The sequence below is a fragment of the Cucumis sativus genome, chromosome 5 (genome assembly GCF_000004075.3).
Source record: "Cucumis sativus cultivar 9930 chromosome 5, Cucumber_9930_V3, whole genome shotgun sequence".
Classification (NCBI taxonomy): domain Eukaryota; kingdom Viridiplantae; phylum Streptophyta; class Magnoliopsida; order Cucurbitales; family Cucurbitaceae; genus Cucumis; species Cucumis sativus.
The window spans coordinates 17,723,969-17,796,057 of NC_026659.2; the positions used below are offsets into that span (position 1 = coordinate 17,723,969).

Genomic DNA, 72,089 nt, shown 5'->3' on the forward strand with positions numbered 1-72,089 from the left:
GTTCACTCCATGATGAGCTTTGCTCAGTTGCTAGATTTTTTTGGGGGATATGCTTTAGAAACAACTGTTTATATTTTGAATAATGTTCATTCTAAAAGTGTTTTCAAAAACACCTTATGAGCTTTAGAAAGGACATAAATGAAGTTTACGTGATTTTAGAATTTGGGGTTGTCCAGCACACGTGTTGGTGCAAAATCCTAAGAAATTAGAACATCGTTCAAAATTATGTTTTTTCATAGGTTATCCAAAAGAATCAAGAGGTGGTTTGTTTTACGATCCTCAAGAAAATGATGTATTTGTATCAACCAATGCCACATTCTTAGAGAAAGACCACATCAGAGATCATCAACCACGTAGTAAACTAGTATTAAATGAAAATTTCAAAAGTGCTATAGATAAACCTAGTTCATCCACTAAAGCAGTTGATAAAACTAGGAAATCTGGTCAATCACATAATTCTCAAGAGTTAAAAGAGCCTCGACGTAGTGGGAGTGTAAACCCGAAATTTTCTTGGTCAATTTTATTTTATTTAATATATGTGAAAAGAATAAAAGAAAATTGGAAATTAAGTGTGTATATATATATATTCAATTGTTTTTATTAAGTAAAATAAAGAGAAAAGAAAAGAAAGAAGGAAGGAGGAAATAAAAGAGCTCATTCGATGCAATTTTCTCCTATTATAAACCCATCCACCGCCATAGCATTCTTCCACATCTTCTCATCAATTGTTTTTTGAAAAATCAAAGGGGAGGCTGCGAAAGGAAGAAGAAAGAGGTTTCTGAAGATTTCAGGGTAGAAGATAGGAAGGGCATTGCAAGCAAAGCTTCATCCTTGGCAAAAGTTGATTCACACAGCACACCTTTGATGTTTTATTGACTGCAAGCTACACAAACAGAATTAAGAGGTGAGGTTTAAATTTACGGAAATCTAATTCATTTTCAAACAAGTTTTATGAAGGAATCTTGAGCAAATTCTGATGTTCATTGGGTGAATTTTGACAAAGAAAACAGGGCAGGTGGTTTTCTCGTGAAATCAGAAGGTCTCTGGTTTTTTTGTATTTCAGGGTGTACCGATGGCATTAGGATCTCTATTTAGTATGGTCGGAAAGATTATTCAATTTACTACAACTTTTATGAAGAAATTGTGAATAAAAAACGACTAAAAGTAAGTTAAATTGTAGGGACAAGTTAAAGGGGTCGTGGTACGCATGATTGTTGGTTGTTGGAAGTTTGATGTACGAAATATTATATACTAGACCTGGCATTTGCTACTCACTAACGATGGTCAGTAGGTATCAGTCCAATTCAGGACATCATTGGACAGCCGTTAAGAATATCCTAAAATATCTTAGAAGAACAAAAGACAATGTGCTCGTGTATGTTACAAAGTATTTGATCCTTACTGGATACACTGATTCTGATTTCCAAACTGATAAAGATGCTATAAAGTCTACATTAGTATTAGTATTCACTCTAAATGGAGGAGTAGTAGTTTGGAAAGCATAAAACAAACCTGTATAGCTAATTCCACAATGGAATCTGAATACGTAACGACTTGTGAAGCAGCAAAAGAAGCAATATGGCTAAGAAAATTATTGACAAATCTGAAAGTCGTTCCAAATATGCATCTACCAATCACTTTATACTATGACAACAATGGTGTAGTTGCAAATTCAAAAGAACCTAGAAGCTGTAAATGGTGAAAGCATATTGAACGCAAGTACCATCTTATCAGGGAAATTGTACATCGTGGTGACATTGTAGTAACCTAGATTTCTTCTGAACAAAGCATTGCTGATCCTTTTACAAAAGCCCTCACGGCTAAAGTGTTTGAGGGTCACCTATACAGTTTAAGTCTACAATGTTTGTAAACTAGGACAAGTGATAGACTTATTGGGCATGTGTCATAGTTTTATATGTGTTTATTATACTCATATATATATTATTCTCTCTCATAGTTAAATTCAACATTGTTTTATCCCACTAGAAGTTTTAGTCCAAGTGGGAGTTTATTGAGATTTTATGTCCTAAAACTCGTAGTTTGTAATCATATTCTATTCAATAAAATCGTTATTGAGAAATTAAAAATTACAATCATAAATCCAATAAACTAAGTCATAAGGCTATTTTTAGTAAACTTGAATACTATGTAGAGACATAAACGTGGATCAAGTTCAAGTATACAGCCTAAATAATATATAGTATATAAATAAAGGTTGGACACCTTATGAAGAGAAACTATGGATGTGGCCCGCTTTGTAGTTAGTACAAACGAGGTGATCCTGAATCGTTTATGTAGAGACATGAAAGTGGGGGCATCCTATGTAAATTACTTACATAAGACTGAACCACGAAATAGTCACATTTAAGTTATAACACCGTTTACTGTTTAAAACTGGCTATCTCGTTTATTGATGACCTAGGTAACTTAATCTTAATCCTGAGCAAACTATGAACTCATGTTCACACGAGCTTATCTTTAGATGTGCATAGGTGAGAGCAGCTCATCAGCGTTGGCTCAATAAGCCTTCCATTTTAGGGGTAAGATCGGGTGGATAGATGGGGGCATAGGATGCAAGATGGAATTCACTCCTACTCGCTTTAGGGTTAGTAGATAGGTTGTTTTTTTAAGCATTAAATCCAAGTCTTGAACAAGGGGCCTCACCCTCTCATTGGCCTGAGAGAGATTAAGTTTAGACCTTAAACCAATTGTTCAATGGTGGATCAGTGGGACTTAAGGAGCAAGATGTAGTCTCCAGGGTAAAACGATATTTTGACCCAGCCGAGGTTACGAATAACATGTGAAGGATTAATTTACTAATCATGGTTTTATCAAATGGACACAAATATATCTATAGTGAGGGGAGTGCAACGGCGGGACTTTAGTAGAATGACCCATTAGTTGACGAATGTTGATTAACTCTATCTAAAAGAGTTTAGTCAGTTAAAAATGAATCGTTGGAGGCCATGATCTATAGGTCAATTAGGTTCTTCTGCTAGCTCATATGGAATAAACTTAGAATAGTGTGATGGATTAAGTCGAATTGTTCAAGTTGGAAGAAGAGAGAAAAACCGACAAGTATATGTGATATAGCCGTCAGATTTCATATTAGAAATAGAGCTTTATGTTTAAATAGGATTTAAATATTATAAATTTGAATATGGATTCATATTTGGAAGCTCGAAAATGATGGAAATAATCAAAGTTGTAAAAAATCAAAATGTTGACTTTTGACTTTGAAAAGTCAAACACTTTGATCGTCTATAGATTCAAATGTGATTTGAAATTTGAAAAAATGAATGCAGATTCATGCTTGGAAGGTTGAATTTAGTCAAGACGGTTAAAATTGCAAAAAGTCAAACTTTAACTTTTAATAATCAAAGTTGTAAAAAATCAAAATGTTGACTTTTGACTTTGAAAAGTCAAACACTTTGATCGTCTATAGATTCAAATGTGATTTGAAATTTGAAAAAATGAATGCAGATTCATGCTCGGAAGGTTGAATTTAGTCAAGACGGTTAAAATTGCAAAAAGTCAAAATGTTAACTTTTAACTTAGAAAAGTTAAAGTTTGACTTTGACTTTAATGGTCAAATGACCATTTTACCCATTGACTAAAGTTAGTGGGAAAATCCAACATTTTGTTGGATAATTCCACTAACTCTTAGTGGGCTATGTGGAGGCTCATGGTGATAACACCAAGTCCACTTGGAATGGTGAATTAAATTGCATGCATTTTGCATGTAATTTCTTTATGAATTAGTTTTGAATCTTTGGTTTTAAAATTTTTTGGAATTTTGTTAAAAATTTCAAAATTTTATCTTTTACTAAATGATTATTCTTCACCTCTTTCACACCAAAAAGAAAAAAAAAAAAAAAAAAAATTCTTCCTTCCAAATTTAATATATCTCTAAAATTCTCTATCTTGATTCCTTCTTCAATCGGGTCCCACAACCCGATTCTTCGTCCAGAGGATAGTAGGTGACTACTAGTGGTGGTCCATTCGATTTAGTGAAAGGTATAGACTTTCATATTCGAATAGCTACAAAGGTATAATATTTCCTAAACCCTAATTCTTTTAATTTAGGGTTGCATGTTAAATATGTGCAATTAGGACAATTTTTTTATTCATTTTTTCCGCTGCGCATAATTCTTTTTATCAAGTTGACTAAATCCATTGCATTCGCAATATTCTGATCTTTTCTTTGTAAGTCTTGAGATAAGTCATTTGTGATTCCCAAAATATTTTTCATGAGATGCATATTGAAAATAAAGTCAACTGACAATATTGAATTCATTAGAATCTGTGAATCAAATTTTTGTTCTGAATTTGATCCATTGTGCACAATTGTCTCAAGCACATCAACTATTGAAGAGAACATTGTAACTAAATTCGTTAAAGTGTTGTAATGTGATCCCCATTGAGTATCTCCTGATCTTTTAATCATTATCTCTTGATTTAATCCTTGTCCACTTGGTATTTCACGATTATTTAAAGCTTAAAAAGAATTTCATACTATGTTTCTTTTGTAGAATATCCCGATGTTTCATTGATGCTCTAATAACGTTCTCTACATTTGTAGCAATAAAGAAAAGACAAAAATTTTCACATTATTTTTTGCAGTATTTAGAATAGGTAATTAAAGTTGAGGAGCAAAACAATGAATTTAAAAAGCACTTTCATTTTCATTTAAAATAAGTGCTTTCAAGCCATGGAACTCACCTTGCATATTACTTGCTCCATCATATCCTTGTCCTCGCAAATTAGCAATATTTAACCCATGTTGAGAAAAAAAAAACCCATCAATAGCTTCCTTATGTGATAGTGCACTTGTATTATTGACATGGATGATTCCAACAAATCGTTCAATCACATGACCTTCATCCACATATCGTTATACAACTGGCATCTGCTCATTTTAAGATATATCTTTTGATTCGTCTATCAAAATAGAAAATTGTTTGTCACTCACATCTCTTATAGCTATGTTAACAATTTTTGTTGCAATGCAGTTCACTATATCTTTTCTAATACCAGGTGCAATCAATTTCAAATTATTTGGAGCATTTTTCAAAGTCACGCCTTCAATATCCTTGTTATGGTTGCACAACAATCGTAATAGCTCAAGAAAGTGACCTTGATTCTTTGAATCATTAGTCTCATCATGTCCACGGAATGCAAGACCTTGTCGTAATAAAAATTGAGTACAATCAATTGATACGCCTAATCAAGTTCAATACTCAGCTCGTGCTTGGTCAGACATCATATTTAAAAGTCTCAATATGTTTCTTTTGTTTTTAAAAAGCCTCCCATTTTCTCCAAGCTTGATTATGTGCACTATTAGGACCATTGACATGAGTTTCCAATCTCTCGTGTTTCTTCCAATTAGAAAATCCTTCACGAACAAAACATTTCCTTCCTAATTCTTCACTTACTTTTGGTTTGAACAAGTAGCAACAGAACCAAATTTCTTGAATGAAAAAGTATAATTTTTAAATGTATTAAAATTTAGATAGAAATTTGATATTTGGGGAAAGAAAATTATTGATATTTGGAATAAAATCAATTTTGTGACACTTGTCAAGGAAATCATTGAAATTTAGGAAGAATTTGATATTTGGGAAAATAAAATTATTGATGTTTGGAATAAAATCTATTTTGTGACAATTTAGGAAGAAATTTGATATTTAGGGAAAGAAAATTATTGATATTTGAAATAAAAACTATTTTGTGAAAATAGTTGCAAAATGTAAGATTTTTACACCTAACTCGGTGGTTATTTGGAATAAAAACTACCAAGTATTTCGGAACCCATTAACCCACCAAGTACGCCATTTAAGTATTTAATGGTATTAATAGACATATCCAGTAGATGGTTTCATGTGTGCTTACTATCAAGTTGAAATCTTGCATTTGCAAAAGTACTTGTAATAATTAATCTAAAAGCATAGTTTTCTAATTATACAATTAAAAACATTTGACTTGATAATGCTGGTGAGTTTACATTCTAAATATTTGATCATTATTGTATGTCTAATGGGATAAGTGTTAAATATTATGTAGCTCATGTTCATACACAAAATGGCTTAGCATAATCATTTATAAAATATTTCCAATTAATTGCTAGATCATTACTTATAAGAGTTAAACTTCCTACATCTGTATGGAGAATTTTTATTTTGCAAGTTGCATCATTTGTGCATATTAGGTCAACAACTTATCACAAGTGCTCGTCATTACAATTAGCATATAATCATGAGCCAAATATTTCTTATTTGAGAATTTTTGGATGTACAGTATATGTTCCAATTGCTCCACCACAATGTACTAAGATGGGTTCTCAAAGGAGGTGAGGTATATATGTTGGATTTAATTCTCCATCAATTATTAAATATCTTGAACCTCTGACCGGTGATGTATTTACTGCAAGATTTGTTGATTGTCATTTTAATAAGATAAAATTTCCAACATTAGGGGGGAGAAATTAAAAAGTTGGAAAAAGAAATTGCATCAAATGTATCATTATTGTCTCATAATTAGATCATGATAAATGTGAACTTGAAATTTAGGAAATAATTCATTTTTAAAATATAGCAAATCATTTACTAGATGAATTTGTAGATGCAAAGAAAGGGTAACTAAATCACATATAGCAGCTGTAAATGTTCCATAAAAAATTGATATCCTAACACAAGTTGTCATCAATGAATGTGCAACATGCTAGAAGCGTTGTAGATATGTAGGTTCTGTCGATGTGAGATCCATTTCTAATTAGGTAAGGAAGTAAAATTCGACTATGTATGAAGAAGTTAGCGTTTGAACAGATCTGTGAAAATGATTAAATGGTACGAGGTAGTAGGCGTCGTCCATCACTCCTATTGTCTTTGTCATGGTGGGTCTCTCTCATCACCTTCGATAGCATCATTGTGACGTAGCTAAACTTCCACATGAACAATGAAACATAACCTATGTGCACACAATATCAGACAACCTCAGGCTCAATATCTCAATCATGTAGTTAGTAGAAAACTCATAATATTTCATGAAAACATTTAAGCATGTTTGCTTAACCTTTTCTCGCATAAAACTTAAGGCTACATAACTTCTACATGGAAAACTGAAAGATTTAAACAATACTTGCTAAAACATGTTTTGCTTAAAATATTATCGTTTCAATTACTTTTCAGAAGCTCGAGGTCCACATGTTAACTCATTAACAAATATAAACTCAAAACTCATGCTTAATAAATCAGATGCTAAGAAAAACATATTCTCAACTCAGCATGTCTAAACTTCTCTTGCATAAGTAAAACTATAAACTTTTCAATTAGGCTTTGCCAAAACATTTCTCATTTCATATCCTCTTTAGCCTACCATAACATGCTTTATAAATTTCAATAATAAATTCAACAACATGCTCAATCTTATCTAACATTTTTAAATTCCAAACTCATGATTTATAAACATTTGTATAATAGAAGTAAATATCAAACACTTTTACTCAAAGCATGGTGAAATGTAAACGAGTAAAGCATGTTGGAAATCAAGATTTAAACTCATTTTATCGCTCACAATCTTAAGTTAATTCCTCGGTTGGTACATTCGACCCATTTCCTCTCTGCCTATCAAACGAATCACAATTGAGTATGAGTATCCTAAGCATTCTTATTATTCTATAATAAGCTTAAGATAACACACAAATAATGCACTTACGAATTCCAACTTTAGAACAAAATCTCAATTAACAATTTCTTAAAATTTTCTAAATCAAACACCCTAACTTCAAACCCTCGTAACTCTCCAAAAACTTATTCAAAATTATCATACTTTATATTAAACTCTACCTTTTAAGTCCCTCTAAAACTTACTTGAAGGAATAAAAACAAGATTCCCAACGTATTGAGAACTTGCCCAAAACATAGGTATTCCAAGTTTGTGTCTTCTGCGAACCTCTAATTTTCTCTTGAAATGAAACCTACTTGCAGTCCTTTTTTGCTCACAAATTCTCCATGGAAGTTATAAGAAATTTAATAATCTTTCTAATCATACCAAATAAAGCTACTAACTTAATTTGTACACTCCAGGCTACTCAAAACACAACAAAAATCACGAATCCAACTAAAAATTTGTAACCTATTTTTCTGTTCGAAAATATCACTTGATAGTGGCCACTGTCAATTTTCATAGCATGTAGAGCTAGATAACAAGAGTCTTAATTGTTGTCTTAAAATCGTGTACTCTTGAAGTTTTGAAGAGACTTGTACTCATGCTTAATGTACTTTTGATCCAGTATTAATGAAGTCTTGGTTATTTATAATAGGTCCTCATCTCACGTTTAAATTTGTTGTACATTCATTCTACTTACTAGATATTCTATGTATTATCTCATGAAAAGCTTCATGTAGAATGTCTAAACAGTCCTGTTTCCCCTTAATCGCATTGAGTGATAGTGGGGATAGAGTGTGACAAGTTGGTATCAGAGCATAAAGTTCTTGGGAAAGAGTATTAGAATTATACATTTAGAGTTACATGATAGCAATGAATGTTCCAGCTACTAGGAGCACTAATAGAGTACAAGGATCAGATGAGATGTCTAGTAACCCACTTAAAACTATGGGGAAAACGTGAAGGCGAGCATGTTTAATCGCTTTGCTCAAAGAGTACCTGATCATTTTATGCCTACAAACCCTACTTTAGATAAGAGGTTTAATATTGAAAGGTTGAAAGCGTTAGGAGCAACAACCTTCAAAGGAACCACTCATCCAGCTGACCTGGAAAAGTGGTTAAGTTTGATAGAAAAGGGTTTTAAGAGTGCCCCAAAGAGAAAAAAAGTTAAATTAGCAACGTTCTTGTTATAAGGCAGCGTTAAGGATTGGTGGACTCTCCACATGACGAGAGCAGGCGAAAGATGCTATTTACGTGGGAGGAGTTCAAAAAAGCGTTTACGGATCAGATTTATCCTCATTTTTTTTGTGACACGAAGAGGAAGGAATTTATGAGTTTAGCCCAAGGAGACATAATTGTTGTAGAAAATGAGAAAAGATTTACGAAGCTAAGTAAATTTGTTGTAGCCTTTGTGATTGATGAAATTGATAAGTGCAAGCAGTTTGAGGAAGGCTTGTGGACAGAAAATAGAGCACCAATAACGACCACTATGAACTAGTCAAATTTTTTCAAATTGGTGGAAGTTGTTATGAGAGTGGGGAAGTGCCTGGTGGATGAAAAGAACAAAGTTTTGAAGGAGGACCCAGGTGGCCAAGGTTTTAGTGTACGAGTTGGCGAACGACACACTAGATTTCAAAACTCCTCTCATAATCCATCCGAACTTAGAGTGAATTATGGAGGAGGTTTTTCAAGGCAAAGTAGAGGTTAAGGAAGAGGAAGTACCTCACTTTGGACAAAGAATGTTCCTCATAAGAGACAAACACCTAGACCGAGTTCAAATTTTGAGGAGAATGTTGGCTTCCAGAAGGCGTGCTTTAATTGTAGCCAATCGAGACACTTTGCTAGAAAGTGTCCTAACTTGGGAATTCAATATAGTTTGCCAATCATATCACAATTCGTCAATCAGCCTCACCACCAGAGAAACTGAAGCTGGACCTAGTGGAGTTAGAGGACCTGGAAGTCCTAAGACACAAGGAAAGATTTGTGTTATGAAAAAAGATGAGGCCAAAAATAACTCTCATGTGATCACAGGTTAGTTGATGATCTGTAATTCTCTTGCTATTGTATTATTTGATTATAGAGCCACACATTCTTTTATTTTATTATTGTATTTTAAGTCCTTGAACCAAAAAATAAAACCCATAGAAAGTAGATTTTTAATTAGCACACCTTCAAGCAAAGTGTTTTTAATAGAATCAATGTATAAAGATTATGAAGTGAAAATTGCAATTGTCGCGTTGAAAGCTGACTTCCTTACTTAATACCATGCAAAATTAGATTGATCCAATAAGGAGGTAGTACTAAAGGAGCCTGGAAAATTTGAAATCAAATTTCTAGGCTAGAAGAAAGCTGAATTGGCAGGAATTATATATGTACTTAAGGCGAGGAAGTTACTAAGAAGGAGCATGCCTGTAATGACCCAACTTTTCTAGGTAAGTCGAGGTCGTTAATTTTTGACAAAAGACTTTGGTTGATACAAAATGAAACGTAAGTCAATTTAAAAACAATTTATGTCAGGCCTGATTTTCAAATGTTCAAGAAAACTTAAAAATAACACTATTTACAAATAAAAGTTTGTAAACTAAGTTTTAGTACATCTTAAACCTCAAAAGAAACCATAAGCGGAAGCAAAATGACACATTTCCTATGGCAATCACGCTTCCTTCCTGCCCCTCGCCGATTTGCCACCTTTATTTCCTTTGCCTGAAAATTAAACATAAGAAGGGTGAGTATAACAATACTCAGTAAGAGACCCTCTACTGGTCTCGTCAGGGGAAAATAAATTGTTAAAGTTCTATTGGGACACCCTGTACAGTCGCAGTCTTGTGATCCCGTAGGATACACATCTCAGTCTAACGCCCTGAGGGACGTACACATCAGTCTAACGACCCGAGGGACGTACATATCAGTCTAACGTCCCGAGGGACGTACATATCAGTCTAGTGTTCTGCAGAAACACATATCAGTCAAATGCTCCCGAAGGTGCACAATAAATTGGTGATCCCGTGGGACACCTACAAGGTAAACATCCCAATACAATCTAACAATTTATCCCCTCATTCCATTCAACCCATCTTTCAGTTACTTCAAGTCACAAAGTTCTTTCTTTCAACATCCTAACAGTCAACTTATTTTACTACAGTCATATGTCTGTCAATAATATGCTAATACATCAGTCAATCCACTATACAGTCAATGCACCCCTCAGTTCTCCAGCACACAGTCATACTTTAGCATAATCATACACCCAATCTAAACGAGAATCACAAGTTCATATCTACATCTCATACCAACACAATCTACAATCTTCGTCCTGTCCACATACACACACTTATATATATGTTCCATGACAATCACGATATACATTCGACGTTAAGTCAACTTCAATTCATATGCATTCATATATATTTTCAGTCAAACCACAGTATACATTCAACACACATACAGTTCACAATCACAATTGAGTCCAGTAGAAAATCCCTTACCTCGATTTCTATGCAAATTCTTCAATCTACTAAATCCAATGAATCAAATCCTAAACATAATCAATCATAAAATCAACATCGTTCTAAATAGTTTCAACCTTTCAAATTACTCCATATGTAAATTCCACAACTTACCGAAATACTGGCGAACTGAACCCTCAACAATTCACAAATTGGTTGTGAATTTAAGTGATCCAAAGTTACCTTTCACACCTTCAAGAATAATTTATCAAATTAGTCAATTAACTCATCCGTAACGTTTGAACACCTTGAAAACATCACAACCCATACTTAAATTGTTTTGGAAACGACTACAATTTCATAACTTCAATCTTACCAACAAAACTTCGACGGAGACAGAGACGATTAGGACGGGGCACGGCGACGCAGATCTGGGTAACGGCGCGGAGACAGAGGTCGCGCGGCGGTGGGTAGAGGGTCACACGGCGCTGGGCGGAGGGTCACGCGGTGCTGGGCAGAGAACAGAGGAGAAAGGAGAGGGGAAGACAGCCGGCGGTTACATGTTCACGCGACGACCTTACTTGAACAGTGATGGCGGCCGACGGTTGCAGCGGCGGTTTTGGCTTCAACGGACGGAAGGGAAAAGATGAAGAAGAAAAGAGGGATGGGTTTTCGTTTTCGGCTTGGTCTAACCGTCAACGTCGAACGAAAGAGGAAGAAAAGAGAAGAAGGGGCGGCAGTTGCTGGCTGCGAACGGAAGGAGAAGAGAGGGATGGGCGGCGGTTGCTGGCTGCGAACGGAAGGAGAACGGAAGGAAGAAGAGAAAAGAGAAAGGAAAAGAGAAGAGAACGGGGGGGGGGGGGGGGGGGGAGGGGCGCGAGGGAGAGAAAAAGAGATTTTTTTCTTTTTTTTTTTCTTCTTTCTTTCTTTATTTTTTCTTTTTCCTTTTTATTTAAATTAAATATAAATAAATAAATAAATATATATATATATAAAATAAAAAACAAAATATATATATATATATACCTTTGGGGCATTACAATGCCGCCTACTTGGCACATGTGATAGATAGCCAAGCAGCGAAAAGTGATCCAAGTAAGGCCTATAGTCTATGAATATTTGGATGTATTTTTAGAGGAAATGAATGGTTTACTTCCAAAGATAGAGATTTTAAGGAATCAAAGTCTATAGCAGAAGATTTTACAAAATCATCCCTCAATTTAATTTAATCAAATATTATCAAGGAATGGTGGACAACCATTGCACCAAAAATATGTATTGGTAGTTTCCACACGCGCAAAAAGTTATATATTTCTTTTCAATTTTCCTTTTTTTTTAAATGTATCTTCACAGTAACTCTTGCCATCGAACAACACGAACTTACACACTCGATTACAAGATTAAAATGTCGAAAAGAACATGCCTTTACATCAATCAAATTAATGAAAAACTGTAATATAAGGTACCAAAATCGAAAACATTTATTTTGCAAACCACATTCATAATAAAAAAAAAATCACCTAACTAATGCAAATTTTAAATTTGGCAATTAAAATTTGAAATGACTCTAATACCAATTGAAAGGATAAAAGCTCATGATAGAGGAAGATTTTACAGAACTATCCATCTGCTACATCGTACTTCCTCCCCTGGCGTTTGATTCACCAATCACCACTGTTGCTACTGCTAAGAAGGCGTGTCTTATGAAGTATTCGGTTTGTAATCCTCGATTCCTGACGAGGTAAGTTGATTTATCGTTGAATGAACAATTCCTTCATTTGTAAGATTTGTAAGATTTTCATTCGAAACAGCTCGTCAATTTTTGTTGGCTTTTTGGCCCTTAATCTCAAATTAATTTATTTTAATTATTCAATTAATTTATGTTTTGATGATAACAAATCTGATTTTTTTTATTGACAATTTTATTAATTTGAATAGACCATATCGTAGAGCTTAGAAAAATGATTCTAACGCCTCTTGAATCACCTAAATCGAAGTTCAAATGAAGAAAATATTGCTAAAAGAAGCTTAACGAAAAAATACCCGAGATGGTGACGTGGCGACCAAGCATTCAATTTGAACCAATTAGAGAAAGCCACTTGGAGCAATGAAGAAGTAACAAATGTGGCTTTTTGTTATGTTTTATTGGCTTTTATAAAGAAAATGAATTTAAAAGGAAAATGATATTAATATTATTATTTTTTCTTGTGTCTAACGGCTAGTTTTTTTAAAAGAGGGTGGAGTTGCTTTATTAATTTCTTTTTAAACAAAGTATTTTGAAAAGATATATTATTATATTATTATTTGTATTGTGTCTAACGGCTAATTAAGTTTAAATCTCAACCATTCATTTTTCTTTTACTTATATCTAATGACCCAAATGATTTTGAATTTATCTTTCCTCTCTTTTTAAATACTTCACATTTACACAAGATCACAACATCTTTACAATCCTCAAGCAAAAAGCCAACATTGTTATTCTCTCTAAAGCTTCCAATTTTTATTCTTTTTCATCTTATTCTTGAGAGCTTCTTATTGTATTGTGAGGATTAAATTTGTGAGCTTCAAATTGTATACTCACTCTTTTAGAAAGTTTTCTTTTGTGTGATTTAAAAACTTCAACATATTTGTAACGGTTGGATCCTAACCCGTGGAAAGGATCGGGTTTGCTCTTGAACCCGAAAAAGGAGCAAGAATCGGTTCGGCTCAAATCCGTGGAAAGAGTCTAAAGAAGATTTTCAATCAAAATCCCAAGAGGTGCTTGAGAAAGTGGATGTAGGTTGAGTTTAACCGAACCACTAAAAAATTACGGTGTCTTCTTCTCTAACTCTTTTCTAATTATTTTTTAATTTAATTTTAGTTACATATTCTTATTGGTTGAGTTTGATTGCATACTTCCATTCATATCTTTTTATCAATCTTGTTATTTAACAAAGTTTACAAAGTTCTTTATTTAAATATTAAAAAAATATCTAATTAGTTTATTTTACTTTTTATTTGTCAAAAAGTTTATTTAAACCCTATTTACCCCCCTCTAGGGTTGCCATACCGATCCAACAATTTTTTCAATAATTCAATATAACATAACGAATGTTTGTAGGTGAGATTAATATGGTAAGATTGGGAATTTGCAGAATGGTATATGACAATAATTTAAGTGGTTCAATTCCAAGGGAGTTGGGGATATTAACAAATTTGAAATGTTTGTTTCTATACAATAACTACTTATCTGGGCCTTTACCATCTCTATTGGGAAATTTGAGTTCTTTGTTATTCATGTAAGTACTTTTAAAAAATGGTAATTTTTTTAGGTTGAAAACACAAAGGGCTTTTAACTTTATGTAATTATATGCCTTCAATTTTAATATCAGTGAAGCACAAGGCAACAATTTTAGTGGGATATTCCAACATCGTTTGGGGCTTTGACATCTTTGAAGAGATTGTAAGTCTTTGTATTTTCTTAATTAAGTTTAAAATTCAATTAAACCAAACTCTTTCTTCCCTAATTCGTTGATCAACTTAATTAATTAATTATAAGTTTTACAGAAGATTAGACAATAACAATCTTAGTGGTAACATCTCTTTCACTGTTCTAACACTAGTTGAGTTTGTCAATCTTCAGCTTTTGTTAGTTTCCTTAATTCTCATTTACTTTCTTCAAGGAACTAAAATAAATCAAATATGTTAAATAACCAAGCAACTATCACATGTTGTTGTTCATTTCAAAATTGGTGGATAGTGTGGCAACATGTCTCCTAGGTCATCATCAACACATTTACTTTTTGTGATGGCATAACAACAACCGACCATCGTGCATCAACATGATATGTCACACAGAATACTTGTCTCCCATGCGTGGTAATAATGAATGAATTTGAAGTGTGTCTGATTCAGCTACGGTTAACCCGCGTATAATTAAAATCGTCCCTTCAAACACCAGTCTTATTTTCAACCTAATTGTATATGAAAAGTACAACATTAAACGTATTGTAGCTGAGTTCCCAAATCTCTTGAATCGTCCTATAGAAAGATATGTCACCAACAATCGGATTTTTATCCTTTGCACTAGACACTTGCATTGGCGTTGCGACTAACATAACTTCAATGTTTTGAACAGCTTGATAGTCATCACGGGACTTCGGTTTGGTAACAAGTTCCATTAATCATATACCCCTCATACGTCATTAAACTAGGGTGTGGCCCATGTGCAAGCCAACGTATTGTGTTTTAGACAATCTTTTCTTCTTGTAAATCACTCATAACCTATTGAAGAAGAGGATAGTCAGTCGTTCTAACTGTTCATCAATAAGAAGAAAACATAAATGCAATTCGATATTTCAGTTACCTAATCTCGTATCCATGCACCGAAGGATCAATTATGTTCAAGTTGCAGCCACTGTTCATTTTTTGCTCTTCTTTGGTTTTCTATTTTCAACTGGTTTAAATGTTGTCTACAAAATATGTCATACATTAACTTCATGCCTTGTGAGGGGTAAATTAAGGGCAATGTATAATCAAAGGAACGCCTACGCTAAGTATGGGTGAACTTCTTCGGTGTTCTGTAAAATATGAAGATGTGTTTACTTCAATTGTTGCACATCTGGTCGAACGTACGATCATACTGACAGTGGCCTACCGCTATGTCTGTCTTCCATTGAATTGAGTGACCCAAAACCAATAGGATCTAATCCAGAAAGAAACTTTGAACATAATTCAACAGCCTCCTCACATATTTGTGCTTCTGCAATGCATCCTTCCGGTCCAGTTCTATTACCAACATAACTTTTCAAGACTTTCATGCATTGTTTAAATGGGTACATCCACCTCAAATATACAGGTTCACAAAGCTTTATTTCTCTCACGAGGTGAACGACAAAATGAACCATAATTGTAAAAAATGATGGTGGAAAGTACTTCTCAATATTGTACAAAGTCATAACTATATCTTCTTGCAATGCATCAAGCTCTGAGACAAAAAAAATTTTAGTGCAAATTGCATTGAAGAAGAACAATCTACTGATAGTGTACTTCATATTCTTCGGTAGGACTGAGCGATTGCAATTGGAAGCAGTTGTTGCATTAAAACATGATAGTCATGTGATTTAAGGCCGGACAATTTTAAATCATCCAAAGAGAGACACGACTTCTAATATTTGATAAATACCCTTCTGGAACTTTAATATCATACAAAGTCTTACAAAAACTGATACTTCTCTTGTCTTGACAATATATAGCATGTTGTGGGAATGTAAGTTCTATTACCTGTAAACGTTGGTGTCAATTCTGGTCTAATTTTTATTTCAACTAAATCTAGTCTAATATTCATCCCATCTTTACATTTTCCTGGTATATCAAGCAACGTGTCTGCTATGTTCATGCATACATTCTTTTCAGTATGCATTACATCTAGACAATGACATATGTGCAAGTGTTTCCAATATGGTAGTTCAAAAAATTCAGATCTTCTTTTCCAATAGTCATTGCTACATTGATTATGCAATTTCTTACCACACTTATTCCCACATGAAAATACCATGTCTTTCAATTTAAAGTACATGACCTCTCCCAACAGAGGTTCTGGCAAATACTTCTTGTCTCTCATGTATGAGTTTTTTTTCCCATATTGTAGTCTTATTGAAATAGTCTCCTCTCCACATATTGGACAAGCCATTTATCCTTGCACACTACAACCGCATAGATTACCGTATGCTGAAAAATTAATGATCGTCCACAATAAGATAGGTTGCAATGTGAAATATTCTTTTTTATATGCATCAAAACATTGAACTCCAACTTCCCACAACATTTTGAGGTCACCAATCAAATGTGTTAAGTACGTGTTGTTATCGTATCCCGGTTGCTTTGAACCTGATATTATCATTGTCAACATTAAATATTTCCTTTTCATACACAACCATGATGGAAGGTTGTATATTGTAGTAATAATAGACTAACAACTCTAGGTCCTCAATAGACTTCCAAATGGGTTAATTCCATCAGTGGACAAACTCAAACGAAGATTGGCCACATGTGATCAATCAACCTCAATTATGGTGCGTCAGTCGAGTGTCTCAAAATACCATCAATTTTTCTATTGATTGCATGTCAATGAAAGTTCTTAGCATTCTCAAATCTCTGGAACATTCTTACAAATCTTGGAACTATTGAGAAGTACCACATATGCTTGGCAGCCACTCCAATTTTTTCATTGTTTGAGTTTTTAGCAATCTTCCATCTTGACAAACCACACTTAGGGCATTTTTTCATGTTTTCATACTCTTTTCTATACAAACAACAGTCATTAGCACATGCATCGATCTTTTGGTAACTCATTCCTGAGACACCTAGTGTTTTCTTCGCTTCGTTTAAGGAACTTGAAATTTCATTGTTTTCAGGTAAGAGATCGCTTATTATGGACAATAATTCTGAGAAGCTGGAATTACTCTAACCATACCCAACATTTAAGTTGTACAATCTCATGAGTGATAACAACTTGATGAATTTCTTAAATCCTAGGTATAAGGGTTTCTTTGCATCATCAAACATAGTATAAAAGGTATTGGATGCATTAGAAGATTGTTCGTGAACGGAATGAATCATATTAACTATATTAAATAAATCATCATTTTCGTCATGTTCGTTCACTGTATTTTCCATTATGTTGGTAACGTTCTCTGAGTTCAAATCTTTACCATGTCAAAACCATACCTTGTAACTTTTATCAATGTCGTGGGCATACAAATGATACCGAACTGTTTGAGACCGAATTGTTTGAGACATCCTTAAGTAAACGATTCACGCAATTCAAACATGAACATCTAATTAAATTAGAACCTTTGGCATGACTCAAACCAAATTGAATGAACCTTTCAACTCCTAAATCATATTCTCTAGACATCATGTTTTCTATCATCCATGACTTGTCCATTATATAGATGTATAAAGATTCAATCTTCTATACTAGCTACTAAATAAACTTGATTACAAAAAAGATATTCGCCAACAGCTTAAGGAAATCAATGTGTAATTACATCCTATAGTACACTGATTTCATATACAAACATGAGAATTTCTTAACCCTTTGCTTCATTAAGGTTTCAAAAAACATGGAAAAAAGAATTCAAATCAAATAAGTCCATCCATATGCTTAATAAATGAACTTGATGTATTTTACACTTTCGTTTTTATAAGTTTGTCGTAAATTACTATGCGTCTATTTAGCATGGAACAAGTTATAAGTGAATATAGCTTTTGAATATAGGTGAAAAAAGACTACTTTGACAATTCAAACACTTCATTTGCAACAACTTATAAAGATGTATTTGAAAATTATAAAACCAATTCAAATGAGAATTACACTTTTGTGATGAAAACTATTTGTAAGGTGCTTTAGTCTAATAACTTTGATTAAATATTTCAAACATATATATTTTGAAGGTTGCTGATAGAATATCAAAATCAAATCAAACACATACTATGAAAACAACAGACTCAACCTTAAAGAAAATCAATTTAATTGTTACTAAGAGTAAAGTTTAGAAAGCTTCATTAGACATATACATTCTAAAAACAAATCAAACATACCATTAACAATAACAGTAACAAATTTTTAAACTAAACAATTATTTGATTAAACCATTTTTTTCTTCACATACAAATTCAGTAGCTATGGCTTCTTTTATGAACAAATAAACGTAGACGATAAGAAATTTCAGCTCAACCCATATTTCAAATAAAGGTAATGACCCAATGTACACTATCTAAAACTCCTCAACCCTGTCAGAAATTTCAAGAGAAATTCACCGTTTCTTTTAGGAATTTTACTTACCCAGATAACAGAAAATCAAAAATTAAAAAAGAAAAAATGGGAAGAACTTAAACTCACAAAACAAACCCAGAAAATAGAAAGACACCTAGTTTGGGACATGAAGTTGCAGAAAGAGTTAGAGAGAACAACATCACAAAGAGAGAAAAAGAGAGAAGGAACATAAGCTTACCGACAAATGAGGTAACGACCACAATTTGAACTTTAAAGAGATTAAAGAGGTTTGGAGATGACAGGCACGAATTGAAAAGGTTGAGGCAAAGGATGTTTCATCGTTCGAAAGAGAAGGTTGTGGCAGCGCTGGATTGAAGCACGAGGGGGTGGTAATGGTGATGAGGTCGAAAGATGATCGGATTGGAGATACCTTTCTTTGTGAGAGAATTGGAAAAATGAAGGGTTTTAGATTTGGGGAAAGTGTTATCTTTTTTATATTAAAAATTTGTAATTTTAATAAAAAATAATAAATTATTTTATGTTTTTTCTATGACATCAAATAACTGTCACAAAAAGTGTTATTCGAAAAATTCCATCTTTTTTCGCCAAAAACGCAAATTTTTTCTAATTTGTGAAAACTTTTTCTTTTCCCTCTCATTTTGTGAGATACACAACTATCATAGTAGACGATTTTTGTTGTAATGAACACATGTGATAAAATACCTCATACATGTGTTTTATGGTGCGGAATGTCTTATATTTATTATGTGATATAGAATAAGATATTCTATTCTTGTTGTGTGATCTGGAATAGAATGTCTCATACTTATTGTGTGATCTGGTAAGAAATGTTCTTTACTTACTATGAGATTCGATATTGGAAGACAAGTTATGTATCATGAAAATGATGAAAACTTGTCAAATGCTTTGGGACTACTCCGCATAACTACAACTTGACAAAAAAAGTGTGGTAAACGCTTGAGCTAAAGAAATGATACAAAGGTTTAATTAATATGCAGAATGATTCTGCGAGACAATGATGAGATTATAGGAATGAATGTATTAGAGGGTACAAAGTTATGCATGTGAGACAATGTAAGCTTTGGAGAACAAAAGTTGTTTCACTTATGCGTGTTAGAGTCTTTTATGTTGATATATATATATATATATATATATGTTATAACATTTTACGTAGAAACTCATTGATGGCTTTGACAACATATATATCAATAGCTTGGTAAACGTAGGCATGGTAACATTGAAATTAGTCAATTTGACGTAATGGAATATTAAAGTTAGAACCTACCTTCTTATTTTAGGAGTAGGCATATAACGTGAGAAGTCAATAGCAAACAAAACAGCGTACCAACAAAAAGATAACTCAAGATCTATATTAGGATAAGCTTGCCTCAAACTGGCATTAGTGTACTATTAAGATAGACTATTACGGATACATATATACATATTGTAAGGCTTTAATTTTCATGTATGCCCAAATTAAATGGAGGAACCCTTACGGAGAAGATTGGGCAAAGAAGCCACACCTTCTTTGATGGTGGTCCTACACATGATAAAAGTAAGTTCTCTTCTTTCTTTTACTTTCACTTTACAAAATGTAAAAGAAAATAAAGATAAAAAAATAAATATTACATTTGTTTTTCTTTTTCTTTACTCCTCATGCATATATTGTACATGAAGAAGAAGAATGCAAAATGTACTTGGTTCGACCAAATATGCTTACATCCACATGAAAAATCTCTTTTCTTGAACATTCTTAAGATGAGTACTATATTTTCTTTTAGATTTTTTTCCCTTTTATTTTTGTATGAGATGTAAAGAAAGTAAAATTATATATTTTATGATATACTTTATATAAATGTATTTACATCAAAGAAAATAACAGATTTAAACCTAAAACATTAGAGTTTTAAAGGGACACAGCCACTATACCAAATCTAGAATTTAGTAAAGAAAACGCATTATTTGGATATATTGTAATTTCACACTTCAAAACTAATATTAAAATACAAAAACTGCGAATGTGAAAGTGCCCCGACCCCTTAATAGATCCGCCCATGAATGTATGTAGTTATATATATTATATACAATGTATATATTATATACACTGTATATATGTTTGCCATAGATTATTTACCTTTGTTTTCTTTACCAGAATACCTTTGAATACAATGATTAAAAAGGTGCGACACAAGGTGAATGACCTCATTTAGAGGTCAAAAATATTGTTGTGAGTATAACTTCTAATAAACAATTGATCTTAGAACAATTACTCAAATTATTCGTGGAAAACTGAAAATCTAATACAATACTTGCTTAAAATGATATTGTTTCAACTATTCTTTAGAAAATAGATAAAATGTGCTCATATATAGATTTCATCATAAAACCTAAACTTGGGACTATGGCTTGAAATCATTCATAGAAATCATGTATTATTCATAAAATTAGATTCAAACATAAAAACATAATCATATACAGATAAAAGTTTATAAATATATTTTGTCATTCACAACCTTAAGCTAATTTCATGATGTGTAAACTAAACCTATTTTCTCTTGGTCGGTCAAACAAACCAAAACAGAAGGTTAGAACCTTATATAGTCTTTTTGTATGTTTATACTAAACTCAATATGACAGATGAAGGATGACCTTCATCAATTCTAAACTTAGGTATAAAAGAGCATTTCACAGTTTTCCAACATTTGTAGGTTTCACAATCTAACTTTAAATCATCATAAATTTCACAATGCATGACCAAAATTAATGTTCTTTATAGCAAACTCTTTATTGATAAATCCTCTACAACTTACTTGAATAAAGAAAAACCAAAATTCTCAACAAATTGTTACAAAAATCGTCCGTAACCGAGATAGTTCAAAATCGGGTCTTTGCTAACCCCTAACCTTTTTTTAGACTTACTTCTAAGTCATTTTTGCCTCCGAATTTTTTCATGAAATGTTTAGAAAATTTAATAAGATTTTCAACCATACTTAATAGAGCTTCTAACTCGCTCTGTACAATCTGAAAAACTCAAAAACCCAAAGGCTTCACAATTTCGCACATCAAACTGTGACCTGAACGAGGTACACGACTTCGCCTATTTTTAAAACCCTAAAATCCATTCATTCTGCCTTCATTTTCATTTCGAAACCTTTTTTTCCTTCCTCTCTTAATTTTTCCTCTTCCTCTTTTTCGTTCTGCCTTCATCTTTCTTTCCTCTTCCTTCATCTTTCCTTTCCTCTTCCTTCATCTTTCCTTTCCTCTTCCTTCATCTTTTCTCTTCCTATTTCATTCTCACTCCCAATTTCAAATTTTCTCTTCCTCTCTTCACTTTTCCTCTTCTATTTTGTTCATCCATTTTTCCTTTTCGTTATAAAGGTTTGTTTTTTTAAAAATCGTGGACCGGTTACACGATTTTGTTGTTAAAATTATTTTATTTTATTATTGTTTGATAAAATAATTTAATTTTTGTTGTAGGCTTCTTAAATCCTTCATTGTCTCCTTCATCTTCATAAGGTATGTTTATTCTAACCCTAATTTTATTCAGATTTTTTATTTTATTTTCTTATTTTGTGGAAAAAAATTGTTTGAATTTAGTTATATTTTTTTAATTTAGTTATTTTTTTATTTATGTTATATTTCTTGAATTTTGTTATATTTTTTTAATTTTGTTATATATTTTTTAATTTAGTTATTTTTTTTAATTTAGTTATTTTTTTAATTAATTTATTTTTTTAACCTTAATAATAATAATAATAATAATAATAATAAAATTTTTATTAAAAAAATAATTATTAATAAAAATAAAAAAGGAAAACCTAATTAATGAACATTTAATGTACTTTTTTTCTTTCTTTAATTTTAACGATTATTTGACTAATAATAATAATAATGATTTGACTAATAATAAAATAATAAAAAAAATAACAATAATAATAATAATAATTTGACTAATAATAATAATCATGATATAAAAATAACAAAAATAATAATGACTTGACTAATAAGAATAATAATAAAAATAATAATAATAAAATAATAATGATTTAACTAATAATAATAATAATAATAATATGACTAATACGAATAATCGAAATAATAAAAATAATAAAAATAAAAATAATAATGATTTGATTAATAAAAATAATAAAAAATATTAATGAATTGATCAATAAAAATAAAAATAATAATGATTTAATTAATAAAAATAATAAAAAATAATAATGATTTGATCAATAAAAATAAAAATAATAATGATTTGATCAATAAAAATAAAAATAATAATGATTTGATTAATAAAAATAATAAAAAAATAATAATGATTTGATTAATAAAAAATAAAATAATAATAATAATAATAATAATAATAATAAAATAATAATGAGAATAAAAAAGTTATAATAATAGTGAATAAGAATAAAAATAAAAATAATAAAAACAAAAAATAATAATAATAAGAAAAAAAATAAATAATAATGATTTGATTAATAATAATAAGAAAAATAATAATAAAACTAATAAATAATAAAAATAATAATTGTAATAATAATAAGAATAAAAATAAAAATAAAAATAATAATAATTATTTGAAAATATAATAATTAATAAAACCTAAAAAAAAAAAAAAACCAAAACCAAATCATATTTAACTAAATAAAAATTCAAAAGTAAACCCTACATTACTAATAAAATAAATAGATACATTAAACTGATGATCGTTTTCATATTTAACAGCTAATTAAATATGTCGTTACGACCTGAAGATTTAGTTATTCTTGAACCTGGTAATGATGGAGAGTGATATAGATGTAGAAGTCGATGAACTATTTGGTAATGAAGAAATTATAGAGGAAGAGAATGAAATGATCTCGTCCGATATATTTACACAAATAGATTGAGACATTGCGAATTCTGTTTGTGAACAAGGCTCTACAATGACAAATAGAAATGTATCTGTTGACACATCTTGTTTAATACAGAAGGGAGTGATCTTTGACTCTAAGGAAGATCTTCTGTTGGCTGTTAAGAGGTATTGTGTGACAAAACACTATAAAATTGTTGTAGTCGAATCAAACCAACATTTATGGAATATTCGATGCAAACAGTTGGGTAATGGCTGCAACTGGAGGTTACGTGCTATGAAGCGTAAGAGCCACGAATTGTTTGAAATAACCAAGCTCCAAGGAGAGCACTCGTGTCTGTACTCAAATTTAACACAAGGTCACTCATAGCTAGATTCAAATTTCATGAGTGTTCAAATTCAAAACATGGTGAAAGCTAATCCTATTATTACTGTGCCTGTGCTTGTGGAAATCATAAAACAACAATACGGTTACAGTGTTAAGTATGGACGAGTTTGGCAAGCGAAGAAAAAAGCTTTGATAATAGTTTTTGGTGATTGGGAGAAATCATATAATGAGCTTCCATACTGGTTGAGTGTCGTACATTATAATCCAAGAACTCGAGTTGATTGGTTTTTTCTTCCATCCGATGTACCAAGTACAACCATTTTTGGAAAGGTTTTCTAGTCATTTGGTTCTGTAATAGAAGGGACATGTTCTTGCAATAAGTGGCAGTCGTTTAAGATTTCGTGTTCGCATGTAATTGCAGTTTGTAATTATATGCACTTGACATACGTACCATACATTGATGAATGCTACTTGTTATCGACATTCAAACGTTGTTATGACAGTCACTTCCATCCAATCTAACACTCAGATTATTGGCCAGAGATATCATTCACTGAAGTTCGCCCCAATGCAGACTTACTTAAAGGACCCGGTCGACCAAGAACTACAAGGATCCAAAATGAAATGGATTGGAAAGAGTCTAATGGGAAGATTCCCACTGCGAGAGAAAAGGAGTCAATCAATCAGATGCACGGTCTGTAAAGTAGAAGGACATAACAAACGTACTTGTCCTCAACGTGCTTCTTCTTCTTCAAGACACTAATATGTAATTATTAATGCATGACTTCTGTGTAATTGTTTGATGTATATCTTAGTCTTTGATGAATAAGTTTAATTATAATATATTGATATGTAAAATTAACAACTTAAATTTATAATATTGTAATCATGTAATGAAATTTGGGTCAATTGATCCTCATAGTATTTCGATATTTTTTAGGTTATTTGCATAATGGAACCTGGGCCGAGTGATCCTACACAGCTATATCTACAACCATCATTCACAGTCTATATAGGAGGCCTCCTCCACAGTTGTTTTGAGTTGTCGACGAAGAGAGGCAGCATCTCAGCGCACGATCCCATTCAATGAGCGTATTGTACCATATTTAGAGGCTGCTGGATTTCTAGGGGCTTCCCAGATAGGATTTATGCAGTTGGACTAGCATTTGATTACTGCTCTAGTCGAGCGTTGGAGACGAGAGACCCACGAATTTCATATGCCTTGTGGGGAATGCACGATCACCCTACAAGATGTTGAAGTTCAGTTAGGGTTGCCTGTGGATGGTGAGCCTGTGGTAGGGTCGTTATTATATGACTGGAAGGCACTCTGTGAGGATTACTTGGGAGTTCGTCCACCTGAAATGAAAGGTCAACGGTTGAGCCTTCCTTGGTTGGCAGAACAGTTCATAGAATTGCCACCGGATGCTGATGTAGTGAGCGTTCAAAGATACGCTCGTGCATACATTATGCAGTTAATTGGAGGCTTTCTATTTGCAGACAAATCAAACACCCTGGTCCACTGTATGTTCCTCTCGCTTTTAATTAATTTTGACCAGGCTGGTACGTATGCTTGGGGCGCTGCATGCCTCGCATGGTTGTATAGGGAATTGTGTCGAGCGAGTAATGCACGATCTTTGATGGAGTGGCCCATTAATATTGTTACAAGTATGGGCGTATGACAGATTTCCTATTATGGCACCACAAGTACCAATTGAGGTGTCAGTTGGTCGACCTTTGAGTTTCAGGTATTTTATTTTATATATATATATATATATATATATATATATTATTTTAGTAAATTTTGCAGGGTTTATAACTTATTAATGATTCATTTCTCACATTAGATGGAGCAGTGTTATACCATTGTCAGAACTGTCAGCAAATATGTTGATCACCTATCTAATGTTTTTTGATCGGTTGATCAACTCTCAGATAGTAAAATATTATACCAATATTGCGTACACATGTTTTTTGTTGTTTCCTTATGTTCGTTTTTTTTAACAGATTAATTGGACACCATACACGTCCCACATTATGACATTGCTTCCACATCAATGTCATAACGGTTAAGCGATGTGGACATATGTGGGTCCTATGATTTGCTTTCATCTCGTTGAGAAGCATCAAGCAGATCGTGTATTGCGACAGTTCCATATGCTACAAATGCCACCAGAGATTTGCTTCACGGATCAGGGCCTACACCAAATTGATTTAAGAGGCAAGCATGGTCAAAATTGGAGTAGGATTCATGTGGAGCATATACCAATGTGGCATTCACGAAATAATTTTTCTGTCGAAGCAGAAGCAACACAGGAGCCGACAGTATTAGATAACTATTTTTCCTAGTACACGTCGATTACCAGATGCTTCATGACACCTGATGGTGCTTACTGTTATCGCATGGTAATAATTTTAATATGATTTATAAATTTAATACAAGCATGAACATTTTTTAATTATATTATTTACAATCGTTCATAATAATTTTGTTGAAGACGTACGTCGAGTCTCCATGGAAAACAATTTTGAAATTTTTAGACCAGTGTATGACGAAGTCATGGGAGATATAGACCAACATTTTCAGCGGACTCGACGTTTAAATATTGCCGACACAAATCGTAGACGCATTCGACGGCGACGACGACGACAAGGTGATGATGTCGTAGAGGGAGATGAGGAAAATTCTTAAGTTGTATAATTTAAGTGTTTTTAAATTTTGCTAGAACTTATTCAAGTTGTATAAATTAAAAATTGGACTTTTTAAAATTAATTATAAATTAGAAGTTGCTAATACGTGATTTAGACGTAGGAGTACTCTTAACAATATGAAAATAAAATATTCTTTTTAAAAATAGAGAACCAAGTATTAAAAAAAATGTTCAGAACATTTTTTCTCGATCTATCTTAATTCAAAAGATTTCCGTAAACCATCAGCTTAAGAACCTCGAGCCTTAGTCATCTTATCTGACTTGTTGACAAGATTGAACCAGGTGAGCCTCTTGTAACAAGTTTTACAAGATATCGACCTATTTCTATGAAAAATGTAAGATATGTTTAACCTAAGTGAGCATGCATTTAATCTTCGTTATTGATTTTAAAAGTCTAATTTATTTTATAACACTTATAAAAACTTTTAGACATAATCAATCATTTTATCAATATATAACCTTAGTGGGAGGGTTGTTCATTAGCCTGATCGCTATTTGGGTTTAATTGAAACTCAAGTCGTCATACCTGACGATGGCATAGAGGATCCATTAACCTATAAACTGGCAATGAAAGATGTAGATCGTGACCAATGGATCAAAGCCATGGACCTTGAAATGGAGTCTATGTACTTTAATTCTGTCTGGACTCTAGTAGATCAACCAAATGATGTAAGACCTATTGGTTGTAAATGGATCTACAAGAGAAAACGAGACCAAGCCGGTAAAGTACAGACTTTTCAAGCTCGACTTGTGGCAAAGGGTTATACCCAGAGAGAGGGAGTAGACTATGAGAAAACTTTCTCTCCCGTTGCCATGTTAAAGTCAATTAGAATACTCTTATCCATCGCCACTTTTTATGATTATGAAATTTGGCAGATGGATGTCAAGACAACTTTTTTGAATGGTAATCTTGAAGAGAGTATCTATATGTCTCAACCAGAGGGGTTTATAGAACAAGATCAAGAACAAAAGGTTTGTAAGCTTAAAAAATCCATTTATGGATTAAAACAAGCTTCTAGATCCTGGAATATAAGATTTGATACTGCGATCAAATCTTATGGCTTTGAACAAAATGTTGACGAGCCTTGTGTTTACAAAAAGGTCGTCAATTCCATTATAGCATTTTTAGTCTTATATGTAGATGATATTCTACTTATTGGAAATGACGTAGGATATCTTACTGATATCAAGAAATGGCTAGCTATGCAATTTCAAATGAAAGATCTGGGAGATGCACAATACGTTCTCGGAATCCAAATTGTTCGAAACCGTAAGAACAAAACACTAGCCATGTCTCAAGCATCTTACATAGACAAAATGTTGTCTAGATATAAAATGCAGAATTCCAAAAAGGGTCTGCTGTCGTACAGATATGGAATTCATTTGTCAAAGGAACAATGTCCTAAGACACCTCAAGAAGTTGAGGATATGAGAAATATTCCCTATGCTTCCGCTGTTGGAAGTTTAATGTATGCAATGTTATGTACTAGACCTGACATTTGCTACTCAGTAGGGATGGTCAGTAGGTATCAATCCAATCCTGGACGTGATCACTGGACAGCCGTTAAAAACATTCTAAAATATCTTCGAAGAACAAAAGACTACATGCTCATGTATGGTACAAAGGATCTGATCCTTACTGGATACACTGATTCAGATTTCCAAACTGATAAAGATGCTAGAAAGTCTACATCAGGATCAATATTTACTCTAAATGGAGGAGCAGTAGTTTGGAGAAGCATAAAGCAAACTTGTATAGCTGATTCCACAATGGAAGCTGAATACGTAGCGGCTTGTGAAGCAGCAAAAGAAGTAGTATGGCTAAGAAAATTCTTGACAGATTTGGAAGTCGTTCCAAATATGCATCTACCAATCACTTTATACTGTGACAACAGTGGTGCAGTTGCAAATTCAAGAGAACCTAGAAGCCATAAAAGAGGAAAGCATATTGAACGCAAGTACCATCTTATCAGGGAAATTGTACATCGTGGTGACGTTGTAGTAACCCAGATTTCTTCTCAGCAAAACATTGCTGATCCTTTTACAAAAGCCCTCACGGCTAAAGTGTTTGAGGGTCACCTACACAGTTTAGGTCTACGATGTTTGTAAACTAGGACAAGTGGGAGACTTATTGGCCATGTGCCCTAGTTATATTCTCTCATATACCACTAGGAATTTTAGTCCAAGTGGGAGTTTGTTGGAATTTTTTGTCCTAAAACTCGTAGTTTGTAAATCATATTCTGTTTCAATAAAGTTGTTATTGAGAAATTAAATATTATAATCCTAAATCCAATAAACCAAATTCCAAGTCTATGTTTTGAATAAACTTAAACTTTACGTGTAAACATAAACATGGATCAAGTTCGAGTATATATAGCCTAAATAGTCTATAGTATATGAATAAAGGTTGGGCGCCTTATTTAGAGAAACTATGAATGCGGCCCACTTTGTAGTACAAACGAGGTGATCCTGAATCGTTCATGTAGAGACATGAAAGTGGGGGCATCCTATGTAAAATGTTTACATAAGACTGAACCATGAATTAGTCATTTTTACGTTATAACACCGTTTACTGTTTAAAACTGATGATCTCGATTATTGATGACCTAGGTAACTTAATCTTAATCCTGAGTTAACTGTGAACTCCTGTTCACACCAGATTATCCTTAGATCTGCATAGGTGAGGGCAAGTCATCAGCGTTGGCCCAATAAGCCTCCCATTTCAGGAGTAAGATCGGGTGGATAGCTGGGAACATAGGGTACAAGATGAAATCCACTCCTACCCGCTTTAGTGTTAGTAGATAGGTTGTTCTCTTAAGCACTAAATCCAAGTCTTGAACAAGGGGCCCCAGCCTCTCATTGACCCGAGAAGGATTAAGTTTATAGGTTGAAACTTAAACCAATTGTTCAATAGTGGATTAGTGGGACTTAAGGAGCAAGATGTAATCTTGGGGGTAAAACGGTATTTTGACCCAACCAAGATTACGAGCAACCTGTGAAGGATTAACTTACTGATTATGGTTTTATCAAATGGACACAAATATATCTATAGTGAGGGGAGTGCAACTACGAGACTTTAGTGGAATGACCCGTTAGTTAACGAATGTTGATTAACTCGGTCTAAAAGAGTTCAGCTAGTTAATCTTGAATCGTTGGAGCCCATGATCTATAGGTCCATTAGGTTCCGCTGCTAACTCATATGGATTAAACTTAGAACAGTGTGATGAAATAAGTCGAATTGGGAGAAGAAAGAGAAACCGACAAATATAGTGATATATTCGTCAGTCTTCTAATTAGAAATAGAGCTTTATGTTTTACATACTATAAGTATGATTGCGGATTCATGCTCGGGAGGTTGGAATTAGTCAAGACGGACAAAATGGTAAAAAGTCAAAATATTGACTTTTGACTAAGAAAAGTCAAAGTTTGACTTTTGACTTGAAATATCTAATGACCATTTTACCCTTGGGCTAAGTTAGTGTGAAAATCCAACATTTTGTTAGATAATCCCACTAACTCTTAGTGGGATATGTGGCTATATGAGATACAGACACCTAGCCCACTAAGTTCCACTAATTGTTAGTGGAACATTAAGTGTTGAGATTTGGCAAATTAATTACATGCATTTTTGCATGTAATTAGGTTATAAATAGGAGAGTTTTCAAATGGTTGAAGACTTTTGCCTTTTTTTTATTATCCTCCAACATCTCAACAAAAGAAAAAAATTTCTACCTTCCAATTCCATTTTATCTCCATTTTATCTCCATTTCTTTCTACACCAAATTGGGTCCCACAACCCGGTTCTTTGTCCAAGAGGATAGTAGTTGAGTACTAGTGGTGGTCTCGGTTTGAATTGACAAGAAGGTATCAAAGTTTTTTGAAAGCTTCAAAGGTAATATTTCCTAAAACCCTAACTTGATTAGTTTAGGGTCACATGTTAATTGTGGCAATTAGAGTAGAAATTCAATTCTTTTTTCCGCTGTGCATGTCTTAGTTCTATCAAAATAATAATAATAAACTCTTATTTTTCTTCTTATTTAGCCTCACATTTAAAATTTAGATAAAAGGTTGCTAAAATTCTAATATACCAACAAATCAAAATACAGACCGGAAACTTAAAATAAATATAAGATTTTCTAAAATTGAAAAAGTTATTAAGAATTAAAATGTAAGATTTTCTAAACTTCACGTGAGGAAGAGATTTATAAAAATCCAAAATTTATTTGTAAAAAAATCAAATACACGTTAGAAGAGATTTCTTTAAAATATATATATATATCAAATTTTATAACAAAGATCTTTTTTAAAAAAAACATCATATTTTATTTCTAACTTATATGTACTTCACATTAATAAAAAAAAAGTATTTAAAAAGTCATCCACCTTAAATAAAAGGAACATTTTTTAAAAATCACACACCACTATTTAAAAAAAAAAAAAAACAAAATCACACTTTAATCTAACTACCATATAACTTAACAAAGAAATCACTATGGTAAACCATGACAAAGTGACAAATTTATATCTTTTTTTTGTTTGATTTTAGGTATAACTTTTGTACTACTTCACTTTTTTTTTAGTTTTCTTCGTTGATAATTAAAAGTGCAATTAAAAGTGCTAGGTATCGCACTTCCTTTTTAATTTTTTTTTGCTAAAGATTGTTATTTCTGGTAAAAAAAAATTTGTACTAGTTATAAACTTTTATTAGAAATATGTTTTTGTTTTTTATAAAAGTAAATTTTTTTTTAATATATATAATATAAAGAAATAAATTATTACACTCCGATTGAACTTATATATTTACATTTTAATTTTCAACTATGAAAACATGCCATTTAGGTAGTTTAAATTCTTTTGTTAATGTGTTGTAAACATAGATTTTACAATTTGTCATTATTATATAATATTAGATATATGTTTACAAAAAGACTAAATGTAAAAGTCCACAAGTAAAAAGTATATACTATTTAACAACTTAAATCTACAATTGTTCAAATATATTTGAAATTTAGGTTAAATTTTGTAAAACAATTTTTTAAGACAAATTAGGAAAGAAATTAATTCTCTAATAGTTTTTTTTTATGGATTTTAAAATTTTTGAAAATGGGAAACTATTTGATACTTTTGAAGATTTACATTTTTTTGTAATGTTAGAAATTATGAAAAATTTTAACTTGATTTTTATGTAGTATCGTAAATATATTAAATCATTCGTGAAAACCTTTTGAATTAGGTCCAATTTTTTAATTTTTAATTTTAGATTTTTTCTTAGGTTGTCAAGGAGAATAGCAAAATATAAGTTGTACTTTGGAAAAATAGCAAAAATAATTTTAAATTGTTAGAATAACAAAACATAAAAGTTAAAAAAATAAATAAATGAAACAATCTCTCAAATGTCTCTATCCAATATGAAAAGTACAATTATTCACCTAAACCCCATATACACGGTAATTAAAATAACATATGTTACATAAAAAATTTTCTCCAACAAACATAAAGATTAGCAAAGTTGTCATTAGTGGGAAGCTCCACCTCATGCCTGAAAAATTTAAAATTTATTTTAAAGTCCAAAAGATGCAATTTATTTGAAATGGATAATTGCAAAATTGAGATACATTCAATCAAAGAGTTTGGCTCTACACCTTGGAACAACCATAACCGAAAGCTTCTAGTTGAAAAGGGAAGCATTGTTGATTTTATAATAAAGATGAAATTATGAAATTATACCATAGAATTCAAAACTTATATACATCTTAGCTACGCATCATTTGAGATTCATTTGAGTCATTCTCTCCTGTTTACAAGAAAAAATTTTTGTGTTACACCGTGTTTGTCTCTTGTCGGCTGCCCCTCTCTTAATCTGTTTTTCTTTTCTCTAAAACCTAAAAAAAGAAGATTAAACTAATTGCAAAAATGGCATAATTAAATCCTAAAATTTAAATTCAAATTGTTATTAAAAATATATATTAAATTTTAAATTCAAATTGTTATTAGAGATAAATATTATGTATTATTTAATAAATTGTTTTAAATATAACAATTTTGAAAATCTTGTATATATATTTGTCATTATTAGAAATTGTTGCAATCTTGTCTACTAACAAAATAGCTTTAGTTAAGATTTACCAAATTTGAAGGTTGTTTGCAAAATGTTTTAATAAAAGAGGCACAATAAATTAATTTTTAAACAAAAATCAATCAAAATAAGTGTAGAATTTGAAATATAAATTAAAATAATGATCTATTATCTAATAAATTTTTTAAAAATAATTTAAAATATAAATGAATGATTAGATTTCATGATATTTTAATTCAAAATATTATGAAATCCAATAAATGAGAAAAACAGTTGAAAATTTTTAACAAGTGGAAATCTTTATTAAACCTAAGTTTTATGAATTAAATAAATAAATGTTAATTAATTTAATTTAAATACTAAAAATCTGAAAATTTATTATGAATTATAGACATATATTTAGGAGATATTGGAAAAATTTTGTCAATCCCGTAAATATGATAAATTAGTTAATATTTTCTAAAAAGTTTGTAAATACAATGTGACGGTGTGATATTTGGGAAATATGGGTATAAACGGCTAAAAAATTGTGTAACAGGTTTTGGCAAAAATTTTAATAATTTTCAGATTGGATATTTTTGGTTTGTGATACTAAATTTGATCCTTTATGATTTTATGATTGTTATCTATTTTTTCTTTAATTGTAGAGTTAAGAAAAGATTGGGCCATGAGGAAGCCCATCTAACATTAGCATTTGCAAGCAAAGCAGCGATCTCGTATTGAGTTGCTGCATAGTTGGCTGTATTTGTCGTTTAAGGCAATTTTTCATGCATATCAACATCGTATCTAAACTTAGCAATTCCACAATTACGATTCACTCTCTTTCTTTTTTGTCACCATTTTCATTAAAACACAATTCATTCTCTACAATCTTCTTCGTCTTCCTCTTCTTCTTCAGAGAAAAAGAGATTCAATAATCAAACCCGATGCCATGCAAAGCCGAGAAATGCAGAGCCACACAAACAACTACCAAACACTTCCCAAGAAACAAGAAGTAATCATCACTGTCTACGTTGAATCTCCCAAATTACAAAACAGTAATCCCCATAAAACCCCAATTGTTCCCCACAACAATAACAACAACAGCAATCCAAAGCCTTCTCTTCGCAAAACCCCCAATTCTACGGGCTACGACCGCCGGGCTCAGCTTCTCGCTTACTCTCGCCACCTCAGAAATGTTCATTCCTCTAACACCCAATCTCCCAAACCCAAATCCAAGGCAACATTTCCTTACCCTTTTGTTTATTTGTGAATTGTGATTTGTGAAAGTTTTTCAAAAAAAAAAAAAAAAATGAAAATCGTTGTTACTTGCTGACAGAAATGGAAATGGAAGGTCCGATCAGAAGCGCCAACAGTGCGGCGGATGCCATCGAGACGGGCGTTGCAACGGTGGAGATATGAACGAGTTGGGATGATGAGAGAAGAGAGAACAGAGGTTGTGGATCAGCCATGCCGGCCCAAGTGCTTAGGTGGAAGAAGCAACAAGAAAAGCACTTCAAGATCGGGTTCTTCCATATTTGTAAGTTTTTCATTGCATTGAACATGTGATTCAATATGAATTGAGTACCCATTTGATTGTTCTTAATTAAATATTACATATATGCTTTGTTAGTATGGTTATTATTGATTAATGTGTGTTTCTGTTTTCAGAGGAAATTGAAGAGTTTACTGGGAGAGTTATCAAAGGGCTGTAAACGCAGTGGTGAGGATTGAGGATGAAAATGGCTGATGGTGAGATAGTCAGATCCGCCATTTGTGTTCAGTCCCTTGTTTTTCTCCACGCCTTCAATTCTGTTAGAATGTACACTTGCTGTGTGTCGATTGGACCTTGATTGTGAAGGACCAAAATGAAGTGTTTTGTGTATGTGGATGATTTGGGTGGAAGGAAAAAGTGTTTCTTTTACAACTCCTTATGGGGTGGTTGTGTATCTTTTGACTTCTGACGTTTAATACTAAAGAGTGGTTATGTGGGTTTTGTTTTTGCTGCTTGTTTTTTCCACCATCAAACATAACTTCTTTTTCATTGGCGGAGTGTTTTCTATCAAATGGTAAGGGATTATATCTCTACTACCTTCCAAGTCTCTTTTACCACGTAAGAAATGCATGTCGCAAAATTTTCACTCGCTAACTTTATATAAGCAGTCTCAATTAGTTAGCACAACATTTTATCACTCTTCTATTCACTCCAATCCAACTAGATGGAGTTGCAAATACAAATCTTGCAACTGTCTATATTGGTACAAACTACTTGAACCACACATGACTTAAACTAGAAGTCACATGAATAAAACCTAATGAGTAATGAGGCTTGTGTCGTACTGCCAACTTAGAGACATGCATTCATGTCTGTAATATTTGGATTAGTCTGCCAAGTTAGTCGACTATAGATTTAGTACATGAATCCATGTTATGATATTAACATACAATGTTACACGAATACAACTTAGATTTGTGCTTTCACACACCTGTCCAAGAAATAAAATTCCATGCTAACTGTTGAGGTCATGATAATGGGGTTTATATATTTACACAAATATAAGATACCTAACATAATTTACAAGCGAAGTACAAACAAAGATTTGATGAAAAATTTACACTAAAAAATAATTCTGAAGTATGAATAAAAAGGCTGCACTCGTCTTCTTGCAACTAAATCAAACTATAAAACAGAAAAAAATCTTAAAAAATTAAAATTGAAGAGTTTACCACAAGACACGAACCAAGTGGGTTACAAAAAGGATAAATGCAGTCAAATATTTTTGAATCGGGATTTAGTGGTGGAATGAATGTGAATGGCAAGGCCATGCCACAATGGGGTATAGTTCAAGTGCAAAGCAGAGCATGGAATCAAGGAAAACAAAAATGGAACATCCAAAGAACCATAAAAATATTAAATGTTATTTAACAACACAAGGGATCAGAAAAAAAAATAATAATAAATTGTTCCATTGTCGTGATCTGTTTGGTCGGTCAATGTCAATCTTCAAATGACGATAACAAATCAAAGCAGCTCAGGAGTAGCTTCACTGCTGATATACCTTCTTTCCTGATTTCCAAGCTAAAATCTCTAACAATCCCAATGCCTATTCCCCCGAAAGCCGGCGGAGAAAAGAACACTCAAGACTTGGCTGTTAAAACCAAATTCTTGACTATTAATAAGGAAAAAGAAGAAAAAAACACTACAAAAGAGCTATGCACCGTGAACAGAGTGGGTATACGACTTCTAACCGAAGAAATAATGCGGACAGACCTCCATTACAAGAATAGTTTTAAGAGAATATACATGCCCTATATCAATAAAAGCTTGCTTCCTTGTCCCCTAACTCCCACTCTTTCCACTTTCTTTCCTACATAATAAGTTATGGAAGTCTGTTAAGTCCTCCTCTTTGTCTTGGCCGCCTTGACCTCCCAAATATAATTCTGCGGAAACCACGCCCTGGCCCACCAGTTGCGGTAGAACCAAGACCTGCAGCACGATGCATCCCAAAATCAATCTCATCTGCCCTGTTGTAGTCCCTATGATATCTATTGCGAGAAAACAAACCACCATCCCGTCCTAAACCAAATGCGTCCATGGAAAAGAAAGCATCATCATCCAAATTATCGTCCATATCAGAATCGTACTCACTATAAAAACCACTTTGGTTAGGTTCTAACACGTAATCCCCTAAAACAACAGCCCCAGGGATTGATGATCTAATCGTGCTGATCACATCACTACGCTCCCTCTCATGCTCAAATCTCTTCCACTTCTCTTCAAGCACAGGGTCCACTTGGCGGGGTCGTGCTAATGGATGCTTTGCTCTAACGTGCTTCTTCAGCTCCTTGTAACGTCCAACAAATGAGCAATTATCCTGCATGCAACTTCTCTTCTTAGAATTAAGATACTTCCGTGCTGGTTCCACCACTGTCCAGCCTTTAACCTGTCCCCTACAAAGAGGACATAACAGCTCTGGCACATTAACCTTTTCACTTGGCTGCCCTGCGTCCAAATTGAAGCTTACATTTTCAACCGGCAAATTCAATAGTTCTGAACTTTGAGTTGATGTTGATTTTGTGTAGGCTTTCTTGTATTGATCGAGACAATTTGAATATCGGCGGCCAGTTGCACACATATAAGGCCGGCAACCCTTATTATATGATGCACAAAGAAGAAGTACAGCATTGTGAGGGAACTCCATACAGACTGAGCAAGTAGCATCTTCCCACTCTTTTTTCTCTGACCCTTTGCAGTTCTTTTTCTTGAGGTAAACATTTTTAGCAACTTTCAATGTACTAGATGGCAATGTATATGAGTTTGCCCTAGAACGTCTAGAGTCAGAGTTGCTCTGCATCTTTTTCATAGCCATTCACAAATTGTACCTGAAATCATTTGGGGAGGGGGAATGGGGGCATCAAAATGGAAAATCAGTACCATAAAATTTCTAAGTCTTGATAAGCATTTACTAGTAAATTCAGCTTTTGGACTTAAATTGCATACCAAATAAATAATAGCACTGGAAGAAAAACAAATAATAGAATGACATGGAATGCAACAGGAAGGAAAAACCATAGTCAAGCACAAGATGAAGCAGGTGCGACTGAAACAAGAGAACATCAAACCTTACATGCACAATATCCATTCCTCATAAAATAAAATTAAAAAAATTCTCCAAAAACAAGTTATGGAACTGAACCAACTAAAAAAGATTCAATTTTTACAGTCTTGAGAAAAATGCCTCAACCTAATGACCTGCGAAGATAATTAAAACGTTTGAACTTTTAGAAGAATAATTGTCTAATTCCAGTCCCTTTCCATCTGAGTGGCCAACCCCCTAAACTAAAAGAGACTTCGAATTCACGCCATCTATGAATCACCATTTCCAGAAAAACAAAACAATAAATAAAATTTTTGCCACATTCAATCTTTTAGTCTCAACTATCTCAATAACCATCCTCGGTTGCCTTAGTGGTAAAAAATATGACAAAGTCTTAATAAATGATTAAAACGTCGTGAGTTCAATCCATGATAACCACCATCTACCAAGGAATTAATTTCCTATGAGTTTTCTTGACAGAAAAATGTGGTAGGTCAGAAAAGTTGTCCCGTGAGATTAGTCAAGGTGCACGAAAGTTGACACACAGTAACGAATATCAAAAGAAGAAAAAATTATACCTCAATAGTCCTGCCACAATAAACTCCATCAAATATAACATATATAGCACAATTGCTTATTCAAACACAATAATCAGTCACCTATGGAGCAAAGATTTGTTAAGTGAGTGAGAGAACTAGTATCGGATACGTATATGATAAGGATTCGTCCAAATACGCCTTGAAATGTGTCGGATACGTGACTGTGTATCTCGCTTTTTCTTTCTTTTCTTTTTTGAATTTCAGATACACGAATCTTTAAAAGATTTGTTGAGGGACAATGCTATCTCCCATCAACTCAGCTCATATCAAAATTCAAATGGATTTTTTAAGTTAGAATTTTAAAAAATAAAGATGAAACACTTAAAAAAAGATTAAAAAAAAAAAAAAAAACCCGAAAAAAACCACAATATTGTGTTTAGGGTTGTCACAATATTGAAGTTCAGTAAGGAAGAAAACGAAAGGACATGAATCCCAAATGTACCCATATGTTAGTTTTCCAGAAATTGGCATCGCCAAGATCCTATCATATTCATATCTCGTATCCGTAACTGTGTCCATGTTTATACTTCATAGTCACACTGTCTCATTTTTCTTCTTTTATTTTTTATTTTGACGGTAAACCAAACTTCCATTGAGAACAGATAAAAAAAATACAAGGGTATCCAAAAACATTAAGCCCACTAAAGGGAGCTTTACTAAAGAATTATCTCAAATGAAGCAAAATAAGTCCGAACGAATAATTACAAAAAGATTTCACCCACTGATCTCAACAGACAAAATGAGACCTGACACTGGGATCCTTCTCTCCTCTAAAGATTTTATTCCCTCACCCCCAAAACAAAGCAAGCATCCTAGCTTGTCACAAAAGTCTCCATTTGTTCTGAAAGGGTGCATGGAGAAGGAACTCCTCAATCATCTCATTGTAAGCTCTGTGCCAGTGAACTCAAATATAAACACCTCAAAGGGAAAAATAACTCCAAACAAACCATGGAAAATCATACTCCAAAGTACATGATCTAGGTGGTGTTCCTCTGCCACTAACAACACTAACTCTAACTCTTCGAAACTCCCATACGTAGGCAAAGATCAAAAACCTAGTTACCAATGAACTAATAATCTAAAAGGAGAAATCCATGATGACAGAGTTTGAAATTAATGTTTATTACCAAGTTAACAAAACCATGTTATATAATCTGAAATGTTTACTTGGCTTGATAATTTATTTGTTTAACCAAAAATTTTATGATACTAATATTGTCATGTAATCAAGATCTACATCTCCAAAACACCTATATAGATGGAAAAACAAGTTCCAGTGCATTAAAATAAAGTACTTCAATACCCTAAGAAATGCATTAGATGTGAGTAGCTTCCTTAGATATTTGAGGGAGCAGTTACAAACATTTCTGAAACACGAAATGTTGTGTAATTTTTCATCATTAAAGTATTATCAAACTCACGATAATGATAGCATGTTTTTCTCACCATGTCCTCAACTTCATTCTAATCAAGAGAAAAAGTAAATTGAAAAAAAAAAAAAAGGAACTAAACAAACCTGTATTAATTTATAACTTAACACATAAATCCTACACACTTTCCCAATAAAAAAGAATATTATTACCGGATCATCAATATACCTGAAGAACACTATAGACTATAGTAGTATAGTATACATTCATACCATACATTGCAAAAAATATACAAAAATGGCATAAGTTATCTCACATATCGTCTATATGCAATGTCATTTTTAACTAGGAGAAAGCTTCTGAGAATGAGATCATAACTTTCTTATTGTAGTGTTGGAAACAAAGTTCTTTGGTCATGGAAGAGAGAAAATCAATCTATTCATCATTTTTTTCTTTCTTGGATAGAAACAACCTTCCTTGAGAAAGATGAAAGAATATAAGAGTATGCATCGAATTAAACTCTCATCCAGTGGGCCTTCACTTACCTTCACTTCAATGAACAATATTATATGAAAGAACTTCTTTAGACAGGCTCTAACCTTTTTGAGCATTTACTTAATTTTGAAATTAAAATATGTTTGAATCATATAGTTTATATATTTCTTCACAAAACAATATATTTACATCACATTTCATCTAGGTTAAATGACATATTTAGTCTCTATGCTTTCATGGTTGTATCAAATAGGTTCTTGAACTTTAAAAGGTATTTAGTTTAAACAAGATCTTTCAAATCTGTGTGCTATATATCCTTGAACTTAAAAAATGTCAAATCCTGAACTTTCATATTTGTAATCAATAGATCACTGACATATTCAACATTTTAAAAAAAAATTAACAAATCTATTAGAGAAAATTGAATTTTGTGTCTAATAGAACATTAAACTTTCAACTTTGTATCCAATAGGTTAAGAAACTATTTAGCATAAAATTACTTAATCCTTGTTAAACACAAAATCAAAAGTTTAGGGTCATTTATAATAAAGGATAAAGGTCCGGGAATTTATAATTGAAGTAATGGGACCTATCAGACAAGTATATAACATTCAAGAATCTATTTCCCGCAAACCTAAAAATTCATTGACTAAATTTATAATTTAATTTTTTATTTCTTAATTTCATTGACGTTTTTATTTGTATAAAAACGAGTTTTGATTAAAAAACATTAATAAAAATAATAAGAAATAATAAAAAAAAGGGAAAAAAAACAGCCTACGTATCAGGGGTGAAGAGACCCCCCTCCCACAAGAATGGTAAAAAAGTTCTCCAGTTGTTAACAATCGTGAAAAGGTTGCAGTCACAAAAGAGTTTCTTGTGAGTATAACTCCACCCAGAGTAAGTTAACAAGAAAATCTCTAGAATAGAAGACTTATCTTAAAAAGCTCTCTGGTTTCTTTCCAACCAAATAAGACAAATAAAGCTCTAGCCCCACAAGTCCAAAAACTTCAGGCCTATTTGTACCTTACAAATTAAAAAAGAAGAAGACCTCCACTAACCAACCAATCATCAGTACATTAACTTAATCAGTATGATTCTATAATCTCATAACAGGAGCAAGTATTCATTAAACAAAATTTAATATTGAAAGACTATGGTACAGTATTTCTCACTCTAATTGTCAGAAGATCGGATCTTTGAGTTGTCTCACTATGTCGAATAAAATCTGCATAAACTACGTACCTCTCTAAATTTTCAGGCCAGAATAGGAAAAGCTAATCCGGCAGAATAAAAAATATCCAAAACTTCCTAGAAATCAGGGTGCCAGTAGTCAAGTAAAGACTTGGAATTGTTGTTGGTCGGTAAACAATTGTTTAAATGTATGTTAGCACCAAGCAATTAGCACAACCAAAAATGCAAGACACCAACCTTTTGGGATTATAAAAGTAATCATAATAATAAAACCAACAATGAGAGGTATTGAGAGAATGTTCATTCAAAACTGAAAGCAGATATGGGATTATGATGCCCAATCAAATGATTTCGATTAGACCTCGAATCGTGGGAGGGGGGAAACAGAGAGTAAATAAACCAATAATAAGAAACCCTAAAAAAGGGGAAACGTGGAATTCAACACAAGTGAGTAAGAAACACAGTGTGGCGAATAATGGCAGAACCCAAGAAGTAACAGGCATCGGAGACAATGAGAAAAAGGATCCAGAAACCAGAAAAAAGGAATTGAAAAACAAATGAGAGGGAGAAACAGAAGAATGAGATCGGGCAAAAGAGAATTGGAAGGAAGCGTACCTGGATGGGTAAGTGATTCCCCGGGAATTGAAGGCGCGGTGAAGGATAGAGAGAAGTGAAATTGAAATCAAAGGAATAATAAGTAAATTGTGAAGTTAAGAAGAAGAGACGATGAAGAAGGAGAAGAAGGAGGAGAAGGAAAAGGAGAAGGAGAAGGCGGAGAAGGAGAGCGGAGGATCGAGGCCAAGCGCTCTCGCTTTTCCGGAGGGATATGTTGGCCTGCTGAGACTTGCGTGGAGTCGCTTCGGGGAATTTCTCTCTTTTTCCTTTTTTCTTTTTTCTTTTTTTCTTTTTCTTTTTGCTTCTGTTAAATATAAAATTCCATTTGGTAGTTCTTTTCTAACTATCGACACTATGAACTCACCATGTGGATACGCAACTTGGGCCTTAATACCTCATTCATATATTATGGATCATTCATTTATGGATTTATTGGGTCCTGGCCCTATTCTTCAATCCCCTTCACGTGCAAGGCTGCCTCAAACATATTGCCTTTCGTATATCCACGTATTACAATCTTCTTCTTTCTCTAAACACTTTTAGGTGCGCTTGTTCACATTTCGTATTTATCCAAATATTAAATAAGGTCATAAACTTGATTAACAACTACTCTTTGATTTCACTCGGTAATGAATGCATTTGACTAGATTGTTGTGTTGATGAGTAAGTGAGTTAGAGAAGGTTCATTTCTCTTTATGTTATTGTGTTGAGAATCGAGTTGTTCACTGGATAGTCTGTTATGTTGTTAAATTTATCTCATTTTAGTTCTTTTTCTATTCAATTCTCAAGATAGACTTTGACCTCTTATTTCATTCCTTGTTTTTGTCCTTTTATTTTTGTTGGAGGTTTTAAAAGGATTTTTTTTAAAAAAAAAAATAAAAATCAAGTGTGCAATAGGTTAGGTTAGGGTTAGGTACCCAAATTTATGTCTAGTAAAGTGAATTATTGGTTTAAAACACTCCATTCCAGATTTTAAAATTGGTCAATCTAAGTATATTCTTTTTGGGTATTAAAAAACATTTTCATATAATTTAAATATTGTTTCTTGGCATTTAAAGGTTTAAATTTAACATTAACATGAGTGTACTCAACTAAGTCATATAGCATCAACAAAGCAAAAAAAGATTAGTGTTCCAATATAGTTTTTTAATTGTTTTTTTTGTGCAAATCTATCTACTTATCTGTATGTTTGAAGCATTCCTGTGACCACTTTTATAAGCCGATGAAAACCTAAATTCTCTGAAATCTAACAATAATAATAATAATACTTTGCATATGGAAATATTAAATTTTAAAGATGGAAGACGACGCAACATTCAAAAATTAATAACAAAATGCAAGAAAGCAAATTTGAAAGTCCAAGTTTGACCAAAATTCAAGTCTCGATATAGAAGATGGTCAAACCGGATTAAAAAGAAAAATTGGACAAAGTTCAAAGTTGAGGAACGAACGTACGGCACATAAATATTTTTTTAAAATGAAAAGAAGGAAAGAAGGAAAGAAATGAAGTGACTTAGCCTAATATCAGGCGTAGTAGCTATATTATAATTTTTACAAGTAGTGTCAATGTTTCTTCTTTTGTACAGTTACACACACCTTAGCCTAAATTAGGCAAAGTAGCTAAGCAAATTAACAAAACCAACTTAAAATAAACAATCATAAGCTAAATCATCAAAATTACATTCTTCTTGTTCTCTGTTATCAGCCAAGAAACTAACGAACAATAACTAGAAGCACTTCCATTTAACTATTCTTGCATCAATGCCAGCCTGCCCTCCCTTGTATTGTATAGATCAACCTCTACACTTGAATTCCAATAATTACAGAAAAAAATGTCTCAAGTCAAGCTTTTACAGCCGAGATTGTGCAAAGAACCAGAACTGGATCCTGATTCCTCAGCAAGCCATTCAACTAAACGAGACATAACCATGTCGGTTGGACGTATATGTCTATTTTCAGCAATTGAAACTGAGAGAATAGGAAATAATATATATATTTCAACCCAATGAAATAGAGAACAAATAACAAACATGCAAATATGGTAATTTTTAGTGTCAGACGAAGTCAGAATTTCTACCTTGTAAATTCAATTCTTCACAAGTTTAAATCCTCCTGCCTGGCCTGTTATAAGGAGATGCCAACCCTGATAAACTGGAGACTGGTCTTTTCACAAACGAGTGATTTAAAAGATCAGCAGCAGTAGGACGGTCCTTTGGATTAACTTGTAGGCACTGCAGAATGAAATCCTGTGCATCTTTTGGGAGAGACTCAGGAACTGCAGGCGGTTTGCCTTTTCCGATCCTAAATAGTGCCTGCATATGCTGAATTCAAAAGAAAGCAGTTTAGAAACAAAATAATGGCTGTCCTATCTCCAACCATACCATACAAAATAGTTTGAAATCACTGATGAACAAGAGAAAGCTGAGCGTGGCAAGTTTTCGGCCACCTTCAAACCATTTAGCTTGTATTATCTCAGTTTCAGTTCAAACTGTGAGCTTAGAAATACAGCCAACAGCAAAAACAAAGTTTGTAGACAGAGGAGAATAGAGGTAACACGTACAGATTCAAATTCTGAATATGGAAGCTTTCGGGTTAACATTTCCAATACTGTGCACCCAAGGCTCCAGATATCGGCAGGTAGACCATATCCTTGACCCTTCCCATTAACCACCTGAACAAATCACAATAATAACAGATGGGCGATGAATGAGAATACTAGAACGTGTATTAAGAATATTTCTGATGCATGAGACTTCAAGGAAGAAGGCAAACCTCAGGTGCCATCCAATACGCAGTTCCCTTACAAGATTTAACATCGTTCAATTTTGTTGCCTGAAATGTATAAAAACAATGATTTTAAGGGAAGAAACTCACGAAAAAAACACCAAAAACAGATATAGTAAAGTGGATTGGGGAAAACCTTTGCCAAACCAAAATCTGCAAGCTTCACAGATCCATTCACGTCCACCAATATATTAGCACATTTAATATCCCTTTATGAAAAAAGTAAATAAATCGACCGATCAAAAAAATAAAATAGTTATACATTAAGAGGAGAGCAATAAATATGAGGTTTTTCTCAATAAAAAAATTAAATACTCAAAAAGAAAAAGGGAATGAAAAAAAAAACACATTTGAAATAATTAAGTTTTGAGATATATTATTTTGACACAAACAGAAAAAATCTACATGTAATCTCATCAAGAAGAATTTTACAGATTTTCAATACAGGGCATATATTTGTTGCATATGCTTTAAGATCAAGGAATTCTTTTTAAAAAAAACTGAAAATATGATAGAGGGGGATGACATCCCCACAGGACTAAATGGCTACAAAAGAAGATGTCCGATTGGTCAAAATACATTTGGTGTCATTATTACAAGAAAAAAATCACCAGAAATTACCCCATAAGCCCATAAGTGGGCCAATGTTATTCTCTCACACCCCTCATTTCCCCCAAAAATGTTTGATTTCATCTATATGACGACTAAGAAAATGTTTTAATTTTAAACATTGGGAACATTGATGGATAAAGGACATTATGTTATGCTGTTTTACAGACTCTTAAATCTCCAAAATTAATTTAGAAAATTGGGTAGACTGGGATGTTAAGAAATAAGAACACTGTTGAGTTAATTATATTTCAGAAGGAATTTGAACTGTTGGAGGATTGAATTCAGCTTCTTCCAATATGACCAACTGAAGATCAAATAATGCTAAAAATCAGAGGGCGCAAGAAATGGTGAAGAGTTTTCTTCTTTCACTAGGAAAACTAAAAAAAATGTAGCATGGAGTTGACAACTGAAGATTTATTTCCCCTTCCTATCCACAGCAATGGTATTAAAGATGAACACAATGAATGCAGACTGATCCATAGAAGTCTCAGGCTACGATCATAGTATATAATGATATGTGTACTGAACCAAATAAATTATTAAAAAAAAGTACATAAAAATGTCTAGTATTGGTAAGTGGTAGATAGGATAGGATGTCGAACAACTTCATTCACAAGCATAATTCATAAACAATTACATAATAGATTCATTTGTATACCTGTGAATCACATTTCGCTCGTGAAGATACTTTAAACCCGATAGGATCTGCCTTGTGTAGGCAGAAACAATGGAATCCATAAGGCTTGTCCTCTGATATAGACTCATAAGGGAGCCTTGAGATACAAGCTCGAGGAAGATATATAGTTTTGACCCATCCTGCAAATAAAATCAATAAATTATTAACTATTGAATATTCAAATTTTTATTAGTCAATTAGCCCAAAGAGAGGAAACCTAAAGTAAATTAATTGCCCATTAGCTAAAATTGATGAATGAAAATTCTAGATAGCCATGCAAGGATCCGTAATATATCTTGATTTAAAGCTCAAATCTAAAGAGAGCAGGAAAGTTGGTTAGATTAATGTGTGCTCCAACATGTGGTTTTTCATTTTCAGTCATGATAATACACGTTCCAAATGCCCATCAGTGCAACTACCAACACACTTCCAATAATATGGAAAATTAAAATAAGACGAGGCCGGACAATTGGTATGTCAAGTTAGTATAACAAACCACTTTACACATGCTGGCAGAAAAAAGTATCAAACAATGTAAAATTTGTATGTTGATGGTTTAGATCACGATAGCCAAGTAACTTTCGAATTTGGACTCTACATGTGGTTATGTTTTGCGTGCGCACTCAGGTTCATTGAAAAGCATATATCGGCATGCACTAAAAGTAAGTTTTATCATTGAATAAACTGACTTCAGACAAGTTTGTAAAGAATTGTAGAAACTTAACTTTAGGCAATGGAAGATAAATTATATAAAATTACATGAGGCTTTTGAAGCATATACAATTGATTGGAGATCCTGAGTTTAATATTATGGCCAAAGAAGATGCAATGAGAAGGGGGGAATTGTGGTGAAAAGTAAACAAAGAAAACATAAGCATCATGGTACAAATAATAATTTAGGCAAGTATCAAATCCGTTTGTGATTCCAGTGGAGACTAACATTGATTTGAACACTCCATGTGTCTACTCAACCGTAATTAAAAATGAATTGGGTTATCAAAGAGCCAGGAGAAAGATCAGAATTGGAGGAAATGGATTTCATTTCAAATGAAGAATATGCTAAAAGACTACAACCAAGATACTAGAGAGTTTATAAATACTAAAAGTAAATCTAACTAAATTCATCAAGCATATTTTTTTTCGGACCATCCAAAGATGATATATAAATGCGTAATAATTTCAATTCTTTAGGATCAAGGCCAATACCGAATGTGTGCCATAGTACTGAACTATGTTCTCATGCTCAAACTCACTTAGAAGAGCTATCTCCTGGAAGACAAATCAAATGAAGTGAGAAAAGCAGATTAAGAATAAGATCATAAAGACTTCATTCATTAAAAGATGATGAGAATATCAAATCATAACAAGGACCCATTTGGTAACAACTTCGTTTTTAGTTTTCAGTTTTTGAATTAACTACTTCTTTAGTATACTTTTTTCGCCGTCATCAAAGAAATGTTTGAATTCTTAGTCCAATTCCCAAAACAAAAAAAAAAGACAAAAAAAGAAAACAAGTTTTCAAAAACTAAAAATAGTAGTTTTTAAAAAACCTAATTTCATTTTCTAAATATGGCCAAGAATTTAAGTGTTTACTTAACAAAGATAAAAATAAAACATAAAGTTGCTATCAAACAGAACCTGAACTTTACAGCATAACAAAAATATTGTCATGAACAAGTGTAAATCACCTGCTGAAGTTGATAGATACTTTGTCTTCCCTGACTATCTTCATCGAGCAGTGAAACTTCTTTGAGTGCAAAAAATGTCCCATCCCTGAAAATGAGAAATAAAAACAGATGAATTTTCCAACTAATAAAAAATTCAGACCCGTTTAGGATGAGTCCCATTCCCATCAGCAAAAACAATATCAGATCAGCCACCAGAAAATTCCCAGGTCAGATATGCCAGAGTCATATTAGTCGTGCGACAAGTTTATCCTATATACAAGAACCCCATAGAAAATCAAACAAACATTGCCGACAAAAATAAGGTAGAAGAAACACTACGTACTCTGAAATTGCTTCGTATACTGATCCAAATGAACCGCGCCCAAGAAGCCTGCCTAAAACCCAGGATGTGATAATGGGATTAACTCTCATATTGGGTGAAATATTTGCAGGCTCCGTAGTACTGCTTGAAGAATCATCATCATTCGATGTCGTGAAGGAACCCCAAGACCCTATGAGCGATGCGTTCTCCACAGGCCTTACTGTATTTCCTTCTCCTTCTCCTTCTACTTCAACTAAAGGTTCCACACGTTCTCCTACTTCCTCTTGATGTTCATCCTCAACTAATGGAGCAAAACCTTTCAAAATGTCCCAAGTAGAGTAAGCATTATCAAAATTTGGTAGCCGCATGGACGGCGGCGGCTTAAGTAAAGGAGGCCGGGCACCATTGATTCCACTTCTCGAACTACATCCAGTAGCAGTAGCCATCCGGCGTTCATTCAACTCTGCAAATTCGGTCTTTGTCTTGGAAAGGTCGACGCTAATTCGAACTGAATCCTTAACCCTCCGACATAATTCATCTTGAATTTCTTTATCTTCCTTATCCTCACTAATCTCCTCTGTCTTCGGAGAGGTATCCATAGGATACAGCCTCGACCTCGGTAGAAGCTCGGAAGATGAACGAACCTTTCTAGCCTCCCAAGCCTCCATCGGAATAGCAAAGTCGTCAGGGCCAGCTAGCCCTAGGGTCCGACATATGAGATCAACTTCACCGTCAAGCCCTTTAATCCGAAAACTGGAGGGATCGGGGTTTTCCATGGAACGAGTGTAAAGAGACCCAGAAGAATCTTCGAGCGAAGAAGACGAGGAAGGAGCATCATAATCAATATTCTTGGCCGCATTAAGTCGGCCAAGCTTGGGTTTCCCTGGAATTTTCCTGGGATCCATGGGTTTTCTTTTGTTCCTAGGAGAGAAAAACTGAGGGAGACGATTCATCGAGACTCAAGCCCATTAAAACATCCCACCGGCAACGGCAAGAAGAATTTCCCGATGAAATCAAGAGAATCCCACAATAAAATTACCAAATTGAAAAAGGGAAAAAGAGATGTTTAGCGAATGAATCAGCCTCCAAGTTTGAGGAAAGGAAGCTGGGAAGAGAGAGGGAGAGGGGGAGAGAGAGAGAGAAGAAAAGGGTTGAAAGATGGGAGTGAATTGGACTGGTAAACGCCGGAGAGAGAGAAAAACGCGGTGCTACGTGGAAGTAAAAGTAGCCGAAAGAACAGCCGAGCCGAGGGCGACGGCGATTGGCTGGCGAATTGGATTGGGAATTTGGGGGAAATGGAGGGACCTTCCCTTTTTGTTGTTTGCTTGTCAGATACCAAGTCCAGTATATTTCTTCTTCCTCCTCTCCATGACGTATTCACTCACTCACCCGCTTCGATCATTCCTACGTTCTTTCTTTCTTTCTTTCTTTCTTTTAATTTCCATTTCTAAATCGGTGAAGTGAAGTTGGATCAATAGGAAATAACACTACTTTCCTTTTCTCTTTTTAACCATCCTCTCTTATTTATCATTATCTTCCTCCCAATTTCAAACCCCACTTCCCCACTCCCTCCATACACTCACCCACACAAACTTTCCTCCTTGCTTCCTCACGTTTTCCACACAATAAATTACTTTTTAAATAATAATAACAATAATTTATGAAAATTTCAATTGATAACTCATAACAGAATTATTGTCTCACAACTAAACAAAAACTTTACCTAATCTTCTATAACAAAAACTAAAATCACCTGTTATTAATTATGTGGCAAAGCTAAGCTAGTGTGAAATTGGTACTGTCAAAGTTAAATGTTTGGTTTTCTTGAATAACATTTTGTACCACAAAATCATTGTTATGCATTTCATTTCAAAATTGTTCAAAATTCAATTTTCATGTTATTTTAACCAAACAAAAAAATGTCTTATTCTTTTAATCAATTTTGAAGCTAATTTTGAAAAATATAGTTACATAAGTCTCTTCTCTTCAAAGTTTGAGGAATATTTTGTATGATGTAACTTCAATTATTTGGGTCAGATAACATTGTCCTCATCTACTTTTTAAATCAGTAACAACTTGTTTCATTGCACTACATTATTGCAACATTAACTTGGTCTTTATAACAATTTTATTACAACTATCACATTGCAAAGGATCTTATTGATTATAATTATCCCACTAAGTAAAGATTAGGCCCGTTTCCAAACCATTTTTATTTTTCCTTTTATGTTTTTAATTCTATTTTATTTTTTTATTAAAAACAAAAATCACATAAAGTTTGGTAAGTAAATTTATTTTGTGTTTTTGAAAACAAAATGTATTTTTTAAAAGGATATTTTTAAAAATAGTAAAATATTTACACGTTATACCAAAATTTTAGATTATATTGATAATAAAAACTTATAGACTTTTATCATTGTTATTGATAGAAGCATATATGTGTCTCTCAATTATTGATAGAATATGAAATTTTTACTATATGTTGTAAATATTTTTAAAAAAATTAAAATGTTTTTTCTTTTCAAATTCCTTCGTAATTTTAAAGCAAATGTCTTGTTTAAAAAACAAAAAGAGCAAGTTTCTTGTTCATTAAAAAATAATTTTCAAAAATGAAATAAATAGGTTACCAAACACGCCCAAACTATTTCAAAATTTAGCTTGGGTTGGTAGCTCACATTTAGAAATTCCATTGCGATGCATCATGTAAAGATGGGAAGGGAGTTGCAAGCTTTGGAATCGGTTTATATAGAGTTAATGATGGTTGATATTACTTTATGATTTTTTGGAGAGTCTTTATTTGTCAATTTGCATATAATATTTTTGAAAATTTTCTGGAGGAGTACGATAAGTAAAAAGTGTTCAATCGTGAGAACTAGAGGTACGATGAATCATAGTTGAGTAATAGTGGAATTGAATATGTTGCAAACCAACCCAGAGGGCTTGTTTTAACCCATAAAGAGCATGGCGAAGAAGACAAGCTTTCGGGGTTAGAGGAAAGGTGTCAGGTGTCACAATCGCAACCTTTCAACCTTGGGACAGCGATTGTGTGACACTTGTTTGATCCAATCAACAAGTCAGTCGATCAAAATTCAAAAATAGTAGACAAACTCACGGTACGATTCAACCTCCCGTCACGTTTTTTAGAAAAAAAATTAGAAAACGTGAGAGAAATAATTCATTGAAATCATTGTTAAAACAAGCATTGGAGACTGTTAATTGCCACGACAAGCTTAGATTGCAAAGAGTGCGACAAGGCTTGGGTGAGGATTCAACTACTATGCCTCCCCTATAGTACATATTAGACTTTTTCAGCTTTAGTAGGCTTGCATATGAAAAAGACCGAAACGTCACACTCTAGATTTATTACATAAAAAGGAAAGCAACTGTCTAAACTAAATATAAGACATAAAGATAAGATAAATCGAGGGTTGGGCATACAACCATAGGCAAACATCACCCTAGACAAGTATGCTCTCGTTACATTCTCTCCCACTTAAATAGTTGATGTCTCTGTCGACTAGTGGAGCTTGAATTCTTTGATCTTCTACGTCCAGGCTTCTAGGTCTTTGAACATTCCCAATTAGTTTCTTTCATAGGAAGGTTCTTCCACTTCACCAAGTATTCTTGGATCCTTGTTGTGGGCCTTCGGGCCTTCTTCACTCACTCAGTCAGTATTTCTTTAACTTCTTTATTCTCTTTCTGACTGAGGTCGATGGTCAGTCGGACTATGACATTGCGTTGCATGTCATTGGAATCTTGATGGTAGGGCTTTAAGTTATTCACATGAATTACTGGGTGAATTTTCATCCATGTAGGCAACACCACTCTGTAAGATGTACTCCCTACCCTTTTCATCACTTTTACTGGTCCCTCGTATTTCCTCACGAGCATTGGTCTTTGCGTCTCCAGAATCAAACCTGTTCCGATCGCAGTTTGATGAGGACCTAATCTCTTGTCCAAAGCTCAAGGGGGCAGTGCTTCTTATCTACCCATTTCTTCATCCACTTCGAGGCTTTCTCCAGATAGGCTCGCACGATGTCCGTTGTTTGTTTCAATTTTCTGGTAAAATTGTGAGCCTGGGGATTCTTTCTTGCATAGGAATGATCAACAAGGTGTGGCAATATAAGTTGTCTACCATAAACAATCTCAAACGGGCTTTTCCCAGTTGACGAGCTCGTCTGAGCATTAAAACAAAATTAGGCTACCATCCAATAGTTAAACCCAATTCTTCTGCCTTGCATCGACAAAATGGTAGCTTAAGGATACATTTAGACTTGTCCCCAAGAAAGTGAATAGTTCTGTCCAAAAAGTGTCAATGAATCTACCATCTCGATCACTCGCAATGCTTGTCGGTACACCTCATAACTTAACAATATATTTGAAGAACAACTGGGTTGTCAATTCTGCTGTATACAACTTGGTAGTGGGAATGAAGGTGACATATTTTGAAAATCGATCGATGATGACCAAGATGGTCTCGTAATCGCCTACTTTAGGGAGATGAATTATGAAGTCCATAGAAATACTCTCCCACGGTCTTGTTGGAATTGACAGAAGTTCGAGAAGTCAAGCAACTTTCGCTTTCTTGATTTTATCATGTTAGCAAACGAGAAATATATTTGTATATTACATGATGTCATCCCTCATATTAGGTCAAAAGTAGCCCTTCTTTAGTAAGACGTATATTCTCTGCCATCCGGGGTGGCCAGCCCATAGAGTGTCATAACACTCGTGTAGTAATTTCTTTCTCATATCCATCTCTAAAACCTTTCTAGTTTTCAACTTGGTATTCTTGCACCGAGATGCCCTTGCCATAACACTGAGATTTTCTCTCTACCTTCAATCTCACTTGAGATTTCTCAAGCTGGTCTATAGAATTCTTACTTTCAACTCTTCTTTGCCTTTTCTTTTGGTCAGACAAGACCAAGTTTGCACACTTCTGCCTTGAGATCCTTACATAAAAAGCATTTCGCTTTTCCTTTTGGCCGAGCAAAATCGAGTTTTACCCTAAAATCAACCTTCTATCTTAAATCTCAATTGAGATCTCACAAAACTACCCCAGGATTCCCTTTTCAAGACACTTACTTTGGCTTCCAACCATCTTTTCCTCAAATTTTCTTCTATCATCCATTTCCCAACTTCAACCTCAATTTCTCCATCCTTAGTTTTTCTTCTTCCCACCTACCATGACATACTTAAAATGACTTTTCTATTCCAGACACGGATCTTACATTTTACTTTTCTACTTGCTATTTACTTTTATGCAATCAATTTCTACTTGAACTCCCCCTCTTCAGTTATGTGGTTGGAAATTAATTTGTTTGAGGAATTAGTGTGTATATTGTGATCGACCTGGACTTACCATTAAAACTAGATCTTGGTGTGTGATTTAATTTATTATTTGGCATAGATTTGGGTGAAAAATTCCATCAGCCAACGAGGTTCAACTAAAGACATGATAGTTGAAAAACAATGACATTCCTTTAGATGATGGGGAGTTTCTATTATCTGGGTGAAGCGACACGTTGTTGCACATCGGAGGCAGACAACATATTTGGGAGCTCAATAATAGAAGTAGATTAAACGAGCTCAAATATAGGCGATGTAGGAAACTTAAGGTCGAGCAAAAGATCACAAGCAGGAAATATATTAGAGGAAGGATCAATGAAAAATGAGTTTGAACTAGACAAAGAGGAATGAAATGGTGAAAGACTAGAAAACATACTATGATATCAAAAAGTGATATAACGAGAGATACTTAATTGTTTAGAGATAGAATTCCAACAATGAAAACATTTATCTTTAGTACCGTATAATCTAGAAAATAGCATTCATGTTTTGTTCTTTAAGTTCTCTAGTCGTTCAACGAACTTACCATTTTTTTTAGTGGCACCTTTGACAGGTTTGACTAGGGGTGTAATCGGGTTGGGTTGGGAGACATTCTCAACCCAACCCATATTTTTGGGTTATATGGGTTGTCAACCCGAATAACTCGAATTTAATTTACAACCCAACCCGTCAAATATGGGTTGGGTTGTCGAGTTGTGTTGTTTTTTTTTTTTTTCTACTTTCTAATGAAAACGGAGGTGGACGATGAGATTGAGAGGGAGAAGATCAAATACTAAGGTGAGATGGAAGAGAAGAATCAAACACAATGAAGACGGGTGAGTGGGACATGAAGAGATGAAAATTGAAGAGGAAGGAAGACCTAATTTTTAGATTTTATTTACAACCTATAACAAATTCTATCATGGATAGTCACTGATATGCTATAGTGATAAAAGACTATCAGTGATAGAATCCAAAATTTTGCTATAGTTTGTAAATATTTTAGTTGATTTTTCTATTTTTAAAAATGTCTCATATATATATATATATACATATTATATTAATTCGGGTTGGGTTGGGTTGACCCGAATTTTTCAACCTTCTAACCTGAGACCCAATCCAACCCGAAAAAATTCAATTTCTTTTAACCCAACCCAACCCACATTTTAACCTAACCCAACTCAACTCTTATAACCCAATCCTAGGGGTGTAAGAATATGGGTTGAACCCAAATAATCCAGACTACCCAACCCATATTATAAGGGTTGGTTTGGGTATTTTGGGTTATTAAGATTCAACCCATATTCTTACATCCCTAGGTTTGACAACATCTTTAGTAACAATCTGCCAGAACTTATGACCAATAAAAAAACTTCTCATTGATGAACCCAAGTGATATAATTGGTGTCATTAATTATGGTGCTGATAGGACGAAAGACATTAAGTTTCTCCATTTAAAATGACAAAAAAGTTGTCAAACAGAAATAAATTGGATAGACTTAAAAAAAAATTACAAATCTCAGAATCCCATAGTCAAGAAGTCGACAACCTAATAACACTAGATCTGCCTATCCCATGGTCTAAATGAATAAAGAAATCCACATATAAGAATGATTGATTCTAGTCGAAAAAACAAGAAGATGTGCAGTTGAATTATGAACCTCGACGTAGATTTGATTAACTATGAATGAAGAAACTCAAACTTGTAATAGAGATGAACGAAAGATCCAAATAGAGGTTGGAGATTCAAAGTTTACTGATCTTGAACTGCGGGAGGTGGAGGTGGGGATCTAGGCGGTCGACGAAGCAAATTGGTCTTGAACGAACTAATTTTAAACAACGAGAGGCAAATGTGGAGATTCAGATGGTGGCTGATATTCTTACATGATATACGGATGGAGGCGATTGTCTTAATATTGTTATATGACAAACAAAAGAATTTGCATAATATTCTTTTCTTGTTTGACATTAGGATTTTTTGGATTTTGATATATGCTGTATTTTTTGTTTGCAAAGTTGATTTATTCTTTCTTGAATATTCTCAATCATACCAAAATATATATGATGACATTGTTGATATCAAGTGATTCCCTAGATCTTATTGATTTGTTTAAAACAAGCATTATTTTTATATTGGTTGAACTTTGATTCAAAACCCTTGTTAATCTTGAAGTTGTGTCGTTGTTCGTTGTTGAAGCGTGCTTCAAAGAAGATTGGCTGGTCCTAGGGAGAACCTAATACATTATCTCTTGAGAAGAGATTCTCTAATTCAGAGGAGCCTAAATTCATAACGTGAAGTGATATTCACAAGAAAGGTGGAAAGGTAAGAAGAGAAAAAATCTTACACTTGGGAGAGCCTAAGGGCATGTTTGGGGTTAAGAGAGGAGTGGAGTGGACTATAATAGTTCATTCCTTTGTTTGGGACAATGTTTTATTTTAGGTTTTAGGGTTTAAGACTATATATATCAAATAAAATTCACATACATATAAGCTTTCCTTATATATATAATTAAGTATATTTATTTAAGCTATATGTGTAGAAATCCCTAATTTAGTTTAATAATATTTTTTATTTGCTGTTGGTCAATTTAACTGGCTCCAAGACATAGAATTATCTTTTAAACTTAAAATCACAGTATTGGAAAAAACTTTAGTGGCCAAATACAAATAAAAGTTCAAAACTTTATGATTTTTTTATTCTTCAAATATAATTGATAAAAAAATATGAAAAAATGCATTAAATGACAAAAGAATTTAGTAGAAGAAAAACAGCTCATACCATCACTTTTTTACATATATTGCGAATATGAAAAATATAATAATAATTAATAATATCATAGGGTTATCTGCTTTTAAATTTGCTACTTTTACAATTTAGAAAATGTAGTGACATGGGTCATATTATCATAATTGTGTTTGCTATTTTTGCAAATGCCCCAAAAAATATTATAATTTTCCAATTATTGAATTCAATATTAAAATACTAGTTATTGCAATTTGAAGTTAGCATTTTATGGTTTTTAAAAAAAAAACATGATACTTTTGAGATTAGTTAAAGTGGCAAAAGTCTATGTAATTTTATTTCGAAATCAAGTAAAATCTAAATATCATATTAAATTTATTAAATGAACAACATAATTAACAAGATTTAATAAAATCACCGATCAATTTTTATAAAAGATGTTATATTATAAAATTTTATAACAAGTACATCCCAGGCGTAGTAATAAACTTGTTTGCATAAATTTGTGGAAGGTATATTTTTTAACTATGTTTTTCAAAAATAGTATTTCACATACCTAAATAAATGTATGACAAAAAATAATAGTACAAAAAAACACGATCTAAGATAACCAATATTTATTTTACAGACTCCTATAATTTGGACTATAGTAATCTACATCTCAAACATAAATTATAATAACTAAGACTATAATACTATGCACCCCAAATACAAACTAGAATAATTCATATTATAATACTTTGTACCTCAAACATAGACTATAATAATACGACTATATATAATAACCACATACTATACTAACCCATTATGCACGCCCAAACGTCCGTGTTCATTCACTGAGCCTAAGTATGTTGAAGGTGTGAGGGGATCTCACATTTATGGAAGCAAAAGTTTCATAGAGTTTGATTCTCACAGTTAGAAGAAGTCTAAGTGATCGTTCTTAAGTCGAGTTATTCGAGTGCGCAATTGTTATTTATTCATAGATAAATAGACATCGATTTTCCTATTTCAATTTAGTTATTTAATATATAACATTTTGTTTGACAATATTCTATTGAATTTTAGATCACAAAACTAAAAAAGATGTGTCATTGACTATTTTTTTCTAAATGTTTTTGTCATCTTATGTAATTTTTCTTGTAAACAATGTACTTGATATAATTGTGTAGGCAAAGGAGTTGTTTGAAGATGACCTTTGGAGATGGGTTTTGGAGAGATTACATTTTTTTTTTCTTTATGTATTTATCAATTCAAAAATACATTGTAAATCATTATATGAACCTTTATATAATTTTTGTTATGAAACACATTCCAATTTTGTAGACAACTTTCCTATTTCAAATTCATTATTTAATATATATAACATTTTGTTTGACAATATTTTATTGAATTTTAGATCACAAAACTAAAAAATCAAAATCAAAATAATAATAGCAAAAAGAAAAAGAAGCAGAAGAATTCTCGAAAACACTATCGAGAGTTTAGGCTCTCTCGACAGTAAGATCCATGGCAAATAGAATAACACTCCCATAGCCTTATGATAACGCTTCGGGAGTTGATTCTAACTCTCAACGTGCTATGACATCATCAGAAGATCAGATCTCTCCACATCTTATCAAGCCCATCGGGAGTTACCTCTCTCAAAGAAACAGAAAGGAATAAAAAACCCAACATATATTGATATATATTATGACGAAATTGGTCGTCATCGAGAGAGACAATCTTCGTTAGTACTATACAAGTTTACAATAAAAATCTATTATTGATAAATTTTTTGTATGTTTACCGTTTTTAAAAAACATTACTGTAGATTCGATTAATATAACTAAAATTGGTATAGATTACAGTTATCCATTATAAACATGTATGAAAGTAAAGTAAATTAATTAATGATGACTCCCCTCAAGATGAGATGAATCAACGGTGGACCAATGTAGTTGCTAAAGATCATCCATACATCTTCATTTTCTTTGAATGAATAGATAATTGTAATAAAATAAAATCTAGAAAGATCATATGTTATCACCGGTGGCTATGTCCGTACGGATTTTCTTTTTCCACAATTTGATTTTAAACTCTTTTGTTATCATGTGTGACCCATATCTTTATTTTATTTGCTTTTCATTATTTATCCTTTTTATTTACCTACCATCTTTTAATTAATTACAAATATAATACGACACGATTGCAATCCCATCTATATTTTATTATCTTTTGTACTAAAAATAGGTATTTAAATATTGTATCACCCTAAATTATATCGAGGTAATATTGTTCTAATGAAAGATTCTTAAAATTACATTTTCCTAACAGATGTAGGAACACTATTGGTTCTTTGGTGACAGATTCGGGCGAGACCATCAGCAATGACAAGAAGATTGAAGAGGAGCTTAATTATCTCCTTTTTCTCTAGCCGGGTTGATCAACCCTTTTACATGGTTATTATCAAAAGCAATCTATTTCTACAATAAAAAGTAATTCAATTTTCTTTGACAAAACTCCAATGTTTAAGTGTTGCTGAAATTGTAGGAAGATTCAAAGTTGATGAAGGTTAGAGAGAGTAATTTAGTTGGCAACCATGACACAAATGTGTGGACGATGGAAGATAAGTTTTTCATTAGTTGGCTTTGAGAAAGAAATGAAGAGGTGGTTGAAATTAAAATTTTGGACTATGCATGAAAATAAAAGAATAACCCAACTAGGTACTGTGAGATATAGGTGAAAATTAAAAAGAGAGTTAGAAGTACAAAAATAATGATTTAGTTGTGAAGGAATGGTTAATATGATTACCATTAGTATAATTGATTTATGAATAAAAGAAAGTAATTAGAAGTCAACTAATTTTAATTAGAAAGTTAATAAAGATAATGTAATCCCATTTGGGAGTTAAAAAGTCAATAAAACATCTTTATACAAATTAGCTCCCAATTAAGTATCTCCCACTTTGTAAGTGCAAAGGCCTTTTGTGAAGTCAATAAAACGCACACACTACTGTGTACTTATCTGCTGTACCACTCTTGTCTCTTCCTACAATACAATACCTAAATAAAACCCCCTCTTTGGTGGTGTTCTAATCATTTTTATTATATTCAAATTTCCCCCTTTTTCAATTATTATTATTAGTCTCATCCACATTTTTTAATACAAATTTGTCACAAATATTTCTCTCTTTCAATATTAACACCTATTCTTTTAAACTGGTTAAAATAATTTTTGTTCATTCATCTTCCTAGAGATCCACAACCACCATTTATATAAAAATTTATTTTTTTCTATCTTATCCATTCTTTTGGAAACTTTGGATAGAGATTAACACCAAAAATCTATATATTTTCACTTTCATCATAAAATTGTAAAATCACATATTAAAACTAAGATATATTTTGTATTTTTCAAATATTACTTAATCCTTTTAGCAATTATATTCTTTTCTGTAGATATGATTATTAGGAATTATATTATTCATCAAATCTGGAAATAAATAATATAAATTGGAAAAAAGAAGAATAGTTTATACTCTTTTTAGTAGTCACATGGAAGATTGAACCTTCTACCCATAAGGAAAGAAAAGTGTGGTGGTAAATTATGATGGTTCCTCCGTACATATACTTACTTCCATAAATTTATTTTTGTATTTCCCCCTTTTTTTTTTAATTCATATTTTATTTACTATTTAAATTAGCACTACATTTATTTTGTAAAGATTTTAATTAAGGTGAATCGGATATAATATAATTTATTTTTGAAGTCAGGAAGCTAAATTCCTCTATTTATGTCATAGTAAAATATATGATAATAAGAAGGATGAGTATCCAACAAAGAATAGAGGAATTGAAGTAATTTAATAAAAGGTTGGAGAGAGTTGGAGAGGTGCACCAAAACGTTGGTGTGTACTTCAATAATAAACGTAATAAAATTATAGGGAAAACAACACATGCATATTGTGTTGGAAACGGGGCCTGGGGTGCACTGCAACTAAGAATTGTTCAAACTTGTTAATGGGGCCATTAAATACATAATTACGTCCAATACATTTCCATTTCTTTCTTATATATTTCATTTCACTCTTTTCTCTCTTAATATATTAAATATAAAATAAAAATCACTATTAAATACAGGTTTTCTCAGTTAATTGAGTGTTTAATCTGCACATTTACTCCTAATTCTCGTTACAAAATCACTTTAAATTAACACTAGAATCAGATATAACACCCCACTACCATTTCTTAATTTTGAATATATTACAGTCATAGTAACCATCATAAATTGGTCTAGTCGTAGAAAGGGAAACATAGTCACAATATATAAATTAATTATAGGAGTTTGTATAAGCTAGTTGAGACATCCAATTTTTAAAAGATTTGTTGTCAAACATAAATTTGATTTTCTAGAAATCAATTTTACAAACTCAATCGCATCTAAATTTTTTTTCTAAAATTACTACTCTAACTATCACTTCCAAACACACTTGAATACTTAATTTAATTACTTTTTAGTTTTTATTTTTTATCCTAATGGTTCGTATCTTCTTTTTAAGTTTGAGTTAAAAGAGTCAGACAAGACAACATAGAGTTTGATGTTTTTTCTAAAAAAAAGTGAATTAGATATTTAGAAGTTTTGTTTACGGATACCTCAATAATTTAAAACTTTTATTGTTCTCGAAATACTTTTTTACCACCTTAAAATTTAAACTAGGTTTATATACAATATGCTTTCTTAGTTTTATTCATGTTGAGTCTGATAATAGATGTTTGATATTCAAATTCATTTTGATCATTTATATTATATATATGATATTTATGTATTAAAAGTTGGATGGAGCCACATACTTTCTGGCTTAAGCGATTATGAGTTGATTTACACTGTCAAATTCTAAAAACTAAAAATGTATTGAAAAAGATTAAATATCTAACCTAATAGGATATCTTTTTTAAAAATAATGTAAAATTTGAAACATATGTCAAAAATAAGTTGTTGTAAAACTATTTTTAAAAATATGTGAGTTGAGATGAAGTCGTGTACGGGTTGTTCCATGAAGTGGACCCCACCCCTTCTATTACTAATGAAGGGATAATAGTTAATATTTGCAACTAATTTCTAAATTTTGGATAATTATATTAAATTAGAATCTAATTTCTAAATTATGTCATGAATGCATTAAAAAGCACAAAATGCAATTATTTTTAAAAAGTATATATATAATTTTGATTAAGTAATAATTAAATAAAATTAGAAAAAATGAATTTAATAAGAAAATTGAAGATCGAGATATTTAAATATAAATAAAGAAAAATAAAAAATAAATTAATTTAATAAAGAAATATATTTTTAGAATTTGAATGTTTAATATATATTATTATTATATGTGAGTATATATATATAAAAATAATGAGAAAAAATGAAATGTGTGAGACTCACGTATATAAATAATGAAAAAATAAAAAAATGTGAGACAAGTGTAGTATATATATAAAAATAAGAAAAAAGTAGAAAATGTGAGATCCACTTCATAGAAGTACTTTACCTCGACTCACCTATTTTTAAAAGTAGTTTTTCAACAACCTATTTTTTATATATGTTTCAAATTTTACATTATTTTAAAAAAAGATCCCTAATAGGGTTAATAATGAAAATATCTAAGACTTTTCACCTTGTAGTAAGGGTCGTTTGGCTTAAGATTTTAAATAAGACTCGGAATTACAGACGTATGTAAGTAGATAACCTGAAAATAGGATGTCTAAGAATAAAAAATGACTTGTGTGTTGGTTGTGATGAAAAATATTATTAAAAATTTATGAATAAAAACTTAGCTGGTATGTAAATTATGAAATTAAGCATGAAAATCTAATAGATTTTACCATAAATATCCTTCAATATTATTGATAAAAATTAATTAATTAATTAAAATCATCAATAATTTTAATTCTAAATATTTTAAAAATAAATTAATTTATAACTTAAATTAACCAATAGTATATTTAATTAACATCAACTAGGTATGATACAATATTTAATATTTTTATAATTAATTCAGTTCAACATTAGTAATTTCTATTTTAAAAAAGCCCCAAAATATATTTTAATAAATAGTATATTATATAAAAATTGAAAAAATTAAGTTAAAAATATGATACATTAATAAATAATGCTAAAAGGTTTATAAATATGACATGTTAGTAAAGAATGAAGTAATATAAATTAATCAACAAACAATTAACTTATTATAAATAATCAATAACTGTAGCGTTATTTATGAGAAATAATCAAATAAATATTTATTTTAATAAAAAAATAAAGTAATAAAAAAAAATAATATTACGAAATAAACTAAAATATTTACTAACTATACCAAAATTTTGGATTCTACCCGTAATAAAAATCGATAAACTTCTATAATTGTCTATAAATGTCACTTATGTTTATGAATGTCTAATATTGATAAAATTTAAAATTTTATTAATATTTTATGGGATTTATGATTTTTACCATTCTTCTGTCAAAAATGAAGTTTTTACCCACTAACTAATCAAATTTATTTAAAACATTTGTAACTAATTAATTAATACTATGTAAAAATGTAATTTCAGTCCTCTAATAATTTTTATTGGAAAGTTGAGTTAACATTTACATATATTACTATTTATTTATTAAAATGAATATTTTTATTAATTTTATAAAATTAATATTAATTAATTATCTATATTCCAAACGAAATGACATATAAATTAAAAAAGAATAGACAAAAATGGAAAAAAAGGAAAACCCACAGTTTTGTAAAGGAATAGAAATTCCTGCCTGTGGAGAGTAGCTTTCTCTCTCGGGTGACATGTTGAGAAAGGTAAAGGAAGTAGGAGAATTAGATGTTTGTGGCAATTCCCATGCAAAATCCTCAAACCAAACAACTCCAAAAAGTATTCTCAAATTTTGGAAAGTTTTATCACACCCTCCAAAGGCGGATCTAATTTCTGTATTAACAAAAACATGAGTGGTTCTATATTTATTTAGATGATTAAGTTGTCAAATAAAATAATTTAGGATTTTAATTTTCAATAAGACTACATGGTAAATATTTTATGGAAGAGGTGTTTGGATAAAAGATTGATATAGTTGAGTTGTGGGATATTTGGGTTGCATGAGTAGTTTAAAGCCATAAATGTGTAATAACCTACAAAACTAAAATTAGAATTGGCTATGTAATGGACAATTTTGGACCCAGTTTCTTGAAATATTCTTAGCAACTATCTCTAGAAAACGATTTTTATTATTATAGAAGAGTGAAGATTCATAAAAATTACGATATTTATTGATTTTCGTCTTTATACTTCTTATTTATTAATTTATTTAAAAAAAGTATTTATTGATCAAATAACTACATATAGACCACTAATGTTGACTCATGATACCGTCCCATTCACAACCAGACGCGGTCTTTGTAATTAATATTTTTATTTCTTTTCTTTTTTAATAAATATTTTCATACTTTTCCACTTTATTCCAATCTTCGTTTTTTTAAATTTTCAATCCACAATTACTCTAAAACGCATAAAAACTTTAATGAAATTCTTTTAAAAATAGCCAATTTTATAAAATATTTACTAACATAATCATATAATGCTGGAGTGATAGAAGACAATCAACGATAGAATCCAAAAAATTTTTACTTTTAAATTGTGTCAACTTTAATAACTATATTATTAATCAATTAATTATTGTCCTAAACTCATTTCATTTTTTAGGGTAAAATTTTCCTACTTCAAATCCATTTTAAATTATAAAATAATAATCACCCTAAAAAAATCTTTTACTAATGAATTGATAATAGTTAATACTTGCAACTCATTTCTAAATTTTGGATAATTATATTAAATTAGAATCTAATTTCTAAATTATGCCATGAATGCATTAAAAAGCATAAAATGCAATTAATTTTCCATCTAATCTTTGTTTTCAAATTTATATTTTCACATCCCTAATGAAATCATCTATCAATATCGATCCCTACCTAATTTTCTACCATGTTGCTATTCTTCCATTTAAATCAATAATTTAAATTCTTGCATTTATTTCTTTCAAAGGGAAAAAAAAGGTAAATCTTGAATGTGATGTGTAATAAATCAAATTATTCTTTTTTCCATCCAATTTGTTTGACAATACATACAGAGTTGAGAAATTTAACTATCAAAGATATAATATCTAAACCAATTAATGTATGATCAATTTAGAATAACATATGAAATTTATATTTAAATGAGAAGAACTTGTCCAAATAACCAGTGATTGGATAAATCACTAACGTTAGTCAACAACAATTCACTTATACTATATTAAATATTTGTAGAGTGAGAGAATTAAACGTTAAAATCTTTAGATTGACAATAGAAGTTCATTTAAGTTGAGTAATTATGTTAATATTGATGTGAATGAATCTAATTCTTCACTCAAAACTAATAAAATAATATAAAGAGGGAATTGTAAAAAATGACAAAGTCTACCAAATATTTACACTTAAATTCAAGTATAATTGGTTTCTATACTTTAGTGGCTTGTTGCTAGTTTTTTTGTTTTTCTTAAAAAAATTCGTAAATAAATAAATATAACACAATTATAGCATAGCTAACATAAAAGACACGTAAATTCAATAACAAAATTAGAGATTTAAATTCTTTTCATACCACGTGTCCAAGACGATGCGAAACGACTAGCATCTTATAAAAGAATTATTTAAAAAAGAATCTTTAAAAACAATGTGTATTTAAGAAAGAGAATTAAAACTTAATTAAAAAAGATTCAAAATGAGTAAATTTAAAAGATTGGAAAATAGACTTAAAAAGTGTTGAAACACATTCATAAAAAGTTGAACATTTATTTAATATGTAAATTTAAATAGACAAAATATACAACTTAATAATATATTTAAAGAAATAAAGAACAAACAATACTATTTACAAGGGTGTTAATAGAACATATTGGAGGTCGATATGATAGTACTAGAAATGTATGCATGATTGGCTATTGTAACTGTAGGATAACCACACATAATATTTAAACAAGCTTTAACAATGTAATTCTTTAAATTTTAGTTTAGAAAAATACCTAAGTGTTTGAAGGTGCATCTTCCTCTTTCTCTCCTAGATCCAACTTTTTTTTTATATCAGACCACATTTATTCGAATTTTGCAAGTTCATTGGTTGACATTTCATTTGCTTCTTTAAGGTATGTCATCTCATTCTTTTCTTTCTCATGTGTAGATGACACATTACTGTCTAACGATTCACCACTTTTTGGGTTGACAGTTTGCATTGAGTGACTCCCTAATACAATTTGGCATGTCTTTGCACTAGAGATCCTCTTAACACCAGTATCAATTCACTTTGCAATGATTTATTGCATTTCCAACTATCACTAGTACAAAAGTGGTCTACGACGACAGTTATTTACTGTCGTCAACGAATTTCGCGACAGTTATTTTCAGTCATAGAAGCGGGAGTCATGGAAAGTCCTTCGACGACAGTTTTCAAAACTGTCGCAATAGGTTATTTTATGACATGAAATAAATGTCGTTAATCAACGTTCAACGACTTCAAATAACTGTCATAATCTATTTTATGACATTTAATAACTATCATCATTTCTTTATTAACGACAGTTAAATAAATGTCACGAATTCATTTATTGTGACATTTATTAATTGTCATGAATATGTTATTCGCGACAGTTTTCTTTTTGTAAAAATGTCATTGTTTAGTTATTGACGACATTTCTTTCCAGTCAACGATTGTGCAATCGTGACAGCTTTTCGATAACATTAAATGTCATTGTTTTGCTATTGACGACATTTTTTTCCAGTCAAATATATTGCAATCGTGACAGTTTTTTTTGAAAAAAAATTGTCATTGTTTATCTATTGACGACATGTTATTCCTGTCACATATAGAGCAATCGTGACAATTTATTTTGTTAAATAACTGTCATCGTTCTCCAATTTACAACAACTAATAACTATCACAAATTCTTTTGTTACGTCATTTATTTCCTGTTCCACATTTCTCAATTTCCTATAGTTTTTTCCTGTTCTCCATGCAGCTCCACCATTACACGAAACCATTTGAAATGACAATAATGTAGCTGAGAATGACAAATTTGAAATTATACAAGTTTCACACCAATGTACACAAAAATAGCCAACACTTTAATATATATACACTATAATACGATTTATAATATTTGTACATCTTAATACAAGTTTCAATAATCCACATGTACGGAATACTAGCCCTTAATCAAAAAATATTTTAAATAGCATTAGAATATATTTGACAAGATTTTCTGCAGAAGCATAAACGACCAACCGAGAATGTTCGTCTCTGGAAATGTTCTTTGAAAGAAAAACTCATGAAGTTGTGGACTCCAGTTGAACCTACAAAGACAACATGAATATAAGTATCCATAACACATACGTACAGTCAATGAATAACTAAAGATGACTACAAGAAAGAAACATAATATTTAAATCAAGAATAACAAAAAGGGGTCTAGCTTAAGCCCTAGTCCAAGCCAGCATGATCAACCTCAATTAGAGCTAAGATCAAGTAAAAAAAAGTTCCTAACTTTACATCTTAAACTAAAAAAAAAAGGTGTACTTGGCCTCGACCTTGGTCAAGATTGACCCTAGAAAAGGGGTACATAGTACATCATAGCTAAATGAACAATAGAAAGACACTTGTACAAATTTAAAATGTTCAATAGATGAAATAAAAGTTGCATGATTATTAAAAAACGACACCTGATAAATTGGCATGAAGAACAAATTGGTCAAATAACAAGAACCAAATAAAAGAACGAACAAAATTCTTGAAAACAAATTGGCATGAAGAACAAATTGGTCAAATAACAAGAACCAAATAAAAAACGACACCTGTAAGCAGCTCCCACAACACTATCCCAAAGCTATAAACATCAGCTTTATGATCGTACGGTTTGTGCTCAATAACCTTGCATTCACCAACAACAAACATTCAGAAGACAAACAAGGAGGAAAAACTACCATCCCAATAAGGAATAGCAATGCATCTACAAACAAAGCACCTAAATGCAGGATAATATTTTAGTATTGGTGAATGATATGCCAATATCATTTCCTCTTGAAATAGAGAGCTATCAAGACTGTGAAAACTTGCCTTCAAAAAGTTCTATGATTCCAAGTCCAAAGTTATATAAATAACTACTCTGAAGTATATTAACGACAATAAATCATCAATGACAATCCAGATGAAGAAACAAGTTTCTTCTTCTTTCTTAGTTCCTTTCCAGAATTCTTAATACAACTATTGCACATCTGAAAAACTTCCTAGGAATGGATTGATGTTCGAGCCATATTAGTGCTGTGTGAAACTGAACGTGTACCATATATGACCATGAAAATATGAAAATATGAGGTACATAGAAATCTGATCCATTACACATTGGTTGAAATCTAATATCTACACTTTTCATGAATGCCAACGCAGCACCTGATGTCCATAGGGTGAATAGTATATATTTGCATGATACTAACCTCCGGAGCCATCCAACGATATGTTCCAGTTTCGGCAGTCATCACACCAGATTGAGCTAGCACTCTAGCAACACCAAAATCAGCTACCTTGATAACCTGTCAAACATTTTGGTTTAATATCGGTCTGGAATAGAGAACAAACTGATGAAAATTTAATTAAATGAAAATAAAAAAGATAAAGGAAGCACACTTAAGAAAGCAACCCCGGGAATAACTTAGTTAGAATTGATATTAGCTACTCTGCAAAATCAAATAATGATTGTGCCTATAGATATTTATTGTATAAAAAGAAAAATCATTGGAATCAAAAAGTACTTCAGAGCCTACAGTGGAGAGCAATGACATTAAAATTTTAATGTGTCAACTTTTAAATATTTAACGGCTCAATCTTGCACCTACCCTACTTTTACCCAAAATAACTTCCTAAAATTGATGAGTTTTACAGTGACTGTACTTTTAATGCTCGTGTAACATTACATTTTAGTGTTGAAAGGATTCAGGGTTGACCAAGAAAAACAATAATTGGTTACATTACACTGTTCACTCTCAATTACGCATAGCTGCAAAGATTGGTACAGTACTTTTCATTATTCTGTTATCGACATTAAAAGGGTCATATTCATATAAATCATTGAGAATTAGACAGGTATATGGTATTGATCATAAAGATAAAAGTGGCCAATAAAGACAAAGTATTGCATGGAAAAGACTAGAAGTATTGTCTTTAGATCTATCCAGAAATCAACATGATTCTGTAAGCAGCAGATCAATGGTTATGAAATGAAGATACATAATATTGCCATCAAATTGAATACCAGTAAGCATGCTTTTAAAACTAATAGGAAACAGAAGAGCGTGTCAAAATGACTTCGGTAAGTTTAATAAGCACGTCTTATTGATCAACTCACGAAGTAAATGCAAAAGTTTTATTTCTTCTTACCCCAATATTCATCCATCAATAAGATTTGCAGCTTTTAGATGATCTCTATGGATGATATTCTTTTGATGCAAATAGTCCATTCCCTTCGACACATCAACTGCCACTTCTTTAGTAAGGAAGGAAAACTAAGAACGCCCTTTTGTTGATGTAAAAAAGTCGTGTAAGCTTCCACCAGACATGTACTCTAACAATCATGGGAGATTAATTTACATAGTTATAATATAGGCAAATCTCATCAGCATTATATCAACAAAATGTGTAATAATTAGGTTACGCTGTAACAATGAAAAGGCTTGGAGGCCTGGTAGATGCACCAATAAATTGGACAACATTCTTGTGCCGAAGTTTTCTACAAATTTTAGAAACAAGAGGGTGAAACGGATGAACTACTGAGGGAGTGAAGGCCTAGATTGTTGACCACCAACAGGTACTTTTTTTACCCAGGTAAATTGAACTTAACATTAGTTTCGATGTTAAAGAAGAAAGATAAACTAATGATATAAATAATGTGACATATATCAATACGTGTTGAAAACTACCTATGCCCCAATAATATTTATAGGATTAATGTGTGAGACCCCCAATCATACATACGTATGTTAGGAAGGGTAAAAAGGGAAATTCACCAACAAATAATGAGAGAGAATGAGTGGGAAGTAAGAGAATGTGCAGGTGGGTCCCACTGGGTAGGAATTTGAGGGTGAGTATAAATAGAATGATTGGGAAATAGGGATAGGGATCTTTTTTGTTAACCTTAGGGAAAAGAGGGGCGGCAGCAGCCGTAAAGGGGAGGGGGTATCCTTCTTGTAAAGGATGCTGGTATGTTCTTGTTATTTACTGTTCTTGCTTTCATTTCATATTGTAGCTGTATCTTTTGGCTATATACATAAATAAAGAATCACAGGGTGCTGTCTCTGTTTAGCCATTGTTGAGTGTTTTATTAGAAAGTGGGTTAGAATCCTGACATAATGTAACACCTTTTGGCGATAAGACAGCCAAACTAGCAAACTATGAAATTGCGATAATCACTTTTATAAGAAGAAAATATATACAAGAGACAAAGATAGAAAGAATTAGAGAACAGATAGCAGCATTGTGGAAAATTAAACTGTGATATAAATACCTCATGATATGAATTTCTTGAACAAATTCTCGCCGGACAGTCTCATTCAAGTTTTCATTTTTTAGAAGCTTAATAGCAACATCTTGACCATAGAAGGTCCCTTTATACCTGCACCATTAGCATCACACTTCTCAATAAGCATCTAAGCAGACATGGTGCATTAACGAAATGGCGAAATCAATAGACATAACTCACTAAGAGATCACTAAGAGATCCAGACGCAATTTTCTTCTCAAATACTAGCAGGCTCACATCAATTTCCCATGCATCAACTTCGTCTCTTGGAATGTTGACATACTTTGTAGTGAACTTGACTCCAAATTTGTCTTGCTTCTCAGTATGGAAAATGCAAGGTGTGAATAGAGGATGCCTTTTCTATATAACTCAACTAGTTAGAATTCAAATAACATCTGAGGTGAAGTATAACCATCCTCAGGAATGTAACCTTTAAGAAGAATATTGGCAGCTACCTGAATCTTTGATATTTCTTCTGCCAGTATATCTTTTAGCTGCTTGGTATCCTGTAATTTCAACACTCCATGTAAAAAATCAATTCATGGATGGTATAAATAATATTTTTTTAAGAAAAAATAGATCAAGACCATTCTGAACTGAAAAAATATCTAATGTCCTGCCACAACCCATTCAATGTCGTGTGAAAATGAGAAAGAAAAGCCTTGGAAGACTATATTACCTCAATTACCCAACCATCAACTACAAAAACATCCAAGGAAAAGCCATCTGTTGTTGAAAAAGCATGTGCTTCTTGAATATTCAACCCAATCTCAAAAGTAAGGACGTCAACTGAAAGGTAATTTATGCTATAAATGTCTCACATATAATAAAAAATTTAGCTAAGTCCAATAAATCATTATTCGGTATTTACAGCTAATTTTCTTCAAATAGTTGTGCTACAAACATGAGAATGTTACCAAAAGCATAAACGCTTAACTAAGAACATTAGTTCCTCCAACAATAATGACCCTCCCTACTAGTGTGTAAGATGCTCCTTTACAAGAAGCTACTTAGCTCTAGTAAAAACAAAAATTATACAATTTAGAGAGTGAGTCTACCTGACTGAGCAATTTCGGCTTGTCCATTGTTGATATTGTAATTTCATGCATTGGCCTGAAAGTATTGGGATGGTGCTTGAGAACCAAGGGCATACATAAATCTTTCATTGTTAACCAATCCACATGCAACATATGTTAAATAATTCCAAGAAAAAAAAGAACGAAACCTTTTCCGATTTACCGAGAAAAAGTTTGGGGGGGGGGGGGGGGGGGGAGGGATGGAGTAAGAACAGAAGGGGCCATTGAACTCTTATTAAAGTGACATGGAGGAATCACTGAAATTTTGGTGGTAAAGAATTTTAAGGTCACGATATCAAGCATTTATAGTACAGATAATAAAAAGGAAAAAAGGACAAACTGTAAGAACAGAGCCATTGAGGCATGTCCTAAAAACTACTCAGATCTCAGACCATCATTTACCAGGAGAAAGTTCCCGATTGGTCTATATCATGTAATTGGCTGGTCTCAGAACCATATTCGACCCGTGTTCATGAACCAAATGCTGGTGGGGGGTGGTGTCTGCTTATATATGGAGAAAAATTAAAATAAAAAATTGTAGTTATAATATCCTTGAAATCCCAAATATACAGCTAAGTTCAAATCTTCACTTAACCCTGCCTCTGATTGCTGTCATAACCAGAAAACCGCTCCTGGTCCACTTTTTCCTTCAAGCTCCAATTAACTGACTTTGCCAAAGTTCCTGCCAGGAGATGAATGAACCTGCAAGTTGACCAATTTTTACATTTGCATTTTGTCGGCAAGAACTAGATAGAATTCTTATACAGAATGTATAAAGGTTAACTTTTAGAACACTCGGAAAATTAAATGAAAAATACTGTTCAGACAAAATAAAACAACAAAATTACACTAAAAAACTACTTAATCACATATATAGCGAGAGATGTAACATCAAATTCCATTACTTCTGTAATATGAAAATCTAGTGCAATAATCAATAGTTCGTGATAGACATTACCTGTACGAGACGGACGTCAATTGCAGGTCGAGTAGCAGGATCATGTGCCATATAGAGAAGATTTTTGTGCATGAGAACATCTTCAGCCCTCTCTACATTGACGTCCATAGCATACCTTTGACAGTATATTTCCACAATAGTCATATCACAAGGTCATAGTAATTCTAAGACGGCAAAATAAAACTAACTGAACATATTTGAACCAAGTCTCACATTGACCACACACGACCTTGTACATATCGCTTTCAAGCTTCTTAAAAATTTTCAAGAGTTTTAATTACATGAAGTTTTTGGCTATATCTAATTATAATTTCGAGTGGACATATTTCGTAATCTATGTTTCGAGACTTCAAAATTTCCATTTCTGTCTAATAATATCTTGAACAAACAAGTACAATATTGATTTTGCCTAGTGAAGCTAGTATATATTTTTTATAAAACAAAAACACAGACGGGCACACGAACACAATGATACAAACATTATAGAAGAATTACTGCTTCAAGCCACAAATTATTTTTCCTTTTCCTTCAGAACCACATCTAAGAAGTATAGCATCAAGAGGGACAAATCAGCATA

At 32.2% G+C, this 72,089-nt stretch overlaps 3 protein-coding genes, 2 long non-coding RNA genes and 2 pseudogenes across 6 annotated transcripts in view; 1 reads left to right on the plus strand and 6 right to left on the minus strand.

Moving 5' to 3' along the window:
- Window positions 1-4,666: 4,666 nt before the first annotated feature.
- LOC105435670 lies at window positions 4,667-5,835 on the minus strand (annotated as a pseudogene).
- Window positions 5,836-10,316: 4,481 nt separating this feature from the next.
- On the minus strand, window positions 10,317-11,860 carry LOC116403979. Of its 2 annotated transcripts, XR_004216913.1 has the most exons (4): window positions 11,488-11,860; window positions 11,286-11,363; window positions 11,151-11,200; window positions 10,317-10,368 (listed from the first exon to the last, which is right to left on the minus strand). It is a non-coding gene; the product is annotated as an uncharacterized LOC116403979 (long non-coding RNA). The 2 variants fall into 2 exon arrangements; XR_004216912.1 differs by lacking the exon at window positions 10,317-10,368 and having other exon boundaries at window positions 11,008-11,200; window positions 11,488-11,841.
- A 21,805-nt stretch (window positions 11,861-33,665) lies between these two features.
- Window positions 33,666-34,887, plus strand: LOC101218772. The gene is made up of 3 exons (XM_004140275.3): window positions 33,666-34,083; window positions 34,183-34,383; window positions 34,515-34,887. Exons 1-3 carry the CDS (start codon window positions 33,796-33,798, stop codon window positions 34,575-34,577), a joined length of 552 nt encoding a protein of 183 aa, XP_004140323.1. The 5' UTR covers window positions 33,666-33,795; the 3' UTR covers window positions 34,578-34,887.
- Window positions 34,888-35,683: 796 nt separating this feature from the next.
- On the minus strand, window positions 35,684-42,011 carry LOC101213823. The gene is made up of 2 exons (XM_004140331.3): window positions 41,715-42,011; window positions 35,684-37,226 (listed from the first exon to the last, which is right to left on the minus strand). Exon 2 carries the CDS (start codon window positions 37,211-37,213, stop codon window positions 36,224-36,226), a length of 990 nt encoding a protein of 329 aa, XP_004140379.1. The 5' UTR covers window positions 37,214-37,226; window positions 41,715-42,011; the 3' UTR covers window positions 35,684-36,223.
- A 1,203-nt stretch (window positions 42,012-43,214) lies between these two features.
- Window positions 43,215-49,292, minus strand: LOC101218538 (mitogen-activated protein kinase kinase kinase 1). Its single transcript, XM_011656885.2, has 9 exons — window positions 47,797-49,292; window positions 47,475-47,559; window positions 46,993-47,055; window positions 45,769-45,926; window positions 44,635-44,707; window positions 44,487-44,546; window positions 44,275-44,385; window positions 43,792-44,035; window positions 43,215-43,682 (listed from the first exon to the last, which is right to left on the minus strand). The coding sequence occupies exons 1-8, from the start codon at window positions 48,726-48,728 to the stop codon at window positions 43,817-43,819; spliced, it is 1,701 nt and encodes a 566-aa protein (XP_011655187.1). The 5' UTR covers window positions 48,729-49,292; the 3' UTR covers window positions 43,215-43,682; window positions 43,792-43,816.
- Window positions 49,293-65,747: 16,455 nt separating this feature from the next.
- On the minus strand, window positions 65,748-70,966 carry LOC116403925 (annotated as a pseudogene).
- A 61-nt stretch (window positions 70,967-71,027) lies between these two features.
- LOC116403787 overlaps window positions 71,028-72,089 on the minus strand; it is a 1,101-nt gene continuing 39 nt past the window's right edge. Inside the window, exons 1-2 of the long non-coding RNA XR_004216619.1 lie at window positions 71,513-72,089; window positions 71,028-71,256 (exon numbers count right to left, since the gene is read on the minus strand). The exon at window positions 71,513-72,089 is cut by the window's right edge and continues 39 nt beyond it. This is a non-coding gene — a long non-coding RNA (uncharacterized LOC116403787). The remainder of the gene's footprint in view (window positions 71,257-71,512) is intronic.

Bases quoted from the DNA above. Each gene is read 5' to 3' on its own strand.
- LOC101213823 (XM_004140331.3), bottom strand. From the start codon at position 37,213: ATGGCTATGAAAAAGATGCAGAGCAACTCTGACTCTAGACGTTCTAGG.
- LOC101218538 (XM_011656885.2), bottom strand. From the start codon at position 48,728: ATGAATCGTCTCCCTCAGTTTTTCTCTCCTAGGAACAAAAGAAAACCC. The intron at 47,056-47,474 runs GTGATTTACACT...TTTGTCTTCCAG, and splicing joins GTATCTATCAACTTCAGCAG to GAGATAGCTCTTCTAAGTGA. The intron at 44,036-44,274 runs GTACGTGTTACC...TTTTGAATTCAG, and splicing joins CATATTCAGAATTTGAATCT to CATATGCAGGCACTATTTAG.
- LOC101218772 (XM_004140275.3), top strand. From the start codon at position 33,796: ATGCAAAGCCGAGAAATGCAGAGCCACACAAACAACTACCAAACACTT. The intron at 34,084-34,182 runs GCAACATTTCCT...ACTTGCTGACAG, and splicing joins CTCCCAAACCCAAATCCAAG to AAATGGAAATGGAAGGTCCG. The intron at 34,384-34,514 runs GTAAGTTTTTCA...TTCTGTTTTCAG, and splicing joins GATCGGGTTCTTCCATATTT to AGGAAATTGAAGAGTTTACT.